The sequence below is a fragment of the Apium graveolens genome, chromosome 3, assembly GCF_009905375.1.
Source record: "Apium graveolens cultivar Ventura chromosome 3, ASM990537v1, whole genome shotgun sequence".
Lineage (NCBI taxonomy): Eukaryota > Viridiplantae > Streptophyta > Magnoliopsida > Apiales > Apiaceae > Apium > Apium graveolens.
The window spans coordinates 177,016,406-177,088,494 of record NC_133649.1 but is presented as its reverse complement, the minus strand read 5'-3'; positions in this window follow the sequence as shown (position 1 = coordinate 177,088,494).

Here is a 72,089-nt window from a genome sequence, read left to right as displayed (position 1 = left end):
AGAAATTTTTCTTGTTTTCCTTGAAGATCCAAGCATTCCTAAGACTTCTCAAAGCTTCTTAAGGCTTCCTAGCTACTCCCACCACTTCAAGGAAGGTATATCATCTCCAAACCCTAGATTCCTATGTATTATAAGATGATTTTGATTAGTAGGGTGATATTGTAGCTTGATGTTTGTGATTTAGAATTTGGGATTGAAATGGTATTGAAATGGAATGGTAAATGTTGTTGTTTTGATTAAAAGAACTTAAGTATGGTTAAAGTTAAGCTTAGGCATAAGTATGAATGTTAAAATTGAATTGGTTGGGGTTGTTATGATGTGATAAGGACGGATGTTGGTTGTATGTTGGATTTGAGGTTGAATTGGGTTGGTTTTGAATGGTTTAAAATTTGGAAATCGCGTAAACATAGCCGTCGTAACGTCCGATTTTCTTTAGACTGTTTTTGTGCACAACATTAGGACCCGAGAACCCCCTGCTAGATTATGACCATTGCCATGTTTAGATAGCTCATGTTACGAGCTTCGTTTTGATATGTAGTTCGTTCGATTCTGATGCACGGTTTAGGAGAAACGACCGTTTCATGTAACGGCGTTTCGTGAACGAAACTTTTCCCCTCGCCTTACTTTGAAACCTTGGTTAAGGACCTTAAATGACTAATTGGGGTAAGAAACATTTATGGTAAGTGTGTTAGGCAGTTAGTAAGACACTCGCGAAGGAATCGCCTTAAAACTCGTAAAGGTTAAATTATTAAAAATGGTGGAGCCGAGGGTACTCGAGTGACTTAAGAGAATCAGTAAGCGCAAAACAAGCGTTAGAGTCTAAGTTAGTTAAAGTATAGATTTACAAGTGACTTTGGTTTAATTCCAACTTACTTGTTGTTTATAGGTTACCAGACTCGTCCCGAGCCTTTTATCACCCCAAGTCGCTCAGGCAAGTTTTCTACCCGTTATAACTGTTGTTGTGATGTCTATATGTATATGCATTATCTTGCGATAGATGCATGTTGGTTAATTAGCAAATGTTGTAATATATTAAAGCATGCTGCTATGGTATATATATATATATGCATGCCTGTTTCGTATTCTTTCCATATATATCTGTTGATTCAGTTGATAATACCTATGCTAGAGGATAGCGGTAATTTGCATATACCCTTAGTATAGGGACCCAAAGGTGAAAACATATTTCTAAACCGGGAGTCGATGTTCCCGAGGATAATATATATATTTTTATATATATATGGTTATAGTTTTCAAACTATTAATCGAATAAGGTTTATTCGATAACTTTAACTTTATTTTATTATTGAATATTATTTGAATATTCATTCGAGGGCTTATGACTCAGTTTATATTATTATTGATTATTAATTGGATATTCATTTGAGGATGTATGACTCCTTTATTTTATGAATATTATTTATAATATTCATTCAAGGTATTATGACTCCGCTTATTACTGCAATATATTCTTTATTTTATTAAAGAATAAGGTGTCAATAATCAAACTTATTTTCGATTATTCAAATAAAGATAGTACTTTCGTATAAGTATATCTTTGGTTATTTAATACTCGTTTCAAGTATAACTTTTAATACTTCTACTTCAATTATTTTTATAAAGATTATTCTTTATGGGAATATTATTTAAATAATAATATTCAGACATTTTCTAAATATACTGGGGACTGATTTACTTCATTAAATCAGCTTTACTCCAAACACTCTTTAAAGTGTTTTCGAGTCTTCAAAATGATTTTTAAAAGTTAGAGCGGATCCCAAAACTCATTTTTATATTTAAGATCTTCCTTTTTAAGGGGATTTAAATACTCGCTCAAAACCTGAGGGATCCGGCTCTGTGGTGTATTTTATATTCGCAACAAGGTTGCAGTTTTGATAAATGAATTGATTACTTACCCAACGTTCGGGAAGTAAGTCCATCTATTGAGTCGGCATAAGCAACATGGGCTCAGTGGGCGTCCATGATAGTGTAAGTGGCTCAGTGGGAGTCCATCAAATGCATAAGTGGCTGAGTGGCAGTCCAGCATAAGGTCCTATTACGACCAGGGTGATGACCAGTGGGGAATTCGTCCATCTACTAGTAGAAAAGGTTACTTATTGGTATCTTTGCCTGATCAGCAAGATATCAGGTTTATTCCAAAATTCTTTCCTTTCCAAATTTATTGGATATTGAAATTCTGTTTATACTTTACATGACAGAGGTTTTCAGGAAACGTATGTATATATATATAGGTGTATATATATATCAGGACTTAATGAAGTATATCATAACTTCATTTCCTTTAATAATATTTTAAAGATTTAATCTATTCAAATCTTGTCTCGTAGTCTCATCTGTGTGATGAACTGTTGAAGGCTCATTATACTTTGAACAATGGTAGTTCAAGTAGCTTTATAAATGATATAAGTGTAGTGAAGTATTTGGTAACTTCATCTTTTAAGCTTATATCTAGTTAATAATTGTCTTATGAATGACAAAGATTTTCAGAAAAACGTTGAGACAAGGTTAGATATATGAGATCACCTTGCAACGATATTTTTATACAGTTATAAACTGGAACTCTGTGTATATTATGCATGGAAGAGGACTTCCAATATTTTGAAAAGTATATATGTATATATACTGAATATTTTGCGACTTCATCGCATTAAGATATCAAACTTGGTTCATTTCTTTTGACCAAGACTTTCATGAGTACTATGATAAGGCTCATATATTGTTAATCATTATATATATTATTTTGGTGGGCTTGCTACTCACCCTTGCTTTCTTCTTTCATCACACAACATCAGATAGACAAGATGAACAGGACCAAGCTCCCAATTCGCAAGCGGATAGGAAACGTTCCGCAGCTTTCTGGAAGCGTTGAGGCCGCTGTAGATGAGGTAGAAATTACCAATAGGCTAAGTTTTCAATTAATAATGTACCAGACTTATGTATATTATGAATTGTAATAATGGCAAAGAAATGTAAATTTATCCAGAAAACCTTTTAAGGTGTATTGACATATAATTGTGGAATAAAACGACTTGTGATTATTTTTGGATATTCATCTCTGAGACTATAACTTGTGGTGTGTGTGTTTATTGTGGGGTCACAGCACAGAGTAGTTGATTGTGTATTAAGATTGGGTGTTATTAAGGGAAACGGAACTCGTGACAACCCGGATCCCCGACTCCGGATTTGGGGGTGTTACAGAAATGGTATCAGAGCTAAGCGTTATAAACCTCAGAGATGATGTGACGTTAAGATAATAAGTTCACTAAGATAATAAGAACTCTTGCCAAGTTCATAGTCGGACTACCTAACGTAGTACTGACAGTTAAAACCCTTATGAGAACCCTTATAAATATCGTGATAGAAGCGTAGTTCGTTATCGTATATGGTAGCGGGACTCCGAACCCTGAGGTTGAGGAGCAACAACGCGATGATGTTTTATTACTTATTGGAGATCAGATTATGGATCCGATAGAGCGTCCTAACGCGGGACCGAATGGTGTTCATATTGAGGATGTAGCGGTTGAGGATGTTGTCCTAGAAGGGATTGTTGCTGAGAAGAATCCCGTGGAGGATCCTGACAAGAATGAATAAAGGACCATTGAGGAATTGATGACTATGGTTAGGGCGACTACCAGAGGTAGGATTGGCCGGTTACTACCAGAGGTTTGTTCAAGTTCCTAAGGATAGTAGCCCCTTTAACGCGGCTTACTCGTAAGACTGAGAAGTTCGAATGGACAGAGAAATGCGAGAACAGCTTTCAAGAACTGAAGCAAAGGTTGGTGACGGCACCTATGTTGGCGTTGCCGGATGGAAAAGGAGATTTTGTGATGTGTAGTGAAGCTTCGCATAAGGAATTAGGGTGCTCTTATACAGCACAACAAGGTACTCGCGTACGCGTCAAGATAATTAAGGGAATATAAAATTCGATGTCCCCATCCATGAGCTTGGGCTCGTGGCAATAGTTTTGCCCTAACAAGATTTGAGGCACTACTTGTATGGAGAGAAGTACGAGATTTACCTAAGCCATAAGTGCTCTAGTACATTTTCACACAGAAAGAGCTCAACATACGCCAGAGGAGGCGGTTAGAGCTAATCAAGAATTATGATTGGGAGATTCCGTATTATTCGGGGAAAGCCCATGTGGTGGCTGATGCCCTTAGTAAAAAGGAGAGACTCAAGATGATCATGTCTTTGAGAGAGTTTATAAGAGATTTTGAGAAAATGGAAATAGAAGTGAAGGTAACCGGAGCCGGTACCGAAAAGATGTTTGAGATTGCAATACAGCCCGAATTATCGGAAAAGAACATATTGTGCCAGGAAAAGTGATGAATGAAGGCAGAGAGCCAACAAATAGATATGAGATTAATACCGAGAAAGATGATAAGGGAATAATGAGGTATTCCTATAAAATTTGGGTTCCAAAAGTTCAAGAGCTTAAGGTGAGAACTTAGATGAGAGCCATAGTTTGAGGAATAAGATTTAGGGCAAACCCTGAATATGATAGTCAGGGAGGTTGCCATCAAGAAAGAAGAAGCCCATAACATAATGAAGTGGAAAACAAGGATTTTAACGTATAAGATAACCCCAAGTATGGGAGAAGGATGAAACATTTCATACTAAGGAAACAGAAAGTCGAGTAAGGAAAGTAGACCCGAGATGGTACTCGTATACGGTAATTCATGGACCTGTCTAAAAAGGACTTAGACTATTATCCCCAACCACCACCCTGAGGAAACAATGCGGTGAGAAATTCTTTCAGGACCTTTAAGTCGCTAAGCCCTTAGAGTTCCAAGGAACAAGCTGACCCAGTCGAGGCAAGAGCCTGACTAAAGGAAATATAGGAATCATTTGAAATTCTAAATGATTGACGAATCACAAAAGACTGTTTTTGTCACTTACCCTCCTAAGAGAGAGACCACCCGCTGGTGAAAGACCAAGAAAGGCACGGAGCCAGAGGATAGAATAAACTGATTTAAGTTCAGTCAATTGTTTTCGGGAAAGTAATTCCCAAAGATAAGGAGATAGTGTAAAAGCTTTGGAGCTAGAACAAAAGTGGACGGGTATGATGAATTATGAATCTAAGTTGTAAAAGTTATCAAAATTCGTTCTGAGGACACGAATCCAGAATGACGGGATGTTTGGAATCAATACTTATGTTGTGTTAGTTCATGAAATAATGATAAGAGAAAGGAAAAATAAAAAGAAACTGAAGTGGAAAGGAATATAAAGGCAATAGAGTATGAGGTATGATAAGGGAGTCGGGTATGAGGAAACCCTAAAGACTCGTAGCAATAGAAATAGAAAAGTATGTAATCGTCAGGATGAGGGTGATTCACCATGAGTTAAAGTTGATGATTGAAGGAATAAGAGATACACATATTTTATCCCCTGTAAGTTGGGGGGATTCAAGGAAACCTTTAAATAGTTAGAAGGATAAATAATAAGACGCGGATAGACTAAGGAGACAAGAAAGTAAGAAAGTAGGAAAATTGGATGAAGGAAGTGACCTTCAATAATGTGAAGTGTAAGACCGGTGGCTTGATACCCAGAAAGGGAGACGCCAGGTATGAGAGATATCCCAACATTGAGATGACTGTTGAGATAAACAACAAAAGTAAATAAGGAATTATTAAGAAGAAGTTCACGTTGAACACGACCAATATCTTCCAGAACATCCTTGTTATCGTTAGCAGATTAGGCAAGAAAAGCGGATAACCGTTGTTATCTTTTGGAGGCCATTTTGATTAACCTCATTTTGTATACAGATGTTATTGTGAAATTAGGCATATACTATCGAGGTGGGAATGATTGAATAAGACACCCTTATCAGGGATATATGACTTGATTTATCCATGGAAGGATGCAGGTACCTTTTAAAGGTGGAATTAAGAATAGAACATCGGTAACTGTTAGGTCCCAATGTGTTTGTAGAAGGGGGGGTTGAATACAAACAGTACCGAATAATCGAATTAAATGCGGAATAAAAAATGTGAAACAAAATTCAAGTTAAATAAAACTTTTATTAAACTTGAAAGGTGTTACAACAACTGTATCGATTACAAGGAATTAATCTCAAATTAATTATCACAAATCTAGAATAAATTCGACATGAACTTTTTCTATTTTTGTAATAAAAAAGATTCAAATGCTAAACGCAATTTGAGATTAAGTTCTAGGGATTTTGATCCGCTAGATTGATACACAAGAACAAGAGAATGATTTCTAGTTGATTGGATTTAACTTTGCAATCTAGAAATTGATCTTGAATTAAACAGATGAAAAATGTAATATTTCAAGGCGGCTGCTTTTCTTGTTCTTTGTTCTTCTGTTTGAATGATGGATGATTGAAAGAAGGTCCTCTGCTTCTTTTTAATCAACAAACCAATAGAATTGAATTGGCATGACAATCCTATAGCTGGCAAGACTTTCGGTAGGACAATTGAATGAACTAGCAAGACAATCTGAATGAACTAGCATGACAATCAGAATGAACTAGCAAGACAATTATCCTCCTAGAGTAACTTTCGGTATGACAATGGAAATGACTTGGCATGACAATCGGTATGACAATCCAGATTGTCATGCTAGTTCATTTCCATTTGTCTTGCTGATTTAAGACTTGAATTTAATCCAATTTAAACTTCTGAAAATTCCTAAAATTAATTCAGAATTAATTAATCAATTAATTCAATTAATAAATAAATTATTCTTTGCAGATATAATTTATTTTCTTAATTAAATTAGATGAATTAATTAATTAATAGAGAATTAATTCTAGTCTTGAGCAGCAACCATTCTTCTGCAAATCTTCTGAAAATCACTGAAAATTATGAATCAATTCCACCACTTCAACGTTGACACTCGATGTACTGTCTGGTTCATGAGTGACTAACTTCCGTGACGTTTCTTCATGTCTTGACTCTGACACTTTGATTTTCTTCAGATTAAATCCTTGTAATTTATTGATACCCTGACGAGATCTCTGTCACTTGATTAAATCCACAATCTTGACTTATATCACTGAGGCATGATCAATTTCTTGAACTTCTTCCAGTGAATTAATTCCTCAAGTCTGTAGATGAACCTTGTCTCTGAATCCTTTGACAGATATTACTTTGCGAGATCTCTCTGACGGTAGATCCACTATTTACTTATTACATTCTTATTTGAGTTGAGTTGAATCCTCGAATATACAAATAGGTCTATGACATATGACTTACAATCTCCCCCTATTTGTTTGTTAGACAATAACACACAAATACCTAGAGGATAACTCAACTAACAAATAAGAAAAAGATATAAACATACATGCAAAGTAAATAGTAGAAAAGTTCTGGATGAGATTTAACATTTTCCAGATTCCAAGTAGATGTTCCTCTAGACTGAACATATCTTCAAGTAGTTCCATCTTCATTTGTACAACCACATTTCCTGTTGAGAAGCCCATATCTCTTGCTTCTCCCCCTATGAGAATCAACTGATTAAAGAAGATCACCTTCGTTTTACCACCTCTCCCGTACAATAGGATCCGCAGATAAAAACCAATGGTACTCCCCTAACTGCTTCTTCCCTTACTAGGAAATCACCTTGTGTTTACCACCTCTCCCGTACAATAGGATCCGTAGTTACAAATAACAATGGTGTGGTGTAGTGTACATTTTTAGGATCTTTTTCTTCCTCCCTGCTATTTCTCCCCCTTAGTTGAGGAATCCTCCAAACTATTACTTAAGCTTTTATCTCCCCCTTAAAGAAGGAATGTATGCCGTCGTCTGAAGGAGTTCTCATATTTCACTTGGTTGGAAAAGAAATAACAAGTGTTTCTCTTTCTTCCTCACTGTGAGTGTGTGATTGTGTTTTAGTGTACCTCACATGTGTTTCACTCTTCTCTCCACTCGTGTTTACACTCATTCTCACAAGTGTATCACTCCTCTCATAGCTCCAAAAATCAGCTATACCTGCAAGGAAAATCACCTTAGCCATCCTTAAGGAGGTCACAGGTGGTGCAATGGGAGTTCACAAATCCCCATCCTTGTTAAACTCGTCAGATAAATCTGAGTCATAATCTACAAGTTGCTAGTTTCCCTTTTAGGGTTCCAGATTTGAATTCTGGGAAGGTAAACAATGATCCAAAGAATTTAGCATAAAGATCACAGTTCCCTTCTAATGCCTGTGAAGACATTTCCTTGTGACTCATCAGGTAATATCTGAATCATTGTCAACAAGTTGCCGATCTGCACCTATGTCAGATCCACTATCCGCAGATGCATCCAGGGGATTTAAGCCTGGGGAGGTAGACACTGACCACTGACATATGGCTTTTGGATCAGTATCCTCTCCTAACACCTGTAAAGGCAATTGGTCCACTAACGAACCTTGAACAATCGAATCTGACCTTAAAATGGTCGAAACTCTTGTTTCCGTCAACTCATCCTTTGTGTGTGTAACCTCTCCTTGTGCATCAAGAATTGATTATGTTTGAAGTGGTGACACTACATCGGATACCTTGGCCGACAGGCAAAATTCAATAGACTCACCCTGTTGAGAGAATGAATCTAGTAACTGTTTTTGTGCCTTTTCAGCCATTACATCTTTTTGAGAAGATGTATGGGGGCTAGCAGTTGTCTCGGTTTAAATACTACTCATCTATGTAGGAGACAGAGCTACTGGGTTGACTACAGAACCTTCCTTATGTGGTGCACTAAGGCACTATCTCCCTCACGCTCATTCATACTACATTTAGTGGTAAGAGAGTGTTGGTTGGTTCTGTTTTTGTGTTTGTCTTTACAGTCTGGGATAGACGTTGTGGGTTTTCAACCTCATGACTGTCAATGAAAGAAAGTCATTGGAGACTGAACCTGTAACACAGAATATATGGTAATAGAGAGAAAATGATTTACAATAGTGATTTCAAAAGATTTTACATGAAATAAGAAATCACTAATGTAGAAAGAAGTTTAATTTTTGTTTTTCAATATGAATGAGTTTTTGATAAAACATTGATCACTTAGGGTAAAGTCTAAGTAATTCTCATTCATGTCAAAAGCTTACAAATATCTGCAACATAATGTTAACAAGATATCATTGACCGATACTTGTCAAGTACTTTAGATACTAATTGTTATGTTGCATAATTATGACGACTCTACTAGTTCATATAAAATTACAATTTCTGTTAGAGTGCCATACCATGTCCTTGACGATTGCTTGAGCAGTATACTAGTTCATACCAACCTGAAGTGAGATTGTGAAGAAGAAATTGCATAGTCCAATAGATCTGCAGCTGCAAAGTCCATGAACTGTGGTGCACTGACTTCCTCTTTTAACTCACCAACCAGGAGTACACTTGTACACATCTTACTAGAGTTCAATTCCAAGTGTAATGTGCAGCAGGTGTCTAATATGTCGTAATATTCTCAAGTCTCGTCACTGGTGCTATATGTTAGATACTGCTTCCTGATAATAACCTAGCACAAAATACAAAATTACAATGATAACATTCCCAGCTTGCAAACAGCCATATCCCTCAGATAAACCTTTGCTGTTATCTCCAAAGGTAACCATGGGGCCAGCTTTCTCAACCACATTTGATAGCAGGGCTCTATCTCCGGTCATATGTCTTGATGATCCACTTGTCAAGAATCCACACTACCGGTTACACCTGTATACTGCCCTGCACTTCAAATGGATTAGACCTTCTTCGGAACCCAAACTTGGTTGGGCCCGGCATACTTGTAGAACTGTCCTTTGTCAGACAAAACAACATTTTTAATTTTAATGGTCTCAACATTCTCAATGACTGAACATTTGACCTTGTAAACAGCCTTAACAAATTTCTGTTTAAGCTTAGGCACAAATGTCTCCTTTCTAGCCTTAGAAGGACTAGCAGTCTTAGACCTATCATGCTTCTTGTTATTCACATGCTGACGAGGAGTAGTCTTATCATTAGACACATGCTTACCATTAAAATAAGCATACATCATATTAAAAGCACAAGACATACAATTAGCAACACCACATGCTTTATGAGAGTGATTAATAGCAGGTAATTTATGCATGGTAGACATGGCATTATTGTTATCCAACTCATGTGTGTCTGAGTTAGTCTCAGTTGCTTTCACAACTTTGACTGGAACTTTCGACTCACTTGACTTGGAAACAATCTTCTCATTAGCATGATCTTCAGCACGTATTTCTTCATGAATAACAGAAGAGGTCGCATCGAATGGTTCAGCAATTGATGCTTTATAGAGGGGTTCATCAACACCCTTAAGCACATGTGGTACTTCCCTCCCTTTAGCACATACATGAGGAGGGGAGTTTATGCCTAATTCTCCAATAGCAGCATTGTAATCATATCCTATTCCAGATGTTTGATTAACAGCTTGCTTACTGTAGAACTCTTTAGCCTTCGAACAAGAATTGAAGTAGGCTCTAACCTTAGTCTCAAGACCGGCGATCTTATCTTTGAGAATAGTTTCAAGTTTTCTATAACAGTCAACTCTATTCTCTAGAAAAGATACCTGTTCTTTTAATCTGTCTTGATTAATGTGCACAAGTCTTAATTCATTGACCTCTTTCTCAAGGTCTGTGATCTGTAAACTTAACAGTTCATTATCACGACGTGCACAATCTAAGTTACCTCTTAGATGATAAACCATTTCAGCATCAGAAAGTTTTACCTCTATTCTTGACGATGAAGCTTTTCCATCAATAGCCATAAGAGCAAGATTTCCTTCATCTTCATCTTCACTGTCAGTATCATCCCAGCTTCTTCCCTTTGCCAGATAAGCCCTTTCAGAGTTCTTTCTTACTTGCTTTGGCTTCCTACATTCTGTGGCAAAGTGTCCCAACTCATTGCAGTTATAGCATCTAATGGTGCTTCGATCAACCATCCCTGTTTTGTACCCACCACTGCTGGTGTTAGAGGATGAAGATCCACCTTTCTGGAATTTGTTGTAGTTGGACTTGTACTTAAGCTTGGGATTCCTCCTGAATCTGACATGGGAGAATCTCTTGACAATTTGGGCCATTGATTCATCTTCCAATTGCTCCAGCTCTTCCAAGGAATAAAAATCATCACTTGATTGATTTGTAGTAGGAGGATCATATTCTGCTACTAACTCATTTTCCTCACCCTTGGAAAACTGTACCATTCTTTCTAACTGTTGAGATTGTTGTTGTTGTTGACCTTCAGCTACAAGTGCAGTAGATGTGCTGACCATTCTATCCTTCCCGTAGACTTCCTTCTGTTGAATCTGCTCCAACTCATAGGTTTTTAACACTCCATAGAGCCTGTCCAAAGAAATCTCACTCAGATCTCTAGCTTCTCTAATGGCAGTGATTCTATGTTCAAGATGAGCTGGCAGTGTTAAAAGGAACTTTTTGTTGACCTCCCTGATTGAATAATACTTTCCATTGATGTTCAGGTTGTTGATCAACGCATTGTACCTCTCAAACACTTCAGTAATTCCTTCTCCTGGATTTGATTTGAAATGTTCATATTCAGAGGTTAGGATTTCCAACTTGTTCTCCCTAACTTCCTCTGTGCCTTCATTAATCACCTCAATAGTTTCCCACATGTGTTTGGAATTTTTACAGTTCATCACATGTCTGTTCATCAAGGGATCAAGGGAATCAATTAATATTAATTGAAGGCTGGCATCCAAGGAGGCTTCTTCCTTCTCAGCAGGAGTAAAATCTTCAGGCTCTTTTCGATAGGTTCTAGCTTCAGTAGTCACCACACCATCTATTATTACCTCCGGTTCAATAACCATCGGAGTTTTTATACCCTTCTTTAACAAGTTTGAATATTTGGGATTTGCAACTTGTAAAAATAATAGCATCTTCTTCTTCCACATGATATAATTCTCTTTATCAAATTGTGGAATTTTAACGGTTCCAACTTTATGTGAAGTCATTATGAATTTTTGAATAAATAAAAATTCAAGGAGTTGAAAAATCACAAAAGTCTAGGATCTTGATTTGTTCGTTAATCAGAAGGCTCTGATACCAATTGTTAGGTCCCAATGTGTTTGTAGAAGGGGGGGTTGAATACAAACAGTACCGAATAATCGAATTAAATGCGGAATAAAAAATGTGAAACAAAATTCAAGTTAAATAAAACTTTTATTAAACTTGAAAGGTGTTACAACAACTGTATCGATTACAAGGAATTAATCTCAAATTAATTATCACAAATCTAGAATAAATTCGACATGAACTTTTTCTATTTTTGTAATAAAAAAGATTCAAATGCTAAACGCAATTTGAGATTAAGTTCTAGGGATTTTGATCCGCTAGATTGATACACAAGAACAAGAGAATGATTTCTAGTTGATTGGATTTAACTTTGCAATCTAGAAATTGATCTTGAATTAAACAGATGAAAAATGTAATATTTCAAGGCGGCTGCTTTTCTTGTTCTTTGTTCTTCTATTTGAATGATGGATGATTGAAAGAAGGTCCTCTGCTTCTTTTTAATCAACAAACCAATAGAATTGAATTGGCATGACAATCCTATAGCTGGCAAGACTTTCGGTAGGACAATTGAATGAACTAGCAAGACAATCTGAATGAACTAGCATGACAATCAGAATGAACTAGCAAGACAATTATCCTCCTAGAGTAACTTTCGGTATGACAATGGAAATGACTTGGCATGACAATCGGTATGACAATCCAGATTGTCATGCTAGTTCATTTCCATTTGTCTTGCTGATTTAAGACTTGAATTTAATCCAATTTAAACTTCTGAAAATTCCTAAAATTAATTCAGAATTAATTAATCAATTAATTCAATTAATAAATAAATTATTCTTTGCAGATATAATTTATTTTCTTAATTAAATTAGATGAATTAATTAATTAATAGAGAATTAATTCTAGTCTTGAGCAGCAACCATTCTTCTGCAAATCTTCTGAAAATCACTGAAAATTATGAATCAATTCCACCACTTCAACGTTGACACTCGATGTACTGTCTGGTTCATGAGTGACTAACTTCCGTGACGTTTCTTCATGTCTTGACTCTGACACTTTGATTTTCTTCAGATTAAATCCTTGTAATTTATTGATACCCTGACGAGATCTCTGTCACTTGATTAAATCCACAATCTTGACTTATATCACTGAGGCATGATCAATTTCTTGAACTTCTTCCAGTGAATTAATTCCTCAAGTCTGTAGATGAACCTTGTCTCTGAATCCTTTGACAGATATTACTTTGCGAGATCTCTCTGACGGTAGATCCACTATTTACTTATTACATTCTTATTTGAGTTGAGTTGAATCCTCGAATATACAAATAGGTCTATGACATATGACTTACAGTAACTTAAAATGAATCCTAGGGGAATGCATAAAGGTTGGCATTTCACCCTTAATAGGGACAGTATGAGTTTTGACAGTATGATTTGGAAAGGGTTAAAGTAACAACAACCTTTAAGGATCAGTGGAGAAATTTTTCAGAAGTATATAGACAATGGTTTTAGTATTAGTAAATGGTATTTTGATATGCCCTGTATCTAGGGAATACAGGAGGAACGATTAAAGGATAACCTTAGAGGTTTTACAAGGAGAAAGCTAATATTCAAAATTCTCAAGAATAGAAATGTTGATAAAGGAAATGTGTCGTAATTATAATGATGCCAAGTGGGGCACGTGTTACACCACGAGAAAGTATGGATCGAACCAGTAATGGTCAAAATTGTTCAGGGCAATTAGGGCCTAGGATAAAAGATGTTCTAAGTATGATTGAAGAGTCAGTCTTGACAGTGATTAGCCTCTAAAGACTGAGGCAATAACTTATGGAAAAATGGTGATATTTTTTTTTTACCCATCTGATTTTAAGGAAAACATCTTCACATAAGCTGTGATTGAAATGAGGTAGAAAATTATTTGGAGGTGGTTAAAATGACATTGACTGTAAGGAAATTTTACTATCAGGAAAGGCCAAAGAGGTGGCCGACACTTTAAAGGTAAGAGGATAATTATAGGCGCTTGTGCCAAAAGAATACAGTGATGATGGTTAAAGCTGTGAAGGTTGTATTATGGTTTGGAAGATTGACATTCCTTCTGATGACTGTGCAATACCCAACCTTAATAGTAGTTCGGTAAAAGTTTAATTCGTGTAATCGCCAGGAGCGGGCTATCTATCTCATAAGGTACTATCTTGAGAATAATCCAGGACCATGTTTCAAAAAGGACTAAACGAACCTTTGAGTTAAGTCTTCTATTTAAGGCGTACGATTAAGAATGGTATTAACCTGTTATCGTTGCTTTGACTGAAACTCTTCTGCAATTTTATCTACTTCATGGCATGAAAGTACGTCAAGTTCAGGAGTGTTCTTCATGAATCATGAACGGTGATCATGTTACCTCCTTAGGAGAATTAGATACGAGATGTATGGACTCCGTATGGTTAGATATTAAGATTTCATGGAAAGTGAATGATGACAGTAGGTCAGTGGTGGACCATAGTAAGGCAGCAATGATTCTGCGAGTAATGAGCTGATTACAACCACGAGAGTTATATTGGAATGGATGTTGAGATTAAGTACCACTAATCGGGTCGTGGTAGTGTATAAGTTATCATTGATAGACTAATTAAGTAGAGTATCTACCTATTGAATATTTACTCCTTCTTATCAATAGAAAATCGTATTACTATATGAGGAAGGTTGCGGTGCGAGCATAGAATCCTAGTAACGGTGATATATAGAATGAGATCCCAGATTCGATTTTCGATGTCGAGGGAGTTTCAAAGGTAATTGTGTATAAGCTCGAGGAAGAGCATGGGTCCATAGAATGATGGACGGGATAGCGAAAATATTTAGGCATGTGAAATACGATGCTATAATACTTGATGTTGATATAAATACATATATGTTTTGTTCTCCTATGACAGACCTCTATAGTTCAGAGGTAGATTCCAAGCCAGATATTTTATGGCAATATTTTTTTTACATATATATACAATTCTCTTCAGTTCGCTCTTTTCTCTTCTTTTCATTTCATGTAAGCTGAGAAGAACAACCCTTCCAGAAGGGGAGGTATTGCCGAATGACTATCTATCTGTGTGATAGAAGCCTAGTAGGATACCATCTATTGTTTAATTGCTTCTCAAGTACTAAAGGCTGGCCACCTTCTGTACTAACTATGCGATATAACAAGTGTGCATGATCATAGTGATCTCTCAATAAATTCCTTTACTTCTATATGATTGATCAAGCTTCCAAAGATAGAAGCAGCTGAAAAAGGAGTAGTAAAGTTATGGTGGTATTCAGAATGGAAACACGTTCGTGATACTAAGGTTGACGTGGTTATTAAAAGGTTATAGAACGCTAACGAGCAAAAGTGTAACCAGTATAATATTATGTACGGAAGAGAGTAACGACTACGAACTGGAAAAGGATGGGTAGTGAGAAGCAAAAGATATAATGCTAGAAGCTATGACAAGAGCCGGTGCAATAGACTTGAAAGAATTTGGAATGATCACTTAACGCAGATTAAGTTATCTCACGACAATAGATCATATGTCAGTATTGAGATATCGCCTTATGAGATCCTTGAGGGAAGACAATGTCGATCTCCCTTATGTTAGGATGAAGTTGTAGAGCGCAAGATGCTCGGACCCGCAGTAGTCCAAAGGACCAGGGATATAATAGATCTAATCAGAGGACGACTGGTAGTAGCCAGGAAGGACATAAGAAGTATGTCGATTTGACACGAAAGAATAAAGAATAGGAAGGAGGGAACCTTGTATTGTTAAAAGTATTCCCTTGAAAAGAATTAATGAGATTCGGAAAGAAAGGAAAGCTAAGTCCACCAATTGTTGGACCCTTGGATATATTAAGAAGTATTGGGAAGTTAGCATATGAGCTAGCCTTACCCCAGAACATGTAGCAAGTCATAACGTGTTTCACGTATCAATGTTAAGGAAGTGTAATTCGGATGCCAGATAAATAGGGACATATGAGCGCATAGACATGCAACCAGACGTAACCTATATGGAGCAACCAGGAAGGGTTATAGAGTGAAAAGGAACAAGTACTTAGGAGAAGGGTTATCAAACTAGGCGGAGTTTGATGGTAGAACCACAATGTGGGAAAATTTACTCGAGAGTTAGAAAGTGCAATGCTAAGAGAGTATCCCTATTCATTTTCTATTTGATTCTGGGACTGGAATCCTTTTAAGGAGGGGAGACTGTAATAACCCCAATTTTTGGGAAATTTTTGAAACCCTTATGAATAGTGTTTTTGCTGAATGAGAAAACTTTTCATGCCACACTATGTAGGGGTTCTGATATGGATATTCTGAGATTTTATTAGTACTTTATATGGTATATAAGTGTATGCAAAGATCGTCAGAATCCAATTACGAACACTTTGATTTTTCCTGGAAATCCACTAGATACGAAAAGAATTGAGTATAAGGTAACAAGATAAGAATGATTTAAATTAAAGGATTATAAGAGAGGATCATAAAAGGAATATAATATATTGAGAAAGGTTAAGGGAACCTAAGTAATAAGATCCCGGGTATGATCCCTCAAACCATAAACAAAAACGAAAGTTAAGCGAACTGTATAACAGATCAGCGGTCATTAGGCAAATAATTAGGAAGTTAATCAAAGGGATTAGAGTGAGTGATGTCACCCAACCAATGAGAGGAGGACAAAGAGGGAAGGATGATATCACAACATGACATAGGCATGACATGGGAAGGAAGGAGATGTGGTGGCTTTTTAACCACACAAAATCAAGGGCAAATAGGTAATTGACTAAATCAAACACAAAAACAAATCAACCAAGCCAAGCAAATTCATTCTTCATCAAAATCAAAAAGAAACCAAGGCTTTGTTCTTGAGAGCTCTCGGCTTTTTACTATTGCAAAAGGCAAGAAAATTCAAAATCAAAGATCCAAGCTTCCTAAATTGGTGAGTTAATTCCCTAATCATCTTCATGCTTAGTTAGGGCTATATCATGAGTTTAAGCCATCAATTCCTTCTCAATCTTCTTCATTTAATCAAAGAAGAAGACAATGAATAGTGTTTTCAAGTTTTTAACTTGAAATTTTTCTTGTTTTCCTTGAAGATCCAAGCATTCCTAAGACTTCTCAAAGCTTCTTAAGGCTTCCTAGCTACTCCCACCACTTCAAGGAAGGTATATCATCTCCAAACCCTAGATTCCTATGTATTATAAGATGATTTTGAATTAGTAGGGTGATATTGTAGCTTGATGTTTGTGATTTAGAGTTTGGGATTGAAATGGTATTGAAATGGAATGGTAAATGTTGTTGTTTTGATTAAAAGAACTTAAGTATGGTTAAAGTTAAGCTTAGGCATAAGTATGAATGTTAAAATTGAATTAGTTGGGGTTTTTATGATGTGATAAGGATGGATGTTGGTTGTATGTTGGATTTGAGGTTGAATTGGGTTGGTTTTGAATGGTTTAAAATTTGGAAATCGCGTAAACATAGCCGTCGTAACATCCGATTTTCTTTAGACTGTTTTTGTGCACAACATTAGGACCCGAGAACCCCCTGCTAGATTATAACATTTCCATTTTTAGATAGCTCATGTTACGAGCTTCGTTTTGATATGTAGTTCGTTTGATTCCGATGCACGGTTTAGGAGAAACGACCGTTTCATGTAACGGCATTTCGCGAACGAAACTTTTCCCCTCGCCTTACTTTGAAACCTTGGTTAAGGACCTTAAATGACTAATTGGGGTAAGAAACATTTATGGTAAGTGTGTTAGGCAGTTGGTAAGACACTCGCGAAGGAATTGCCTTAAAACTCGTAAAGGTTAAATTATTAAAAATGGTGGAGCCGAGGGTACTCGAGTGACTTAAGAGAATCAGTAAGCGCAAAACAAGCGTTAGAGTCTAAGTTAGTTAAAGTATAGATTTACAAGTGACTTTGGTTTAATTCCAACTTACTTGTTGTTTATAGGTTACCAGACTCGTCCCGAGCCTTTTATCACCCCAAGTCGCTCAGGCAAGTTTTCTACCCGTTATAACTGTTGTTGTGATGTCTATATGTATATGCATTATCTTGCGATAGATGCATGTTGGTTAATTAGCAAATGTTGCAATATATTGAAGCATGCTGCTATGGTATATATATATATATATATGCATGCCTGTTTCGTATTCTTTCCATATATATCTGTTGATTCAGTTGATAATACCTATGCTAGAGGATAGTGGTAATTTGCATATACCCTTAGTATAGGGACCCAAAGGTGAAAACATATTTTTAAACCGGGAGTCGATGTTCCCGAGGATAATATATATATTTATATATATATATGGTTATAGTTTTCAAACTATTAATCGAATAAGGTTTATTCGATAACTTTAACTTTATTTTATTATTGAATATTATTTGAATATTCATTCGAGGGCTTATGACTCAGTTTATATTATTATTGATTATTAATTGGATATTCATTTGAGGATGTATGACTCCTTTATTTTATGAATATTATTTATAATATTCATTCAAGGTATTATGACTCCGCTTATTACTGCAATATATTCTTTATTTTATTAAAGAATAAGGTGTCAATAATCAAACTTATTTTCGATTATTCAAATAAAGATAGTACTTTCGTATAAGTATATCTTTGGTTATTTAATACTCGTTTCAAGTATAACTTTTAATACTTCTACTTCAATTATTTTTATAAAGATTATTCTTTATGGGAATATTATTTAAATAATAATATTCAGACATTTTCTAAATATACTGGGGACTGATTTACTTCATTAAATCAGCTTTACTCCAAACACTCTTTAAAGTGTTTTCGAGTCTTCAAAATGATTTTTAAAAGTTAGAGCGGATCCCAAAACTCATTTTTATATTTAATATCTTCCTTTTTAAGGGGATTTAAATACTCGCTCAAAACCTGAGGGATCCGGCTCTGTGGTGTATTTTATATTCGCAACAAGGTTGCAGTTTTGATAAATGAATTGATTACTTACCCAACGTTCGGGAAGTAAGTCCATCTATTGAGTCGGCATAAGCAACATGGGCTCAGTGGGCGTCCATGATAGTGTAAGTGGCTCAGTGGGAGTCCATCAAATGCATAAGTGGCTGAGTGGCAGTCCAGCATAAGGTCCTATTACGACCAGGGTGATGACTAGTGGGGAATTCGTCCATCTACTAGTAGAAAAGGTTACTTATTGGTATCTTTGCCTGATCAGCAAGATATCAGGTTTATGCCAAAATTCTTTCCTTTCCAAATTTATTGGATATTGAAATTCTGTTTATACTTTACATGACAGAGGTTTTCAGGAAACGTATGTATATATATAGGTGTATATATATCAGGACTTAATGAAGTATATCATAACTTCATTTCCTTGAATAATATTTTAAAGATTTAATCTATTCAAATCTTGTCTCGTAGTCTCATCTATGTGATGAACTGTTGAAGGCTCATTATACTTTGAACAATGGTAGTTCAAGTAGCTTTATAAATGATATAAGTGTAGTGAAGTATTTGGTAACTTCATCTTTTAAACTTATATCTAGTTAATAATTGTCTTATGAATGACAAAGATTTTCAGAAAAACGTTGAGACAAGGTTAGATATATGAGATCACCTTGCAACGATATTTTTATACAGTTATAAACTGGAACTCTGTGTATATTATGCATGGAAGAGGACTTCCAATATTTTGAAAAGTATATATGTATATATACTGAATATTTTGCGACTTCATCGCATTAAGATATCAAACTTGGTTCATTTCTTTTGACCAAGACTTTCATGAGTACTATGATAAGGCTCATATATTGTTAATCATTATATATATTATTTTGGTGGGCTTGCTACTCACCCTTGCTTTCTTCTTTCATCACACAACATCAGATAGACAAGATGAACAGGACCAAGCTCCCAATTCGCAAGCGGATAGGAAACGTTCCGCAGCTTTCTGGAAGCGTTGAGGCCGCTGTAGCTGAGGTAGAAATTACCAATAGGCTAAGTTTTCAACTAATAATGTACCAGACTTATGTATATTATGAATTGTAATAATGGCAAAGAAATGTAAATTTATCCAGAAAACCTTTTAAGGTGTATTGACATATAATTGTGGAATAAAACGACTTGTGATTATTTTTGGATATTCATCTCTGAGACTATAACTTGTGGTGTGTGTGTTTATTGTGGGGTCACAGCACAGAGTAGTTGATTGTGTATTAAGATTGGGTGTTATTAAGGGAAATGGAACTCGTGACAACCCGGATCCCCGACCCCAGATTTGGGGGTGTTACAATCATTCTAGACCTCCATCTTTTCATCAACATAAAGCTTCTTAAGGTAAACATACTGAACTACAAATTAAATATTATTTTTTGCATGGATCTTGCGGAGGGTTTCAAATTTTTAAGATTTAAATTTACGTTGTCGTTGCGTTTATGTGCTAAAAACTCTTCAATGGCATCAGAGCTACTTGCGAAATATTTTTAATTCGTTTATGTGTTTAACCATTTTCGTTATATGAGCATGTACGTGATTCACCATGATTTGATGTTGATATAATATGCTTGTATATGTATGGTTTTGAATATATGATATTCATATGAGTTGTATAATCATAAGATGAGTTCTAATTATGAGATTCATATTAGATACGGATTCTGAATTGGCTGCTGCAGATTTGCTGAAATCTGGGTCTGGTGTCCTATTTACGCAAACGAATACCCTACTCCATAGGTAAACGAGCGTCTGAACAAAACTGATAGCTATTGCTATCAACGACTTGTCTATAAAGCGTTTGACGTCATTTACTGCCCGTAAACAGTGATTCTTGTTTTTCTGATTTGATTCTGATTTTTCTTATTTTTGTCATATTTTTTTTATGATTAGATCATGGATAATATGATATGTTAAGATCAGATTATGTGTTTTAACATGCTTTTATGTGTTGTATGAGCATGGTGGATGATTATGGCCTTTCGACCTTAGTGTAATTGTTTTGGTTTTGGTTTTAAATACGACTTGCATGTCGTCAATCTTTGTAATCATAAATCTCGAATGTAACTCGAGTTATTCTTGTAAGTTCATTAGATTAGTTTTACTTTCAATCATGTAATGTAATTGAAGACTCAAGAAGGCTATCCAATGGAGGTGATTCAAAGAAGACGACGAGACATACAAGGAGTCTAAACAAAGAAGAAGACGAGGCATACAAGAAGTCTAAACAAAGAAGAAGACTTATGTAATAAGTAGTTGTATTTATTTCCATCACCACATTAGATTGACCTTGATCTTTATCATGAGCTTGATAAAGATCACATAGGATGGGGCCATAACCAAACACATTTACTTTATTGCGCTTTACATATTGATGTATGACTATATGTATAGAATAGTTAATGATGCATACTTTAATTAGATTAATCATGCATGAATGTATGTATTAGATACGTCACCCATGCCATGCCTAAACAAGATAAAATCTGTAACGACTCAAAATTAAAATTTACAAACGATTATGAGATTCTCGTGTTTATGAAACATGGAATAAAATACGAATCTTCTTTATTTCCGACATTGGGCGATTTTGTCAACAACAGGTTCATAGAACTTGTAAGGCTGTGGGTTTTAAGCGAGACCGATGTGACTCCTTCACTACCTGGAAATCAAACCATTGACGAGTATTGATTTGAAGTATTTTATTCAAGGAAAAATTGGGAATCTCTTTATGATGGGATCATGATCGTTATAATACTAACAAAACCCTAATGTTTATATTAAGTTATTTAGATGCCTTCTAATATGTCCAACACATTAACCCCTAGATCAATAAGGAGTGGGTTCGCCAGAGCGAAGTACTCCCATCTATCGTGGGACGGCGTGTTGAAGTATATGATACTTTTAGACCTTTGGGTTTTAACTTAACTAAGTTACCACAATAGGATTGTGAACTTAGAGGCATAAAGTTTGGTGAGATTTATTGGATAAATAAGAATAAATGTTGTTCCACTAAACTATCCAAGAGTTATATAGTTGATATAATTGACAAAAGTTGTCTACCTTATTGAATCATGTTTTAGGAGTAAAGCCAAAGCTGAACTAAAATGTTGTGAAAATTTGGATCTTGGCTAACTAGAAAGTATATAAAAGATACTCTTTCCGAATTAATAGTTAGGGCTATTAATTTGATAAAATAATGGGAGATATATATTTTGAATATATATGAATAATTACTTGAACATAATTTAATAATCATCTGTAAACTAATTTATCTTATGCATTTTAAACATTGTAGATATCAAATGGCAATCAATTCAAACAACTTCTCTGTGCGATCAGTCCTTGAGAAGGACAAGCTGACAGGAACAAACTTCCTTGACTGGAAGAGGAACTTGAGGATTGTCCCCAAACAAGAGCGCAAGCTCTATGTCATAGATATCCCTCGCCCTGCACCTCTCACTAAAGGAGCATCCCGTGCTCAACATAATGTTTATCAGAAACATATCGATGATGACACGGATGTTCAATGTCTCATGTTAGCGACCATGAGTGTTGAACTTCAGAAATAACATGAGAATATGGATTCTTATGATATGATTGAGCACCTTAAACGTATGTTTGAAGGACAGGCTCATCAGAAGAGGTTTGATACTTTCAAATCGTTGCATGCATGTAAGCAGGGAGAACGTGATCCGGTTGGACCGTATGTTCTAAGGATGATTGGGTATATTGAGTACCTTGCCAAGTTAGGTGCCCTGATTGCTGTGGAGCACCAGATTGACCTAATTTTGCAATCTTTAAACAACAATTATTCTCAATTTGTGATGAATTACAATATGAATGAGATAGATAAGAACCCCACCGAATTGTTGGCTATGTTGAAAATTGTTGAGACCAACGTTCAGAAGACATCCCCTGCTCTCATATTGATGGTGAAAAAAGGGAAGACCAAAGGAAAGGGTAAATAGAAAGGCAAGAGGAAGATGGGATCTAAATCGAATTCCAATCCGAAACCTGATCCGACTAAGGCTTTGAAGCCTAAAGGTGGTGTTCCAAAGGTTGGTGATTGTCACTATTGCAAGAAACCAGGTCCGTGGAAGAGGAACTGTCATGCTTATTTGGAGGATCTGAAGAAGAAGAAGAAGGCTGTTGTTACTGCTTCTGATTCAGGTATTTATGTTATTGAAGTCAATTTGTCTACTTCTGCATCTTGGGTATTAGATACTGGATGTGGTTCTCACATTTGTATAAATGTGCAGGAACTGCAGGGAAGTAGGACATTGGCGAAGGGAAAAGTCGACCTACGAGTTGGCAATGGAGCAAAGGTTGCTACTTTAGTTGTAGGGACTTATCATTTATCATTGCCCACTGGGCTTATTTTAGAACTAGATAACTGTTTTTACGTGCCTGCGATTTGCAGAAACATTATTTCGGTTTCTTGTTTGGACAAGAAAGGTTTTTCGTTTTTCATTCAGAACAATAGTTGTTCCTTTTCATTCAATAATGTTACCTACGGGATTGCACGTTTGTTTAATGGTTTATATGTTCTTGATATAGATACTCCTGTCTATAACATAAATAATGATAATAAACATATTAAGATGAAAGAATCAAATCAAACATACCTTTGGCATTATCATTTTTTCCAAATTACATAAAGATGGTTACTTGGATAAGTTTGATTTTGAATCATACGAAGAATGCAAATCTTGTCTTATTGGCAAAATGGCTAAAGCTCCTCTTATCGGACAAGGTGAAAGGGCCACCGAACGATTAGGACTTATACATAGTGATGTATGTGGTCCAGTGCGTACGATGGCAAGAGGTGGCTTTTACTACTTTATTACTTTTACTGATGATTTCAGTAGACGGATGTGTGTATCTTTTGAAGAACAAATCCGATTCTTTTGAAAAGTTCAAAGAATACAAGGCTGAAGTGGAAAAGCAAATAGGGGAAAGTATAAAGTTCTACGATCAGATCGTGGAGGGGAATACTTAAGCCTTGAGTTTAAAGGTTTCTTGAAGGAGTGTGGTATCGTATCACAACTTACTCCTCCTGGAACGCCTCAATGGAATGGAGTTTCTGAGAGGAGAAATCGTACCTTGTTGGACATGGTGCGATCGATGATGAGTCTAGCAGATCTTCCAATAAGTTTATGGGGTTATGCTCTAGAACGGCTGCATATACACTAAACCGAGTTCCAACTAAATCGGTTCAAAAGACTCCATATGAGATATGGACTGAGAAACGTCACAACATGTCTTTTATGAAAGTATGGGGATGTGAAGCGTTTTTGAAACGCTTGGTGTCTGACAAGCTGGGACCAAAATCGGATAAATGTTATTTTATGGGATATCCTGAAGAAACTAAAGGGTATAGTTTCTATAATCCTACCGAGAACAAAGTGTTGGTTGCTCGAATCGCTGTATTTCTTGAAAGAGAGTTACTTTCAAAGAAAATTAGTGGGAGGACTATAGATCTCGATGAAGATCGAGTTGTACAAAATAATATTGAACCAGAGTTGGAAAATGGGCAGGAAGTACATCAAGATATTCCTGCTCCGGAAACACAGGTTGTTCGTAGATCTACTAGGGCACATCATTAGCCAGAGAGATATTATGGATTTCTCTTGACTCAAGATGATGATGTAATGCTTATAGATAATGATGAGCCTCTTACCTACCAAGATGCTATGAACAGTCCGGACTCCGAGACATGGCTAGAGGCCATGAAATCCGAAATGGAATCCATGTATCAAAATAAAGTATGGACTTTAGTTGATCCACCTGAAGGGGTAAAATCTATAGGGTGAGAGTGGGTTTTCAAGAAGAAAACTGGCATGGATGGTAAAGTAGAGACCTATAAAGCGCGACTGGTGGCAAAAGGTTTCAAACAAGTTCATGGTATAGACTATGATGAGACCTTTTCACCAGTTGCTATGGTCAAGTCCATCAGAATTTTGCTAGCAATAGCTGCTTACTATGACTATGAGATTTGGCAAATGGATGTCAAAACCGATTTCTTAAATGGGAGCCTTGAAGAGGATGTATACATGATACAACCTGAGGGTTTTGTCGATCCCAAGTTTGCTAAGATGGTCTGTAAGTTGCTTCGATCTATTTATGGATTGAAGCAAGCCTCAAGGAGATGAAATCGTCGTTTTGATGAAACAGTCAAAGAAATTGTCTTTATTCAAAATGAAGATGAGCCATGTGTTACAAGATGGTTAGTGGGAGCCACGTGGTATTCCTAGTACTATATGTAGATGACATATTACTAATAGGGAATGACATACCTTCTCTACAGGCTGTTAAGACTTGGTTGAGAAATAGTTTCTCGATGAAGGACTTAGGTGATGCTACCTATATATTAGGGATCAAGATCTATAGAGATAGATCAAGGAAATTAATCGGCCTAAGTCAGAGTACATACATTGACAAAGTATTGCATCATTTCGGGATGCAAAAGGCAAAAAGAGGATATGTCCCAATGTCTCATGGGATATTGATCTCAAAAGACAACTGCCCTAAATCATTAGATGATAAGGGCCGTATGAGCAAAGTTCCATATGATATGGAAATTGGATCTATAATGTATGCGATGATATGTACTCGACCTGATGTTTCGTATGCTTGAGCATGATGAGCAGATACCAGTCTAATCCTGGAGAGGGTCACTGGACAACAGTCAAGAATATTCTTAAGTACTTGAAAAGGACTAAAGATTCATTCTTGGTGTATGGAGGAGATATACATATATTTAAAGTGCATACTGATGATAATGTTGCAGACCCACTGACTAAGGCTTTGTCGCAGCAAAAGCACGAAGGTCATACTAGTTCCATGAGTATTAGATATCTGGGTGATTGGCTCTAGTGCAAGTGGGAGATTGTTAGTGTTTGTGCCCTAGAGATAATAATATTATGTTTATATTATGAAACATTTGGATTATTAATTCTGATTATATGGATTATTCTTTAGTAATTTATTATATCTTTATTTTCTGTGATAAGATGTTAGATTAATATATGTCCTTGGAATATGATATGTAATCTTATATCTCTAAGTACGTGACTTAGAAATGAGATTATGAATGAGAATAGTATCGATATTCCTAAAGATCCCTAGTCGAATATTATTATTAAGGGACAATAATAATGCATTAAGACTAGTGTGAATGTTGACTGATGATCATATCTCATTGATCATAGGTATAATGATACTGAAGTCAAAAACACAGGCACATGTATTATATACATGGTGCTGGAAGACCCAATGTGAGATTCTACATTTCTGTTGTGTCATAAGTAATTCTCACAGTGATAATGCTGTATTGGTCCTTAGAGTTGAAATCATTATATTTCTATATGAGAATTAATATACTTTGGTTGCATTAAAAGTTACCTTTGACCGGGTGATTATAAAAGTGTATATTGAGTATATTATGAATCATATGAGAAATATGAATGATCTAGAAAGGATTTAACCCTCCTATTTTAGGAGTGATATTATTGGCCTCTTGTTTGAGTTAGACTATGAAATGCATGGCCATGCTCAAATGTTGATTTGATGTTATAGTCTACTCATCAATCAAGGAAACCTGGATTAAACTATGAAGTGACACATAACATGCCTCGAGTTTAATCTATAATATATGGTTAAAAGGATTATAGTACATTGTACATTATACACAAAAGGTTTAATCGATCACCGATTTAATTATTATTACTTGGGTAATAATGATATATTACTAGATGCCACTCATTGTATATGATTTTAAATTAGATTTAAAATGGTTGCCAATGTAATAATAACCTAAAGGGTCGCACAAAGAATGATTGGAGGATTATTTAATTTAAATTCGGATTTAAATTAAATGTAAGTAATTCGAATTATTTGTTATTAATTAAGTGTGACTTAATTAATTAAATAAATAAGAAATTCGAATTTAATATTAAATCTGAAATTAAGTTATTAGATGATTAAGTGAGACTTAATAATACAATAATTAGAATTTCGAATTTAATAATTATAATAACTCTAAAATTAAGTTTAGGGTTGGTGGCCCAATAGCTCTTGCCTATATAATATCTTTTTCTAATAGAATTAGGGTTACACATTTTATTTGATAAAACATAAACCTAGCAGCTTGAAGAGAGATAGAGAGAGCAAGAAAGGCGGCCTCAAGAACGTGCTAGTACACACCCATCCTCCGGGCGATCATTCGTGTGGATACCTTCAAGGCGTAGATCATTCCAGCGACGGGCTACGTGGTGATCATTCAAGACCTCCACCTTTCCATTAACGTAAAGCTTCTTAAGGTAAACATATTGAACTACGAATTAAATATTATTTTTCGCATGGATCCTGCGGAGGGTTTCGATTTTTTAAGATTTAAATTTACATTTTTATTGCGTTTATGTGCTAAAAACCCTTCATATGTGACGATTAGAATAATATGAGTATGATTAATTGATAGATACTTGTGATGCCTAGTAGAGTCAGCGAGGCATAGAAAAGGAAACCAGTGATCTATAAATAGAATCAAATCATAGAAAGAGAAGAAAAGTGATTGATAAATAGAAGCAAGGCATAGAAAGAGAAGAAAAGTGGTTGATGAGTAAAATTGTTAGATGAGTACAAGTAAAGTGGAAATCGTCGATGATAAGGCAAGTACTTCTGAACTTCTCTTCAAGATATATTACAAATATTTTTGAACTATTTTCATAATATGTCGCTATTATTCAAAATAATTCCTATTTTATATTGAAAGTGCTTTAAACTATTTAACCTTGAACCCTGATTCCTATTGATCTTGAGCCATGAGCCTTATTCTTCACAAACCACTGATTGTTGAAATCCCAGATACGAGCCATACACATACGATACTACTTCACAAATACATATCTACCATATACTGATTCTGATATTGAATTTCTTAACATACCAACCCCTATCCCTTGTTTAACAGAAGACCAATTCTTGGAATCCTTGAACCGTTAGTCTTCTACTTTCTGATTCTTTCCTTGATTGAAAGCCAATATTTTTGAATTCCTTGTTACACCGACATAGTATTGTGAATAACCCTATGCTTCAAGATAAATGTTGTTTATGATTCAGCTTATTGATTACATTGGTTATCATTTTGAATTGTTTTAGAATTGGATGGTTTTATAAATGTGGACCAGATTCGTGGTCGGACCAGATTCGTGGTCATAATAGGCCAATGCGTGCCTTGGATCCAGTATATAGAGCAAAGCTGGGAGCCTTTGTCGGGGTTAGTGCCTGACTGATCAGTAGCCTAACCTTGGTTTTTAAAATGAAAATTGAATATCCAATTCTAATCATTGCTTTTTCAGAAACTTGATTCTTCTGAATCATTCCAATTGGTGATTGTTTAACCTCAATTGCTGCTATTATTACTTGCTGATCTAGTAAGCTCATTCTTGTAAAAATTTTATGTTTTCAACAGTGGGAAACGAAATTATTGGTAACGAGGATTCCCTGTCCAGTGTGCGAGCTAGGATTTCCGGTTAAGTTGGATCGAGCTAGCGGGAGCTTTATATTATAGATGAGTTGTGTAAGATTGTAAATACGATATCCTTATGTTTGATATATTTGCGATGTCATGGATAATATGATTTGTGTTTAGTTTTCAGATCTTACTTAACAAGACAAATCAGTACTTAACTGGAAATCAGCACTTATACTAAAGACAGAACTTAAGATATCAGAACTTAAGTTATCAGAACTTAAGTTATCAGAAGATATTTATCAGGAGATAATATCAGGACTTAAGGTGACTTTCAGATAAGGCAGGCGGCTGAATGAAAGGAAAGAAGATCGAGACTAAGACAGTAAGAAATAAGCATGAAGAAAGAATTCTATGAAGAATAGAATACTTGGAAGAAAAGATAACTAGTTGATATATTTTAGGAAGCAGAATTATATTCCATATCAATTAGAACATTATCTTGTAACTGTTAGTATATAAACACAGGCATAGGGTTTACACTAAAGGTGTTATCTTAATCGAAGTTATTATTCTTTATAACCCTAGCAGCTCTCGTGATAATTTGTTCATCACTGAGAGACGATAGTTCCATATTGTAACAGAGTTTATTGTGTTGAATAAAATCTGTGTTCTATTACTTGTGTTCTTTAATTCGATTTGATTATAGTAAACATTGTATTCAATCCCCTTCTACAGTGTGTGTGACCTAACAAGTGGTATCAGAGCCTTCTGTTAACACATAAACAGTTTAAGATCCAAAATCAAACATGTCTGAAGAAGAAACTCCAACCAAACCCACCAAAACTGAAGAACCTCCAAAAACCATAACCCATAGTCGATATGAGACTATAAGAGTTCCCATGTTGAAACCTTCTGAGTATCCCATATGGAAAGTGAAGATGGCTATATTTATGGAAGCTAAAGATCCAGAATATCTAGACAGGATTAATGAAGGACCACATATGCCAACCAAACTCTCTGTGGAAGTTGCAGGTCAGCCAGCAAAGTCTGTACTAAAGGAGAAAAGTGATTACACTGCTGAAGATATCTCATCGATTACAAAGGATGCAAATGTAAGACACTTGCTGCATAGTGCCTTTGATAATGTCATGCCAAACAGGGTAATTCAATGCAAGACTGCCAAACAGATATGGGATACTTTGGAAACAAGGTGTCAGGGAACTGATTCAATCAAGGAGAACATGAAGACTATACTCACTCAAGAGTATGAGCACTTTGACTCAAAGCCTGATGAGTCATTAACTGATTTATGACAGATTTGTCAAACTCTTGAATGATTTGTCACTAGTTGACCAAGAGTATGATATTGAAGATTCAAATCTTAAATTCCTGTTAGCTCTTCCTGAAAAGTGGGATTTGAAGGCCACAATAATAAGAGACAACTATAATCTTGAAGAAACAACTCTTGATGAAATTTATGGGATGCTCAAGACTCATGAACTTGAGATGGAACAAAGAAGCAAGAGGAATGGAAGAAAGTCAAGGACAGTTGCTTTTATGGCTGAGGAGGAAATTCCCAAAGAAGCTGCCTCAAGGAAAGGCCACATATCTCCTGATTGCAGAAAAGGGAAAAGTGACAAAGGCAAGGCTCTTGTCACAAAGAAGAAAACCTTGTCAGATGCTTCAGATTCTGAGGATGAGGAAAACTATGCCTTGATGGTAAATGCTGATAGCAGTTCTGATACTGCTGACATAAAGGTACTCAAACTACTTATGCCTATCATACTGATGATATTACTGAGTTGAGAAGATATCTTAAAACCATGTTCATTAGTTATAAAGATCAAACTTTAACATGTGAAAGATTAACTTCTGAAAATCTTGTTTATAAAAAGAGGAATGATTATTTAGAAAAAGAGTTAGTCATGTTCCATCAAACTCAGAAAGATAGAGATGATGCCTTTTATGTTAGGGATGAAGTGCTAAAAATGAATGAATCTCTAAAAACTGAGTTAGAAAAAGGAAAGAAAGATTATCAGGACTTGGACTAACTCTGGTAAAGCAACTCAGGATATACTTAGTAGTGGAAACTGGAAAGAGGGCTTAGGTTATGGAGATGATAAGAACAGTAAGGGAACTGTAGAAACTGAGCCTATAGTTGTTAAACAAAAACCAAAGGTAAATCATGTTAAGTTTGTAACTGCAAAGTTTGATATTGATAAATCAGAAGTTAAGGAGAAATTAACTTCTGAAAAACCTAAATAGGATAAGCCAACTGAAGTTAACATAGGCTTAATGACTAAGAAGCAGCTTAAACATAAGCTGAAACAGGTTAAAAATGTAAACAAGGTAAAGCCACCTAGGAAAAATAGGAATGGAAAGGAAGGTGTGAACAAAAGTAACAATTATAATCCTGTTCATAATGCTCCTAGAAGAACATGTTCATAACTGTGGAAATTCTAACCATCTGGCTTCTTTTTGCAGGAAGAATAAGAACATAAACTCCTTACCCTCAAGTCAGGAGTTAAGAGTCAGTCTGTTAGATATAAGCCACAAAATCCTTGTTTTCATTGTGGTAGTTTATGGCATTCCATTTATACTTGTAAGGAATATCATTGTTTGTACTATGATTATTATCAAATAAAACCTTCTTTAAAGAAAGTTAGCATTATTCCTTCTAGTGTAAGTTCTGATGCGAAGTCTGATATTCCAAATTTTGATAAGAAAACTGTTAACATAAACTCTGATGCTAAATCCGCTGCAAATGTTAACAAACTTAATAAGGCCAAAGGATCCAAGCAAGTCTGGGTCCTTAAAACTAATCATTAGTGGTCTTTGTGATTGCAGGGCAACAGGAAAAATATCCTAGTTCTGGACAGTGGATGTTCAGGATATATGACTGGAAATAAAGCCCTGCTATCAGACTTTGTGGAGAAAGCTGGCCCAATTGTTTCTTATGGAGATGGCAATATGGGAAAAACTCTGGGATATGGCAATATCAATATTGGGAACATCATCATTAAAAAAGTAGCTCTGGTCTCAGGACTTAAACACAATCTGATGAGTGTTAGTCAAATCTGTGACAGAGGTTATCGTGTGGATTTCTTTGAAGAACACTGTGAAGTTGTAAGCAAATCTACAGGCAAAGTTGTTCTGAAAGGATACAGGCATGGTAACATTTATGAAGCCAAGCTTTCAACAAGTACTGATGGTTCTGCAATCTGTCTATTAAGTAGAGCATCAATTGAAGAAAGCTGGGATTGGCATAAGAAACTCTCTCATTTAAATTTCAACAATATAAATGAAATAGTCAAGAAAGATCTTGTGAGAGGACTGCCAAAATCAGTATTTGCTCCTGATGGCCTTTGTGATTCTTGTCAGAAGGCAAAACAAAGAAAATCTTCATTCAAGAGCAAGACTAAATCATCAATTCTTGAGCCTTATCACCTACTACATGTTGATCTATTTGGTCCAGTTAATGTCATGTCTATTGCAAAGAAGAAATATGTTATGGTCATAGTGGATGAGTTCACCAGATACACATGGGTGTATTTCTTGCACACAAAAAGTGAAACTGCATCTATCTTGATTGATCATGTCAAACAACTGGATAAATTGGTCAAAGACTCTATGAAAATCATAAGGAGTGATAATGGCACTGAGTTCAAGAATTTGATTATGGACGAGTTCTACAAAAACCATGGAATAAAGCAGGAATTCTCTGCTCCTGGAACTCCGCAGCAAAATGGAGTTGTTGAAAGAAAGAATATAACTCTTATTGAAGCTGCACGAACTATGTTTGATGAAGCAAAGTTACCAACCTACTTTTGGGTTGAAGCTGTGCAGACTGCTTGTTTTACTCAGAATGCAACACTTATCAACAAGCATGGAAAAACACCATATGAGATGGTGAAGAAAAAGAAGCCAAATCTGAAGTACTTTCATGTATTTGGATGCATGTGTCTTGTTCTTAAGACTCATCCTGAACAGCTATACAAATTTGATCTAAAAGCTGATGAAGTAATTTTTGTTGGATATCTACTTTCCACAAAAGCCTTCAGAGTCTAAAATTTAAGAACAAGGGTTGTCATGGAATCTATCAATGTCTCTTTTGATGATAAGAAAATTACTGGACTTGAAGATTTCGATGATCATGATCAGATGAGATTCGAAAATGAAGTTTTAAATTCTGTTTCTGTAAATCCTGACAGTCTAAATCCTGATACTGCAAACTCTGATGGATTAAACTCTGATGTTATTGAAACTATGGTGACTACGTTAAAGGAAAATGCACCTGTGCAGGGGGAGCATATTGAAGATCCAACCACATCTCAAGAAGCATCAGAACCTACAACAGGCTCTTCAAGTTCTAATGGGCCAAGTTCTGATAATTCTGGAAACTCATGGTCTGATATTTCTGGAAAGTCAAATTCTGAAGGATCTAGCTCAGAGAGCATAATTTCAGGGGGAGCATCAGAAAATGTTGATGGAGACAACATGGATCATGGGGGAGCATCAAGTTCTAGAGATAACCTTCCATCTGCAAGGAAGTGGACAAAAGCACATACACTTGACTTAATTATTGGAAATCATGATACAGGTGTTAGAACTAGAACAACTACATCAAATGAATGTCTCTATCATTCTTTTCTTTCTCAGACTGAACCAAAGAAAATGGAAGAAGCTCTTCAAGATGCTGATTGGGTGCAAGCAATGCAAGAAGAGTTAAATGAATTTGAAAGAAATAAAGTCTGGACCCTAGTACCAAGACCAAAGAACAAGTCTGTTGTTGGTACAAAGTGGGTGTTCAGAAATAAAACTGACAGTGATGGCATAATTACAAGGAATACAGCAAGGCTGGTTGCAAAAGGATACTCTCAACATGAGGGAATTGATTATGATGAAACATTTGCACCAGTTGCTAGATTAAAAGCCATAAGGATATTTTTGGCTTATGCTGCTCACAAGAATTTTAAAGTCTTTCAAATGGATGTGAAAAGTGCTTTTCTCAATGGAGAATTGGAAGAAGAGGTATATGTTGAACAACCTCCAGGCTTTGTAGATCCCAAATTTCCCAATCATGTCTACAAGCTTGATAAAGCACTTTATGGCCTTAAGCAAGCTCCAAGAGCATGGTATGAGACTTTAGCTCAGTTTCTTCTGGAAAGTGGATTTAAAAGAGGGACTATTGACAAAATAATGTTCTACCTCAACCATGGAAAGGACTTACTTTTGGTGCAAATATATGTTGATGATATCATTTTTGGTTCTACAAATGACAGACTTTGTAAGAAGTTTGCCAAGCTGATGCAATCAAGATATCAAATGAGTATGATGGGAGAACTTAACTATTTTCTGGGCCTTCAAGTCAAGCAGAATGAAGAAGGAACTTTTATTTTTCAATCTAAGCACACTAGAAATTTGTTGAAAAAGTTTGAAATGCAAGATTGTTCAAGTGCATCCACTCCTATGGCCACTGCAACAAAGTTGGATAAGGATAGTGGTAAATCAGTAGATATTACTGATTACAGAGGTATGATTGGCTCTCTATTCTATCTAACTGCAAGTAGACCTGATATCATGTATGTTACCTATCTTTGTGCAAGATTTCAAGCAGATCCAAGAGAACCTCACTTAACAGCTGTGAAAAGAATTGTCAAGTACCTTAAGGGTATAGCTGATCTGGGATTGTGGTATCCTAGAGAATTAGACTTTAAGCTAATAGGTTACTCAGATGCAGATTTTGCAGGGTGCAAAATTGACAAGAAAAGCACAAGTGGAAGCTGCCAATTTCTTGGAGGCAGATTGGTTTCTTGGTTTAGCAAGAAACAGAAGTCAATTTCCACATCAACTGCAGAAGCAGAATACATTGCTACAGTAAGATGTTGTGCACAGATTCTTTGTATGAAGAATCAGTTACTGGATTATGGGTTAGAATTTTCTAAAATCCCTATTTAATGTGATAATAAATATGCTATTGCTATGACAGGTAATCCAGTTCAACACTCAGTGACAAAGCACATCAGCATTAGGTGCCACTTTATAAGGGAACATGTGGATGAAGGTAAAGTGGAATTGCATTTTGTTCCAACAGATCAACAACTAGCAGATATCTTCATAAAACCACTATGTGAAGTTACTTTTACAAGACTGGTAAATGAACTTGGAATGGTTTCATGTTCTTTCTCTAAATCTGCTTAGTTTATGTTCTGATACATCAGATTTTATGATCAATATTTGCAGATATTACTATCTTTGTGTATACTGTGCTTAAATTGAAATTTGCTTAAGTGCTGATTGTTGTCTGATGTGAATTTCTAAACTCTGATAGTGATATGAATATTTCTGTGACTATTCAATCCAATGAGGATAACCGTGCTAGATGCTGACCTAGTAGTCTTTAATATACTAAAGATCCCATGTTTGAAGTAATTGTTTATGTGGAAATCTTTTAACACAAGCAAATTCTGATATTGAGCTTAGTTAAGTTTACTTTGTGTATCTTATTACTAAGTCAAAAACTAGAATAGTGCTTCTTATCTGTTAAGTTCTGATGTTAGTAAATCTGATGGATGTACTAAGTGTTGATAAACCTCACTTATCAAAAAAAAAGGAAAAAAAGAAAAGAAAAGAAATAAACATCAGGTACTCCTTTGAGATCTAGAGTAAAAATGTGGAAGGGAAGACCCAAGTGCATTGCTGGTATTAAGTAATATGTATTACAAAAGAATTTTTTTTTCTTGGTGACTTTTCACACTCTATGATTACTGGAGAAATACTCTGATAGCAACATAAATTCTGATAAGCAGTCGTGACTCACTTACACTGAGAAGCCACTGTAAAATGGAATTTCAAAAGATGCATAAAATGAGCACAAAACAGTTTAGGTGGACTCATGCATGACCTCATTCAATAGCAGGCGTCAGAACAATGACAGATTTTGAGCAAAGTTCTTAGTTATGCCTTATTTCTAAGATGTACTGAAGTGAATCAAACTTTACTCTTTGTCTGATATTTAGCTTAATGCACACACTTACACTCCATATGAATGATGAAAATTACTGTGGTGATAAATGTTGTTTTAGATGAACAGTTTATGTGTCAGATTGCATAAATTCTGAGGACAAGTTCTGATGGAAGTTCTGATGATTAAGTTCTGATGAAACCATATCAGTATTTGTGTGAAGAATTACAGGAATAAACATTCACTTTTCGAGTTAAGAAGCCATATTCTGATGAATTTTAAATCCTGATAATAATCAAGTTATGATGTTGATGTGGCAGTATTTATTCACTTGGTTTATTTTTGGTCATTACTTGAATGATAATATTTTCACAGAATATTGGTTAATGTGAGATAAAACAGTCATAATCATTATGAGTTAGTGGTTAGCGTGTATGTCTTGAAAACCTGCATGCGCACAGTAATTGTTATTATATCCCGTGCCCATTAACTCTGGCTATAGATCTTTTACTGACGGTTATTATTACACATCAGTCTAGGGAGTCTAGGGGTCATTATTTTTACTTGTAATTTTTAACTATTCCTCGCGTCCCTTGGTATTCTATTGGCTATTTAAACCGACTATTCATTCCAGCTAAAACATCTTTTTTTTCTCACAAACTCACTCTCTTTTTATTCACATCAACAAAAATGGTCTGTTTCAACTTGTTCCTGAACTATGAAACCTTTAACATTGAGTTGAGTTGTGATGCATGGCAACAGGAGTGGCATGTCACCGCCATTCCTGAAGAGCTTTGGAACTCAGTTCCACAAGAGGTTCACACAGAACCCTTGTTCTTATCAATGGAGTACCATCTCCATCTTGATAGGTTGGAAGAGGAAAGGAGAGAAGCTCTCCGTCAGTAAGAACGGATCATCCGTCTTGCAGTACTCTTCGTCAGCAGTAGAAGGAGTTAGTCGTTAGGTTTTCTTAGACTCGGACTAAGGCTGTTGATGTTAAGAATCGTAGAATAGGACTATCTTATAATTTTGCATGTAATTGATAAATTTCATGAAATGTACTCATCTGATATATCAATGAAATTTTCTTTAATTGCAAGATTTGTTCTTTGTTTGTCATATTATGTGACTGTGCTTGTTTAGTTGCAATTTATTAATCTTTACTTCATCGATTTTTAATTTTATTTTATGATGAATGTTTTGATTAAATTTTGTTGATTTAAGGAAACAACTGAGGAACAGGTTCCAATATCAAAACCTGTTGTTGTAGAAGCTGAGAAGGTCTCTTCTCAGAAAGATATTGTAACTGGGAGTTCTAGGCCCCTCAAAAGGCTTAGAAAGTTAAATTCTGATGATAAAGCTCCTACAGTGTCTCCACTTTTGAAGAAATTAAAGAAACAGAGAGCTCACAGGGACATAGTTGAGGCAGATTCAGAGGATGTAGTGGAAGCAGCTAAGGAAGGGGATCAGGAATCTCTGATCTCAACAGAACGAATTATTATTGAATCATTTCCTTCTACACAACCAGAAACTGCTCAAGATAGAATACCTACACCTCCTATGTCACCTATAGTTGATCCAATATATACTGAAGAACCAGGTACAAGTGCTGAAATTGATATTCATAACTTGATTATGCCTGCGGTTTTGTACTTGAAAGCTCCACCAATTCAACTCACTCCACCAACAACACCAATTTTGGATGTTGATCAGAACCTGGATGTAGATCAGAATTTAGAGGATGATGTTGAAGCCTCTATAGCCTCACATACTGCTATTTTATCAGAGGATGCTGATCCTATAGGATCTACAAGTTCTGATGCTGCCAATGAGAATATTACTGGTGAAGCTGCTGCTAATTTAGATGCTGATGCAGCTGGTCCATCTGGACATGCACCTCAACAAACAGTTAATAAAACCGATCTAATCAAGAAGTTTGTTAAGGAAGCACCAGTACCTTGGAGTGAAACTCCTAGAGGAAAGGAGTGGACTAAGGAATGGAACACAGTTAGTTTTGTTTTTTCTGAAAAGATTCTTACTGAGCATCTGGCAAAAGCTGATGAAATGCTGTTAAATGATGATTTTAAGGCACAGTTGAGAGTTACTGCATTGAGTACTAGGCACCTCCAAGGTCAACACTCAACAACTCATGCCAAGGTGAATAAAATTCAAGAAACCTTGATCCAGCAAGATATGAATACCAAACTTGAAAAGAACAGATTTTTCAAGCTAGCCTTTGATAGAATTGCCAACATTGAGAAAACTCAGGAGATGCAACAAGCTCAGATTTCTAAAATTCTAAAGAATCAAGCTTCTTAGAAAAATCAACTCAATGAGATCCAATCCTCAGTGGAATTGCTTGTCTCTCTTCTTTTACCTGCTGATGCCAAAAAGGGGGAGAAAGTGATTAAGTCCAAATGCAGATCTATTCAGACACTGCAGGGAAAGGATGATGGAAATGATGACCAGGGAAACTATGATAAGGGTAGAGGTCAAGGTCAAGGTAAAGGATTTTCATCAAGTAAAGCTAGAATTACAAGTCAAGGAACAAGTTCTGATACTGGGAGAAGAATAATATCTAATACTGGTAAAAGGATAAGTTATGGTGAACATTTGGAACTTGATGAAGAAATTTCAAAGGAGTTATTTCTTAAAGAAAATCCAGGAAAGGATAACACCTTTAGTGTAAACCCTATGCCTGTGTTTATATACTACACATTTACAAGATAATGTTCTAATTGATATGGAATATAATTCTGCTTCTTAAATATCAACTAGTTATCTTTTCTTCCAAGTATTCTTTCTTCATAGAATTCTTTCTTCATGCTTATTTCTTACTGTCATAGTCTCGATCTTCTTTCCTTTTAATCAGGCGCCTGCCTTATCTGAAAGTCATCTTAAGTCCTGATATTATCTCCTGATAAATATCTTCTAATAACTTAAGTTCTGATAACTTAAGTTCTGATATCTTAAGTTTTGTCTTCACTATAAGTGCTGATTTCCAGTTAAGTACTGATTTGTCCTGTTAAGTAAGATCTGAAAACTAAACACAAATCATATTAGCCATGACATCACAAATATATCTTCAGCAGTGTAATCACTTTTCTCCTTTGGTACAGACTTTGCTGGCTGACCTGCAACTTCCAAAGAGAGTTTGGTTGGCATATGTGATCCTTCATTAATCCTGTCTAGATATTCTGGATCTGTAGCTTCCAGAAATATAGCCATCTTCACTTTCCATATGGGATACTCAGAAGGTTTCAACATGGGAACTCTTATAGTCTCATATCGACTATGGGTTATGGTTTTTGGAGGTTCTTCAGTTTTGGTGGGCTTGGTTGGAGTTTCTGTTTCAGACATGATTGTTTTTGGATCTTAATCTGTATATTTGTTAACAAATCTGCTCTGATACCACTTGTTAGGTCACACACTGTAGAAGGGGGTTGAATACAGTGTTTACTACAATCAAATCGAATTAAAGAACACAAGTAACAGAACATATGTTTTATATCAGACTTTTTTACAATATGGAACTGTCCTCTCTCAGTGATGAACAAATTATCACGAGAGCACCAGGGAAAGTCTGATAAGGGTAGAGGTCAAGGTCAAGGTAAAGGATTTTCATCAAGTAAAGCTATAATTACAAGTCAAGGAACAAGTTCTGATATTGGGATAAGAATAAGTTCTGATACTGGTAAAAGGATAAGTTCTGGTGAACATTTGGAACTTGATGAAGAAATTTCAAAGGAGTTATTTCTTAAAGAAAATCCAGGAATGGACTTTGAGAGTCTAAAGGAAGAAGAAGCTAGACTCAAAGCAGAAGGTGTCAAGACAAAATATAAAGCTTCTGTTGTTAAAAAGAAATTTCCAAAGCCTAAGGGTATTGTGATAAAGGAAAGAACAAATTCTGAGGCAACCAAAGCCAAATCACAAGTGGAAATTGATCCAAGGTCCAAGAGCAAAGAAAAAGTTGATGAACCTGTAAAGGTTTATATGCCAATTATGGATGAAGAAATAACTGATGATGAAGAATATGCTAGTTTTACTCTGATTTCAAAGAAGATTTTTCAGCCTCTGACATGGCTCATGTTGTTCAGAGTCAAGATGTAGTAAGTTCTGATATGACAGTGAAGCAAGCAACCTCTGACATAGCTCAAGTTAGCTTCATATCAGAAGATAAGGAAAAGGAAACCTCTGACATTGCTCATGTTAAACCTTCAAAGATACTCCTACCTGGATTCACCAAAGCTAAACAGACTCAACCTTTGAAGACTGCAACAAGTGGTTTTGAAGCAAGAGTTGTTACAGGAAAGGAAGCAAGAGATAAATCTGGATTGGATAGTTCTGATGAAAGAAGAGTACATAACACTACCAACGATACCTTTTTGAATCTGTGAAAAATACTCCTTTTTGAAAGATTGAATCGACTTGAATCTGTGCAAATGGTTTACCATACCTTTTTGAAAGAACATATCTTGTTGTATTTTATGACAGATGGAAGGGTATACCATATCAGGAAGAATGCTATACCACTGAAGTATTTTGAGGAACTGGAACATGTTTTATTCCTACTTCAAGTGAAAGACAGATTAACAGATAGTGCTGCAGGTTATTTAAAGTCACAAATTCAAAGACAGAAGATGCTTTATTCTGTAAATTCTGACAGCACATAATGTCCCAAGTACAGAGATCTCAAAGGTGATATTGACGAAATGAAGCCTAACTCTGCTAAGATCATAACTACTTTTTTGGATTATAAGGCTGTGGAATTCAATCTAGAGTCTAACAAGGCATATCTGATCAGACTAGATCAGGAGATAAGAAAAGCTAAGATAAATGATCTCAGAGCAGCTATTTTTCAAACTGGTGAAGATACAGCTGAATTGAAAGATGCAAAAAGGAGAATGGTTAATAAACTTGAATATGCTGAGAGAAGTCTTTTAAGGAATTATCTCAGAACAACTCCTGATATCAAAGAGATCATAAATTGAAGCCAAGTCAAAGATCTACAACTGCTTAAATTCTAAAAGTGTATACAGACTGAAGCTATTATCGGAAGTTTAAGATGGTAAAGCTAAAAGGACTGTAAGTTGTAGTTATCTAGTCAAATTCTCATGCATTTGTACTTAATGTTTTTGACATCATAAAATATCTGTTGAACTTGTATATTATGCTCATTTACAAGTTGGGGGAGATTGTTAGATATATTTGTGGGTTCATGGCTAATATGATTTGTGTTTAGTTTTCAGATCTTACTTAACAGGACAAATCAGTACTTAATTGGAAATCAGCACTTATATTGAAGACAGAACTTAAGATATCAGAACTTAAGTTATCAGAACTTAAGTTATCAGAAGATATTTATCAGGAGATAATATCAGGACTTAAGGTGACTTTCAGATAAGGCAGGTGGCTAATTGAAAGGAAAGAAGATCGAGACTAAGACAGTTAGAAATAAGCATGAAGAAAGAATTCTATGAAGAATAGAATACTTGGAAGAAAAGATAACTAGTTGATATATTTTAGGAAGCAGAATTATATTCCATATCAATTAGAACATTATCTTGTAACTGTGTAGTATATAAACACAGGCATAGGGTTTACACTAAAGGTGTTATCTTAATCGAAGTTATTATTCTTTATAACCCTAGCAGCTCTCGTGATAATTTGTTCATCACTGAGAGAGGATAGTTTCATATTATAATAGAGTTTATTGTGTTGAATAAAATCTGTGTTTTGTTACTTATGTTCTTTAATTCAATTTGAATGTAGTAAACATTGTATTCAACCCCCTTCTACAGTGTGTGTGACCTAACACCTTAGCCATTGTAAGTTGAATTAGTTGGGATTTGGTACGATGTAATAAAAGTTAAGATTATGGCTTGTTTTCATACTTTAACCTGTTATGATCTGTGGTTGTGTATAGAAGGGTCAATGCATATAATACTTTATATACAAGTTTAAATATTGTGGTGTGTGTTGTGAGCCCCAAACTTCTGGCCCAGGTTTGGAGGGCGTCACACTATTCCAATCACGAGTCAACAAATAGGGTATGCACTTCTTAATCAAACTCATTTTGATTATGCTACTGCTATTTTGGGTTTTATAGGTGATAAGATGAAAGAATATAGAAACATAGTATATTTTTCTAAATTCTGTCAGCTTATATATAGTTTCTGTTGTTCTGATGCACCTTAAAACTTTAGTGAGTTAATTGAACCCTTTAAACTTCACAAAAGGGCTTTCACAGACTTATTATCTGCTGACAATAAGAAGGATATACTAAGACCCCTCCAAATTCCCCAATGTGTCAAACATTTCTTAGTAAATTCTGATCCTCACACATACACAACCATATATCCTGATGTTGCACCTACACACCCTACTACTTCTCAACCTCCACCAACCCAGCCTTCCAATACTCAACCACAACCTACTATCAGAACCTACTATCAACCAGCACAATCCTCTCAACCACAACCATCAGCACCTACTATCAAAACCTCACCTCTCAAATCCAAAACCAAACCAACCTCTGGTACTTCTCAAAAGGTGCCAGTTGTAAAATCTGACACATCCTCTAGGCCCAAAACCAAAAGAACTATCTCTGTGCCTAAATCTCCACCAAGGAGAAGAAGAAGGATGATTCTGAGAGATGAATCTGATGAGGAAGAACAAGTCCAGGTTCCTGCATCAGAACCTGTGACATTAGAAGCTGAAGAGGTAACTCCTCAGAAACAGAATGAAGCTGAGGGTTCTAGGATTTTGAAAAGGAAAAGACCTTGAAATTCTGATACAGATCATATCACTCCACCATCTAGAAGATCAAGGAAGACTAGAGCATGTGTGCATATTGCACAAATTCAATTTATGGATACTGAAGATGCTGAGGAAGGGGATCAGGAATCTCGGATCTCATCAGAACCTACAGTCATTAAAGCTTTGACAACTCCACCTCAATATGAAGACACTGTTCAAGACACAGTGATCACACCTCCTATCTCTCCATTTAAAGAAATTGCCTCAGTTGGAGATTCAGGGTTAAGTCCTGAAATTGATATTCACAGGTTCAATATTCCAACTGTTTTGTATCTGGAAGCACCACCAGCAAAAGAGGCAACTCCACCTGTTTTTCCAATACTAAATGCTGAAATTCCTACTACACCAATTCTGGATTTAGAACCTGAAGATAAGAATTTGGAAACAGAAGCTCCGGAATCTCCTTCAGTTACACACACTCTGGTGTTATCAGAAGATGATGAGACTTTATCAAATTCTGGAGACAGTGCGCCAGCAAGTGCTCCAGTTAATGGAAAGGAGGCACTGTTTAAATTTGCTGAAGAAGACACTCCTGTTCCATGGGAGGAAACCTTTAGAGGAGTTAAATGGACAAAGAAGTGGAATGAACCTGACTTCATTCCCAGCTCAACTGTTTTATCAGAGCATATTTCAAAAGCTGATGAGTTGCTGACAAATTCTAACTTAAGCACCAACTAAAAGTCACAGCTCTCAGTACTAGAACTCTACAAGGATAACACTCCATGACTCATGCAAGGGTTGATAAAGTTCAAGAGACAGCTGATAAGCTGGAAATGATGCAAAAGCTAGACAAGAAGAGGTTTATCAGACCTATTCATGAAAAAGTAGAGGCTATTGAGCTTGTTCAAGTCCAGCAGCATGCCCAACTGGATGAGGTATTACAAAATTAGGCTGCTCAACATACTCAGTTAAATAAGATCCAATCTTCAGTAGAATTTCTTCTTTCACTACTCCTGACAGATGATGCCAAAAAAGGGGAGAAGGTAGTTAAGTCCAAATGTTCACTAATCAAGACAGTGGAGAAAAAGGATAATCATGGTGATGACCAGTGAAACTTTGATAAGAGTAGAGGTCATAGTCAAGGAGAGGAATTGAGCAGCATTCCTTTTCAACAGACAGGTTCTCATCAGAGATTATCTGGTTACACTCAAATCAGGGATAAGGAAGGAAAGAAGCCTACAAATCAGAATGTTTCTTTGTTGATCACAAATTATGACAACTACTTCTGATATAATGATTCAAGCTGGAAACCAAGATTCACAGAAGTTTCTGCAAACTCTAAAATTCAAGGGAAAGAAAGCAACATTCTTTACAAGGATCCCAAAATTCAAATTATTGATGAAGAACTGGCCAAGAGACTATTCCTTAAGGATAATCCAGGTTTGGATTTAGAGGAATTAAGAGAAGAAGAAGCTAAATTTGCTGCTGAGAAGAGCAAACCAAAGTCAAAAGCTTCTGATGCTAAAAAGCCAACAAGGCCAAAAGAAAAGGGGATTGTGATAAAAGAAAGATCTGCCACAGAGATTCCTAGATCAAGGACTAGATCTTAAACTATTACTGATCCCAAAGAAAAGGGAAAAGGAAAAGTTGGGGAGACACTCAAGAAGCATAAAATGAAGATTCCTCAAATTCTGATGGATCCTGTGTGCAAGATGGTTCAAGTCTTTGATGATGCTGCTGCAGAAGATGAAACTGTTGAAACTCTGAAAAGAAGAAAGATGACAGAAAAATTTAAGACAACCTCTGACATAGCTCAAGTTGTTCAGAGTGAAGAAGTTCAGAACTTGACAAATCCTGAAGAAATTTCAGAACAGTAAGCTACAGAAGAATCTGCAAATCCTGAACAAGTAATCAAGATATCAACCTCTGACAACCTCTGACAGAAGAATCATTGTGGATTCAGATTGATTCAGTAAGATTGGTAAAAGTTGCAAGGACTGTAAGTTGTAGTTAGTTGTCTAAATAAACTCTCATTGCATTTATACTTAAATGTTTTTGACATCATCAGGTTTATAACTTGTACATTTTTCATAATATACAAGTTGGGGGAGATTGTTAGATATGTTTGATGATGTCATGGCTAATCTGAAGTGTTTAGTTTCAGAACTTAATATCAAGACTTATCAGGACTTAGCTGGGAATCAGGATTTACTGAAGACATGAAGATATTAGAACTTAAGGTATCAGAACTTGTAATATCAGAACTTAAAGAAGGATATGCTTCAGAAGTAAAGTGCGGCTGATTTCTAGGAGAGGATCTGGACTAAACAAAGGAAGATATGCTTTAGGAGTTGGACAACCAGAAGACTTATAAAAAGATAATATCTGATTGATATATTTTAGGAAGAGATATATTTCATATCAATTATAAGATATCTTGTAACTGTGTACTATATATACACAACTTAGGGTTTACACTATATGTGTTATCATTCACGAGAATATTATTTTGTAACCCTAGCAGCTCTTAGTGATATCATACATCACTGAGAGAGTAGATTAACCTACTGTAACAGAGTTTGATATATTGAATAAACTTGTTTTCTGTTACATACTTGTATTCATAATCGAATTGATTGTAGATACTATATTCAACCCCCTTCTATAGTATCATTGAGGCCTAACATATTATGCAAGTTTTCTACACTATTCTAATTCCAGAATAGTTCAATATTTTTCGTACTCAACTATTTATGATTATGCAAATATTGCTTTTCAATTCTCAAGTTCAGAATAGATAAATATTTTACATATCACCGATTTAAATGTTTATTATGCAAGTACTCTTCTGTTTTTCTGTGTTCATAATAGTTATGTATTTTTACTTATCAAATTAATGGATTTATAAATATTTTGGGATTTTGAGAAAGATGATTTTGTTGCGAGCATTCATGCCCAAGTGATTGGGGGAATAAAATTTATAAGGGTGTTGATTATTATGACCCCTTTCCATAAAATGTTTTATGATTGGATGGTTGCATAAGAGGCCGTGGCGGTGGTCCTGCGGAGAGCTAGGTATTATATAGGATATAATACCTTTTTAGGCCAATATGTGCCTTGGGTACCCCTTTGTTTAGTTGGATATGCTTCAGCATACCGGTGTTGATCCGCGGCTGATTACCGGCGGCAATACACCGTCGTTTGAGGATTCCAATCTAAATTGTTTTGATAATCATACAATAAATGATTTATGAAGTGTTTCTATTTTGGATAAAAGTTAAAATGCAGTTTTGATTCAGTTTCCGATTGATGTGGATATTTAGGTTGTTGTTAAATATCAAAGTTGGTATTAGTATAAATTATTGATGTTGACTTCAGTATGGGATGTCGTGAGCATCAAAGTTCGTATTGATATCTAATTTGATATGACAACAAAATAAGTATTAATATCAAGAGTTTGATTTTGAATAAAGTTTATGATTCAATCCATAATTATTGTTTCATGTTATTATTGTTTACGATATTTCCGTAAACAGTGGTTTACGAGTTTTATTCTCGTTGAGATTCAAAATATTGCTGAAGCATTTTCGCTCGAAAACATCAAAAGGGTTTTAATACAATTAAGGAATCAATTCCGGGATTCCTTAACAAAAAATTTCTGATTCAGAAATTATGATTTTAAAGTTCTGCTCTAGTGCAGATGTCAGTTTTTATATCAAAAGACCTTATTTATATTATACTGAACTTGCTGATCATTTCTTTCGCTCATACTTGCCTTTTTTTGAATTTAACCTTGCAGTGAGGATTAGTTTGCGTTATTTAGCTGTGTAATTCGAGAAAGCAAAGAAGAAGCTGTTGGAAGGTGGCTGGTCCAGGGTGTGCGTACTAGTGTAAGTTCTGTTATGTAAAGTTGTTAATATTATATTATATTATAGTTGTGTATTGTATAGTTGGGACTAATATACTTCTTTTCGAAGTTATACTAGCGGGTTTAGTTTTGAGTTTGTAAATTATTGAAAAGCATTTTCAAAAAAAAAGAGTGAAGAATTTATTTATGGAATTTGGATATCTTGTTTCTAGAACTGTAACCTGAAAAGATCTTGGTGTAGTTTGGGGTCACAGATGCTAAATTTGAGTTGCTGGCATTTATTTATTGGTTAAACAGGTTATTTTGGATTGAGGTTTCATAGTGACGACCAAATCCTCTGACCCGGGATTTGGGGGAGTTACACTTATACCTGAAGACTAATCTTTCTGGAAGATGCTTACAGGAATCAATAGCTCTTACTTTTTCTAGCTCATCCAGATAGAGATTTATGTCTGAAAAATCTTTGATGTCACAGGTGAAGAGTTCATCTCCCTTGTTGACTGTTGGTTTGGGTTTGGCTAATGCTTTGGATTGAAGTCTGAAAGGATTGACCTTTTTGATAGCTCATTTCTTTGTTTTCCTTGGTTTGGTTTGGATTGGAATGTTTAGATCAGGAAGGAGTAGGCTTTCCCAATCTACAGGTTCATCTTTAGGAATTACGGGTTCACCATGGAAATTCATGTCATGATAAACCTTGAATTCAACCTGATCCATTGTGGGCATGGATGGTTGACTTGAAGTAGTAGATTGGGTAGGCATGAACTCTTCCTTATCTATATTAAAATTAAGCTTCCTCTTTGGTTTGTATTTGTATCTTGGTTTCTTTTTCTACATTGGTTCTTCTTCTTGCTTTTCTTCATTAACTGACTCAGTTATCACAACAGGCATTTCAGAGACTGTGGTTGCAGGCTTCTTAGATTGGTTCTTGGCATCTAAAGCAACTTGCTTTTGTTGTTGTGTGAGCCTCACCTTTTCTTCTTTCTTAGCTTCTACAAACTTTGGATGTCCAGCCACCACAAAGATTTATTTTCCATTTTTTTAAATTTTAGCAATTCTTTTCTTCAAGACTGAGTCTCTGGGATTTTTGAAGAAATCAATAGATCTACCAAAAATCTTCTTCTCATCAAGCTTGGGGGTTTCATAAACTAGGTCCAATGGTTTTTGGTCTGAATTCTTTGGATAGTTTCTCTTTGGATGAAAAATCACTTTAGCCTTTGGATATTTTATTGCTGAGGGTTGACCCCTTTCCATGTTCCCTAAGCTCATGTCATTGGCTTAAATTGGCCTAAATTGAGAGAAGTGAGAGAATTGCTTCACAACTTTGTCTTGCTTCTCAATTGGACCAAACTTCTTTTCAATTTTGTCATTAAGCTTCTTCCATTTTTCTGTCAGCTCTAGTTCAGCTGCTGCTATTTTGATTAAGTCAATGATGTCTAGCATTGGTGGCTTTGTGAAGGTAATTGCTGGAACTATTACCTTGCTGACATTAATGTTGAGCACTTTCTCCCCCTCACTAACCGACTCCCCCTGACTAACTGGAATGATAAAATCTTTTCCCCCTTTTTTTAGCATCAAATTGAGCAGAGTTTGAGGTTTGTGCATACACCAATTTTTGAAGAAGCAATGTCTGTTGAGCTCGATGGAGTTGGATTTTGGTGATAGAAGTTTCTAGGACTTTCAGCCTTGTGTTCAAAGAATCAATTTTGTTACTGAGATCAGAATCTTTCCTGAGTTGCCTGTTTACATCTCTCATTGTGGTGTCTGGAAGAACATATTCCAATCTTTCATTGATGTCCTTCTTGACTTGTCCAATTTCTATCTTGATCTCAGACACATCTTGATTTTGCTTGAGAAATTGAATTTTTTGCAAGTGAAGAGACTCAAGGTGTGCTTGAAGAAGACTCTTGGTGTTGGCATCTATAGTAGCTTGAAGAGCTGTCTGAGTCTGGTGGATTACGTGAAATAGAGTTGATTTGAAGTGATGCTCACTGCATTCTTTGCTAAACATCCATGATGGAGTTTTTGTGCTTGAGCTAGGACCTACTTCTACCCTATGTCCATGAAATCTCCTTCATCATCCTCACCATCATCCCCAAAATTATCTTCAGAACCATCAGTTGGATATTCAAAATCATCACCAGTTGTGGAGGGCATGGCAGTGTTGCATCCTTGGCCCTCTGCAATGAAGCTGTTATGTGCATCAAGTTGAGAATTCTCTCAACAGCCTCATTGTCCTGTTTAGCCAAAGTTTGATAAGCTAGAATAGGGTGAGTAAATGCCCCAGCTTCATAAAAAACAAAATCTAAGAGAGCTTGATATTTTTGCTAAAATAGCTGCTTCTTTTCCGCCTCATTGACATCCTTTAACTCACTAACAATGGGCTCTTCCCATTCTTCAGTACCTGCATTTCTCTCATTTTCTCTCTTTTCTTGTATCAAGGGCTCCCTGGCTTCCCACCCTCACATCCTCACCTTCACCTTCTAAGGTGGGACTCCTCTCACTTACTTTTTCTAAGCTGGAAGAAATAGCTTGCATATGTTCACTCATTTCCTCTCCTTTTGTTGAGAGCAACTCAGCCTCTCACTTTGTTCATCCCTTCCCTCAATCCTATGAGTGATTGTACAACTACTAAATCATCTGCACTTGTAAAAATAGTTGAGATTTCAAGTGGCGCAGTGACATTCAATAGATGAGAAACATCCGTCGAGGTAGTAGTTGAGAGTTTCAACGGATGAATACTGTTAAGCACATCCGTCGAGATACAATCACTAGTCAACGGATGAAGAATATCCGCCGAGATAGTAGAAATGACAGAGTTTGGAGTTGAAACTACTGTAGAATATGTTGTGATTGATTTGAGTTTTTGCACAGATTTCTCAGTAGAGTCAGAAAGAAATGACAAGTAAGCCAAAAAAATCATCTAAAAGATGATGCTCACTTGCTTGAGAGTTTGGCTTCTCCATAAGAGGTAAAGATGGAGAATCAGGAATTGATGTGTGAATCATGTCCACATCCAAAGAATTTGTGGGTGAGTTTTGTGTGTGTGGTGCTTCTATTGTAAGAGATTTTGGCTATGACTCCACATTTACAGGAGCCACATCAAACTGACTTTGAGAAGGTGCTATATTGAGTCTTTGACTGCAGTTTGCATAGTGTGTGTACCCTGTGTATCCCCAACTGTCTTAGATTTCTTCTTTCTTGTATAAGTTTGGGTGAGTCTGTGTCCCTAACCCTTTTGGCATGTGCTTTTGGCTGAGAGCTTTATTCAATAGTTTCATCCTTTTGGGAAGATGCAACTAGGAATGACCTAGATTCCTAATTAATCACTACAGTTTGTTGGGAAACTGCAGTGTGGCTAGGCTGGGTTACACACACATCTCCCTCCTTATCCTTAGGGTTTCTTTGATTTTCACCCTGTCCCTCACCAGGCTCACTTCTCTTCACACTCCCTTCTTGGTTTTTAGTAGATTTTAAAACTATTTTCATTTGAGAGAAACTAGAATGGGTTTTCTTTGATTTGGATTTGGAAATTTTTGGTTTTGTGGCTTGGGTAGGCATCTGTTTGGTCACTGTCACAGATGCCATAGGCACAGTTGTTTGCAAAAAAACTTGTGGTAGAGAAGTAGCAGAGACAGAAGTGTTTACCTCACTTACCTGAGGGTGCTCCATAATTGTCATGTAGATGAGGGAACCTCCTTATGGTGATTAGCCCTGTTAAGATCAGAAATAACTCTCTCTTTTGGACCCAAAATCCAACTTGTTTGTTGGGTTCACAATTGAGAGATCCTCAGAAACAAAGTTAGCAATCATATAAAAAATCTAGCATAATAGATGTCCTCAGACATCTTCTTAATGTCTCCTAATTTACTCCCTAATTCATACATCACAGAGGTGCTGAAATTAAATTACTTATCACTAAGAAGCATATGAAGCATGTTAACAAGTGAATAAGTTACAACATCAAAATTGCTAACTTTCCATGAAAACACTTTAATAAAAGAATCACATAGGAAGCTCCATTCTTTCCTAAAGCCTAGTCTCCTAACTTCACCTAACTTGGTGGAAGTAAGAGCATAACCCATTGAAATAAGCATGTTACTTACATCAGTGTATGTGGTGGAGCAAGAGTGTTATTTTTCAGGTAATTTAAAGCATTTTTCAAGAGCATCATAGTTAATACAGTGTTCATTACCTTTGAGAGTGAAGGTAATGGTCTTATATTTGGAGTTGAATACAACAGTAGTCCAAATGTCCTCAAAAACCTCACAGTAGATAACATGGGACTCAAGCATAGCATAACTCAATTTGATGCTTAATGTCTCCTAATTTACTCCCTAATTCATACATCACAGAGGTGCTGAAATTAAATTACTTATCACTAAGAAGCATATGAAGCATGTTAACAAGTGAATAAGTTACAACATCAAAATTGCTAACTTTCCATGAAAACACTTTAATAAAAGAATCACATAGGAAGCTCCATTCTTTCCTAAAGCCTAGTCTCCTAACTTCACCTAACTTGGTGGAAGTAAGAGCATAACCCATTGAAATAAGCATGTTACTTACATCAGTGTGGTGGAGCAAGAGTGTTATTTTTCAGGTAATTTAAAGCATTTTTCAAGAGCATCATAGTTAATACAGTGTTCATTACCTTTGAGAGTGAAGGTAATGGTCTTATATTTGGAGTTGAATACAACAGTAGTCCAAATGTCCTCAAAAACCTCACAGTAGATAACATGGGACTCAAGCATAGCATAACTCAATTTGATGCTTCGAATGAAGTCCATCATTTTGTGATAGTCTTCAGATCCAGGAATCTCCTTGTTCACTAGAGCTACGAATTTGTTCTTTTCATATACATACCTAGTTTTAGACATGATTTTGACTACGGATGTCATTACTATGAATAAAATTAGTTGCAGAAAAAGGGGTTTTCACTTTGGAGAAGAAGAGAGATTAGAGATAGCTTGAGAGAGATAAAAGTAAAAATGAAAATAAAATAGGCTTTTATCAACCAAAAATTTACTTTTAATTACAACTTCTCAATAATAAACGGTTAAAATATAAAATAAAAAATAAAGTAACCAATCAAATTAGCCCAAAATAGTCGTTTAAAAATAAAGAAAACTGTTAAAATTCTAATGATTATCCATCGAAGTATACTTACAGGCTGTAAGTAAATTCGACGAATAGTATCTAGAATTAACGGCTAAGATTGAAGGCAATTCGACGGATAAGGATTTAAAGTACCCAGAATAATATTTGATATTTCAACGGATGATACAATGAAATTCAATGGATATTCATTTTCAACGGATAATGAACATCCGTCGAGATGTAAATTCTAACTTAGCCAAAATTTCATCTTTGACAAGAAACATCAAATTTTATTCTGGCTGCATTGCAATATGCTTAGACATAAAAATAAATTAAGAGTAATTAAGCATACCTAACTCACTTACCAACCTAGTAAAGGTGGATTCATCAAGTGGCTTGGTGAAGATGTCTGCAAGTTGCTTCTCATTTGGAACAAAATGAAGTTCCACAATACCATTCATGACATGTTCTCTACTGAAGTGGTACTTGATGTCAATGTGCTTGGTCCTTGAATGCTATACTGGATTTTCAATGATTGCAATGCACTTGTGATATAACAGAAAATAGGAATCTTATTCACTTGTAGACCATAGTCCAACAGTTGATTTTTCATCCATAAAATTTGTGTACAACAGTTACCCGCAACAATATATTCAGCCTTAGATGTAGAAGTAGAGACTGAATTTTGCTTTTTACTGAACCAGATACTAGCATATTTTCTCGAAATTGACAGGTTCCTGTAGTACTTTTTCTATCAAATTTACAACCTGCATAATCTGCATATCAATAACCAGTTAGATCAAAACCAGAATCTCTAGGATACCAAATACCAAGTTTTGGTATTCCTTTGAGATATCTGAAAATTCTCTTCACAGCTACTAAATGAGAATCTCTAGGAGTGTTTAATTCAAGTTTAGTTGCAGTGGCCATGGAGTTTTTGTAGATGTGCAATCCATTAGATCAAACTTCTTTAAAAGATCATAAATATATTTGGTTTAATTAATGAATATTCCATCACTAACTTGCTTAACTTGTAAACCAAGAAAGTAAGTTAGTTCTCCCATCATGCTCATTTCATATTTACTTTGCATCAATTTGGCAAACTTTTTGCAAAGTTTTTCATATGTAGAGCCATATATAATATCATCTACATAAATTTGAACAAGTATACTAGAGCCACTAACATTTTTATAGAATAAAGTTTTATCAACGACACCTCTTATGAAATGATTTTCTAAGAGAAACTTTGACAAAGTGTCATACGAGGCTCTAGGTGCTTGCCTCAGTCCATAAAGTGCAAGAGATAGTAGACATATTCTGGAAAATTTGGATCTTCAAAACCTGGAGCCTGACTGATATAAACTTCCTCCTCCAAATCTCCATTCAGAAAGGCACTTTTAACATCCATTTGATAGACTTTGAAATTGGCATGGGCTGCATAGCCTAGAAAAATTTGGGTAGGTTCAAGTCTTGCAACATGAGCAAATGTCTCATCAAAATCTATTCCTTCTTGTTGATAGTAGACCTTAGCAACCAATCTAGCTTTATTCCTGACTACTATGCCATTTTCATCCATCTTGTTTCTGAATACCCACTTGGTGTCAATAGGGTTCTTTCCTTTAGGCTAGGGTACCAGCTTCCAAACTTTATTTCTTTCAAATTGGTTTAGCTCCTCCTGCATAGCTAAAACCCAATCAGGATCCAATAGAGCTTCTTCAACATTTTTAGGCTCTTCTTGTGATAGAAAGCTACTGTAAAGTCATTCTTCTTGAGTTTCTTTCCTTGTTTGTACTCTTGAAGATGCATCACCAATAATTAGCTCAAATGGGTGATCTCTAGTCCATTTTCTCTGTTGTGGTAGCTTAGCTCTAGATCAAGAGGCCTCAGAGTTGTCTTGATGTGTGATTGAGTTTTGATTAGAAGAAACTCCCCCTGAGTTTGTGGATCTTTGGCTTGAAGTTAGAGTTATGTCTAATTATAATCTGTATTGGCTTTTAACTCTTATTAATGACTCAATGGATGTTGATCTTTGCCTTTCGACGCATGATGCAGATTATCTCTCAATGGATGATGCACTTGGTCTTTCAACGGATGTTAAATTATGTGCTTCATTTGTTGTAGATTTTTCTGCATTATCCTTAGATATTGTTTCTTGATCACCTTCATCATGAAAAAATCATCTCAACATTGTCAAATTTGATCACCTCCATCTTGTAGCCCTTCAATCTTTTTATCATCAAGCACAACATGTACAAATTCCATAACAATATTGGTTCTGAGATTGTAGACTCTGTATGCTTTTCCAACTGCATATCCAACAAAAATGCCTTCATCTGCTTTGGCATCAAACTTTCCATGCTGATCAGTTTGATTTCTTAAGATGTAGCATTTACATCCAAAGACCTAAAGAAAGTTTAATGTTGGCTTCCTGTTCTTGAACAATTGGTAGGGTATCATTCATTTTGCTTGATTAACCAAAGAAATATAGTGAGTGTAGCATGCAGTATTTACAGCTTCTGCCTAAAAGTATGTTGGTAACTTTGTTTCTTCTAGCATTGTTCTTGTAGCTTCAATAAGAGATTTTTTCTTCCTTTCCACCACTCCATTTTGTTTTGGGGTTCTTGCTACTGAAAACTCATGCATGATCCTATTCTCTTCACAAAATAATCTCATCACATAATTCTTGAACTCAGTTCCATTGTCACTCCTGATTCTTCTAACTTTGAAATCAGGATGATTGTTGACTTATCTTTTGTGATTGATGATGATTTCATTAGCTTCATCTTTAGATTTGAGAAAACATGTCCAAGAAAACTTTGAGAAATCATCCACAATTACTAGGTAACATCTTTTCTTTGAGATGGACAACACATTGACTGGTTCAAACAAATCCATGTGCAGTAGTTGGAAAGGTTCTTCAATTGTTGAATCAAGCTTCTTTTTGAATGATGCCTTGATCTGTTTTCCTTTTTGACATGCATTACACAATCCATCCCTTGAGAATTCCACTTAAGGAATGCCTCTTACCAAATCTTTCTTGACTAATTCATTCATAGTCTTGAAGTTAAGATGGGACAACTTCTTGTGCCATAGCCAACTTTCATCTTGACTTACCTTGTTAAAGAGACAAGTCACATATTCTGCATTTGATGAGTTGAAGTCAGCTAGATACACATTTCCTTTTCTCACACCAGTGGGAACCACTTTGTTGTTTTTCTTGTTGGTCACAACACAGGCTTCAGAATTAAATGTTACTGAGTTGCCCTTATCACAAAGCTGGCTGATACTCAACAAGTTATGCTTGAGTCCATCCACTAGGGAAACTTCCTCACTGATGACATTATCTTTAGAAATCAATCCATATCCCACAGTATAACCCTTGCTGTCATCTCCAAAAGTGATACATGGGCTAGCTCTCTCCTTGAATTCAGTGAGAAGTGTAGAATTTCCAGTCATGTGCCCTGAGCACCCACTATCCAAATACCAAAGATGCTTTATGTTCCCCTGCACACAACAAAGTCAAATCAATTTAATTTTGGTACCCAAGTTTCCTTGGGTCCTGTTTTGTTAGCATTTATCTTAGGTTTCTTAGGCTTGTCCTCATTTGACTTAGATATCTGAGATTCATCCTTAGTCAATTGAGTAGATCCTTTAAAACCATTAATCATTACAGAATTATCATGCACATGTTGATTAACATGGAAATGCATATTCTGTGCAAACATGTTATTCCAGTAAGGCATGCTAAATGGCATTTGTGGCATACTGAATGCAGCATAGTAAGGATTTTGTGCAAATGGCATATTAGCAAATTGTGCATTCAAATTATGTGTAGGCATAACATTCACAGGTATTGTAGGCATGTTAGGAAATGAAGAAGGTACAAACATGGGTGCAAGCATAACAAGTTTGCAATTCATAGACAAATGATTAACACTACCATATTTCACACAGATTTTTCTAGGTGCATATTTATCAGGTGTGTAGTTGTTATGTTTGTTAATTCCCACTTTCCAATTCCTATTGTTTTTCCTTTTTTATTATACTTTAACTTCTATTTTCTCCAATCTATCATTCAATTGCTTGATTGATAAATGCCCTACATTGACTCTCTTGTTCTTTTTCACTTGAATTGTTTCTCCTGGAACAAAGTTCTTGGAAACTGACCCATATTTCTCATTTAACTTAGCTAGATGGGATTTGCTAACTGGTTGTTTTTTATTCAACGGATGTGGTTCCTTGTCTTTCGACGAATAATTCATTTGATCATTCGACGGATAATATTCATCATCCGTCGAATCCACATCTATTGAAAGTCCTTCTTCCAAGTTGGGATTTAGTTTCTCCTTGCTCTTTTTCCAGGCTTCATCACATAAAGATTCTATAACACCCTCCAAATCCGGGGTATAGATTTGGGGCTTTATTAATAATAACTATAAACTAAACCTGCACAAACGGAATATAAATATGATAATTACCCCGAACTACTGCTACTCAGGATCTTTAAAGGTTAAGAGTTGAAAACAAGAACAACACACTAACTTTATTACAACCCAAATAAAATAATCTGTCTCAAGAACTCTCTTTGTTACAAAACTTTATTCTATCTACATTCTCACCACACAACTTTTATTCAAACCACACAAAACTTTTAGTCAACCCAACATTACTACTTATCCTGTTACACCTGATCTGGTAACTCAAACCTCTCTTCGGGAATAGGAAGGAACACTCTTGCTATAAGAGGGTCCCGCTGCTTGACTCGCTTCTTGACTACGCGGGTCCTGATGGGTTTCATTCTCTACTTTAACTGTAAAACAATAGGAATAACAATAAAAAAGGATGAGCCAAAATTGCTCAACAAGCTTGCAACAATATATATATAGTATAAAGAGAGAAGAATAAGTGAACCAATAAACTGCTGGTTTGAACAACCATCTGTATCTGTATAGGATAATAATTTGCCAACACTGGCGAATACCAAATGAACAAGACTGAAAACAAGAACCAACATATGCACTATAACCTGCTGATTAGTCAGGATACAGTGCAGATCTATACCCAACTGCATAGACCCAACCAATATAAGGAGTACTCAGGCAACTATGGCCTATTAATTAAAGGTCTGGGTAAAACCCAGCCCATATAGTAACCATCCAGTCCAAAGTGTAGCATCCGGAACAATCGGAATGCTTTCGATGTATCCCAATACCAGGATATATCAAAGTATATGTAACAAGGGTAAAAGTATAGGAATACGAATAAAGGATTCAATAAATTGGGAGAAATCAAGAATCGAAGTAAAATAGAAATGAGATTCAATAATTGTGTAACAGTGATGAACAAATTTATTAAAGATAACTGATATGGGATAATGAGATATAATTCACTATTCTGAATTCAGAATAGGGGAAAACTTGCCTTGCGCGTACTTAACCTGGTTCAACTCACCGCCTTCTGTCCCTAGCCTGACCGGCCTTGCTGATACTGAACCAATCATAGAAAGATAGTCGTTTAGATAACTTACTATATACGTGTATCTTGAATTGATACTACGTAACTTTATCAGTCTACCCATGCGTTTCTATCTGACTCGCATATATACACATATAATTATGTAACACGTAAGGTTCACATAACCACGTAAAGCACATAGTATATAATTAATTTTTTTTGGACTTATAAATATTTTTGGAATCGATACTAGACTCATATCTATATTAATTAGCTCTATCTGATTTTATTGCAATTTTTCGGGATTTATTTGACTCGATTATACCCCTATTAGGGTCTATAAACCATTAACTAACACAAGACCACTCTCTTATGGAAGAAATTATAACTTACAATTATTTTTATTGGATTCGTTTCATTTTTCTGAGTCTAGGGGTCTTCGTTTCGCTCAAATCGGACTAACGGTTTAATTATTATGAATTAAACAAGATTTAATTAATTAATAATTAATTATAATTAAATAATCCTTAATTACATTTTTAAATAATTAATTAATAATTATTGTATTTTAAAATAATTAATCTCTAATTATTAGGATTAATTACAATTTATTACAATTATTTACAAATTATTATTACTCATGCGATTAGATCGATTATTTAGAAATAAACAATCGATACAACTAACTGATACGCTATTTATCGAATAAATACTAATTACTCGAATTATAATCTAACTCAACGATTAACTACTCGTATAAATACGAGCTACTCGCAATTCTCGAATATTATCGAACTATCATTATTATTATAACTTGTACGATTTATTAATCTGTATTTAATTATACGCTACGAACAATTTTTACGACATTCTTCGAATAATTATCGCTCGAATAATAATTCTCATTATCGAATCACTACTCGTATGAATACGAGTTACTCGTAATATTAACTAATTATCGGATTATTAATCATATTATTTAATCCTTATTTATTAATTAATTACCAAATTATTAATTAATTACCTAATTATTAATTAATTGGATAACTAATAAATAATTAGATAAATAATTAAATAATTAAATTCAAATTTATAATTTAATAAAATAAATTAGAAATTAATTATAAGATTTTTCAGAATTTAAAACTAATTTTTAATTAATTTTTAGAATTACTAAAACTAATTTTCTGATTTTATAAAATATAATAAATAAATAATATATCAGAAACATAACAACAGGAACAGGGTTAGGGTTTTTAGGATCAAACCCGGGTCGAAACGGGGTTGAAAATCGGGTCGACCTCGGGTCTTCGGGTCACCCAAGAACATCACCGCGGCTCCGCCGCCGGTGATCGTTCCGGCGAGAAAACACGGCTAAACGTCGTGATTCCAGTCCGATTCTGCCCCGTTTCTGGTGCACAGCAACACAGACGTCTTCTCCCTCGTTCCCAGGTCCCCCTTCGTCATCCTTCCTCGTCGAACACAGTCGGCGAAACCAAGAACAGCGGCGGCGATTCCGCGTTTCCGGCGATCTCGAAACCAAACCCAAAAATTACGAAACCAACATAAAACGACTCTAAACACGACGATCTATCATTCTACAGCATCAATTCATAGCAACAATCAATCAAAACAAACACCCCCAAATTCGAATTAAATTCTAAAAATTAAAATTAAAAATCGATACCTCTGATGATGATTTTGACGTGATAATCTGATAGAACAGGTTTCAGGCTTCAAATCGGTTACTCACCCTTCGATTTCTGACACTCCTATCACGATCAAATTGGCTTTGATCCGCAAGAACACTCAAGAACCCTAATTCCCTTTTTCTGATTATTTTATGATTAATTAACTAATTAATTATCAACAAATCATCTATTTATATTTATAAAAATAATACCCCTAAATAAAATTAAGGGGCTAATTACACTCCTAATAAAAATATTTGGCCCCAATTTTTATAATTTCTGGGTATTAATAATTAACTTTTAAATATCCAATAAATACAAAATAAATGCTAAAAATTCCTAAAAATTGTGAATATTACAATAATGCAAAGAAAAATAATGTATGATAATTTCATAAACATATAAAAATAAAAATGTGATTTTGTGGGGTCCGGAAAAGTCATTTTTCGCGAAAAAGGTAAATTTGTAAAACATTTAGGGGTTCAGAATAGCGATATGGTATAGGGCATTTTTTGAAAAATAGGGTCAATGATTTTGTTTGAAATACGGGCTTTTAAAACATGGTTTTGAGTTGTACGGGTTTTGATATAAAATATATAACTTACGATAGAGCACTCAATAAATATCCAAAACACGTTTGGATCAAAACAGATAACACGTAACACATAGCAGTTAGGGTTTAATGACTCAACACATTCAATCACATAATAATACACATAATTTATCTTTATTATGGTATAATACAAGCGTAATTTCTCGGTCGTTACATTTTCCCCCCTTAACAGGATTCTGTCCTCAGAATCACACTATGTAAACAACTGAGGACACTTTTCTAACATTTCACTCTCGAGCTCCCAGGTTGATTCTTCAACCACTAGGTTTCTCCGCAAAACTCTCACTAATGACACAGACTTATTTTTTAATACCCTCTCTTATCGATCTAGAATTCTTATCGGTTGTTCTACATACGACAAATCTGCCTGAAGTTCTATTGGTTCATACTCTATTACATGCCTTGTATCAGGGTTGTACTTCTTAAGCATAGATACATGAAATACGTTGTGAATATGCTGCATATGAGGTGGTAAAGCTAACTCGTACGCAACCTTCCCAATTTTCTTCAAGATTTCAAATGGTCCGACGTAGTGAGGTTTCAATTTGCCTTTGTTGCCAAATCTGGTTAGTCCCTTCCATGGTGATACCTTTAGAAATACATGCTCTCCTTCCTGGTAGTCCATATCCTTTCTAGATAGATCTGCATATTTACGCTGTCAATTATGTGCTGCTTCCAGTCGCTTACGGATAAGTTCTACTTTTTCCTTGGTCTGCTGAATCAGTTCTGGACCTAGAATTTTACGTTCTCCCACTTCATCCCAACAGGTAGGTGATCTGCATTTTCTTCCATATAGAGCTTCATAAGGTGGCATCCCAATACTTGCTTGATAACTGTTATTGTAAGAAAATTCCACTAGCGGTAAGTGCTCATCCCAATTGCCTTCAAAGTCTATTGCACATACACGTAGCATATCTTCGATTATTTGAATTGTCCTTTCGCTTTGCCCGTTCGTTTGTGGATGATAAGCAGTACTCATGTTCAACTTTGTTCCTAGATATTCTTGGAATTGTCTCCAAAATCTTGAATTGAAACGGGGATCTCGATCCGATACAATCGTTACGGGTATTTCATGACGCATTACGATTTCCTTGAGATATAAGTGCACTAACTTATCCAATGAAAATCTTTTGTTGATCCGAAGAAAATGTGTTGATTTCGTCAATCGATCAATGATAACCCAAATTGCATCGTGATTTGCTTTCGTCCTTGGAAGTCCCACTACAAAATCCATAGCTAAGTGTTCCCCTTTCCATTCTGGAATATCTAGTGGCTGTAGTAGTCCGCTTGGGCGTTGAGGTTCAGCTTTCACTCTTTGGCACGTATAACACTTGCTGACCCATTTCGCTATCTCTTTCTTCATATTCGGCCACCAAAAGTTTTCCTTCAAGTCTCTGTACATCTTTGTGCTTCCGGGATGAATCGAATATCTTGAACTATGAGCATCTTGTAAAATTTCCGCTTTCAATTCCGGTACGTTAGGTATCCAGATCCTTGAAGCAACACGAAAAATTCCTTTAGCATCTTTCTGACTGGTAATCTCTTCTCCTGTCAAATTGTCGATATCCTGGTCCATTACCTCTTCCTGACACCTTCTTATTTTCTCCAATAGTTCTGGCTGAAAAGTCATAGCGTAAATCATTTCGGTAGAACTTTCTGGCACACGAACTTCAATCTCCAATTTATCGAATTCCTTGATTAAGTCCTCTGAAGACGTTAACAGGTTCAATCGTTCCTTTCAACTTAACGCATCTGCTACTACGTTGGCCTTGCCTAGATGATAATTGATTGAAACGTCGTAATCCTTGATTAATTCTAGCCAACATCGCTGTCGCATGTTAAGTTCCTTCTGGGTAAAAATGTACTTCAAGCTTTTGTGATATGTATAAATCTCACATCTTTCACCGTACAGATAATGTCTCCAAAGCTTCAGTGCGAACACAATAGCTGCTAGTTCGAGATCGTGCGTCATATATTTTTGTTCATGCGGCTTTAACTGTTTGGAAGAATATGCGATCACGTTGCCATGCTGCATCAAAACACATCCAAGTCCTCAATACGAAGCGTCGCTGTATATGACAAAGTCTCCTTGATCATCAGGTAAAACAAACACAGGTGCGGTTATGAGTCGATTCTTCAATTCTTGGAAACTGGCTTCATATTTCTCGTTCCATTCGAACTTTTCATTCTTTCGCGTCAACTTCGTCAATGGTGTGGCTATCTTTGCAAAATCTTTAACGAATCTTCTGTAATAACCGGCTAATCCCAAGAAACTTATGACTTCAGTTAGCGTCTTTGGTCTTTCCCAATTTAAAATAGCTTCAATCTTTGCGGGATCCACTTGAATTCCTTCAATACTAATGATGTGTCCTAAAAACTGCACTTCCTTAAACCAAAATTCACATTTTGAAAATTTCACATAAAGCTGCTCCTTTCGTAGTATCTCTAGTGTCGTTCTCAAGTGCACTGCATGTTCTTCTTCCGTATTTGAATAAATCAAGATGTCATCAATAAATACAATCATAAACTTATCCAGATACTTCTTGAATACTCAATTCATCAAATCCATAAACGCTGCAGGTGCATTTATCAGTCCAAAAGCCATCACAAGAAATTCATAATGTCCGTACCTCGTTCTGAACGCTATCTTTGGAATATCTTCTGCCTTGATCTTTAACTGATGATAACCTGATCGTAAGTCGATTTTCGAAAACCATGATGCTCCTTTTAGTTGATCAAATAAGTCATCGATGCAAGGCAAATGGTATTTATTCTTGATAGTTAACTTGTTCAGCTCACAATAATCAATACATAGTCGCATGCTACCGTCTTTCTTTTTCACGAACAATACTGGTGCGCCCCATGGGGATACACTTGGCCTTATAGTTCCTTTGTCGAGAAGTTCTTGCAACTGCATTGCTAATTCCTTCATTTCAACGGGTGCCATTCGATATGGAGCTTTCGAAATTGGTTCAGTCCCTGGCGCCAAATCAATAGTGAACTCGATTTCTCGATCCGGTGGAAGTCCTGGAAGTTCATCTGGAAAGACATCGAAAAACTCACAAACTACAGGAATATCTTCAATCTTCGGACTTTCTTTGTTAGTATCCAATACATAAGCTAAGTAAGCTTGACATCCTTGGCGTAACAATCGTCTCAGTCTGTATCATTATTAGGAATTTCTGCTTTTGCTTCTCACCTTTAAATGTTACCGTTTTATTTTCTTTAGTTTGCAATTTCATTTTCTTATTTGCGCAATCAATCTGAGCATTATTACTAGCTAGCCAATCCATTCCTAAAATAACATCAAACTCTCCTAACCTGAAAGGTATCAAATCAACTGAAAGATGACATTTCCCTATTTCAATATCACAATCTGGGCATACTCGATCTACCGTAACCTGATCATCATTTGCTAATTTTATGACTAGTACTTCATCTAACCACTGAATCTCACAGTCTATCTTAGAGATAAAATCTTCAGAAATAAAAGATCTAGTAGCTCCTGAATCAATCAATACTTGAGCATTTACGGAATTCACAGGGAGCGTACCTGCAACCACATTCAGACTCTGTACTGCTTCCTTCATTAACATGTTGAAAGTCCTTGCCCTGGGCTGAATTTGGGTGGTAGTGGAGGTGGAGGTAATGCTAAAACCCTTGGAATACTAGCGGCCAATGCAACTCCTCTGCAGTCCTTGGCAATATGTCCTTTTCTTCCACACTGGAAACAAGTGACCTCTGCTTTTCCCATCAGACATTCTCCAGAGTAGTGTCCCCTTTGCTTGCACTTGAAACACGTGACATTTGGCTTGTTGCAAATCCCCGTATGCTTTTTACCACATATTCTGCAATCAGGTATAGGCGGTCGGATAAGTCTTTGCTGAGTTGGGGCAGGAAGTCGATTACCCATCCTCTGGTTGTTTTGTTCTAGTCTCCTGGCATTTACTTTTCCCCGGGCTTGAAATCCCGACCTTCTGTTGAAACGGTTCTGGAAATTTCCTGGTCCCTTCTCTTTTTAAGCTGCTTCACTCTCTCCTTCAATGATCATGGCCTTCTGAACAATAGCCGTATAGGTCGTCAGCTCAAACACAGCTACCCTGCTATGAATCCATGGCTTCAGTCCCTGCTGGAATCTCTTGGCCCGCTTTTCATCCGTATCCACTTGCTCAGGAACAAATCTGGCCAATTCAGTGAACTTGGTCTCATAATCCGCGACCGATAAGTTGTCTTGCTTCAGCTCCAGGAACTTGATCTCCATCTGGTTCTTCATAAAATGAGGGAAATATTTTTCCAGGAAAAGATCAGTGAATCTATCCCAGGTCACCACATCTTCCCCTTCCAAAGCTTTCTTCGATTCCCACCAGTAATTGGCTTAACCTTTCAGAAAGTAGCTGGCAAAATCCGTCTTCTGTTCTTCCTCAACTTTCACCAACGTAAAAGCCTTTTCCATTTTCTTCAGCAAAGCTCTCGCCTTTGTAGGATCTGTGGAACCGACAAATTCCGGAGGCTTTACCGCCTGAAATTGCTTGAAAGTGACTGTAGGTGCTGCTGGTGGTACTTGATGTCCTGGATGAGCGGCTTGCTGTAACATCTGTTGTTGGAACTGCTGTTGTTGCTACTGCATTTGTTGTTGTATCATCAGCATCTGCTGTTGCATGAGATGAAACATCTGATCCATTTGGTTATTTTTGTTTTGGCCCTCGGTATTTTCGTTAGACGAGTCGGGTCGTGCTTTTCTTTTAGGTGTCATCTTTCTGATAATAAAACAATAGGTTCTCTTAATAACGATATACTGAACAGGTGTTATGGAATGGAAACAGTCTTTATAGTATTAAAACATCTTTAAAACAGTTGATATGGGGAAAGAAAACAATTTATTAAATATCTAAATGAATAAAATAATGCGATGTGTAAATAAATCTTTTTTTTAAGTACTTTTAAAAATTTTGAAAATATAAAGGGTACAACATGATTATAAATAAAACAACATCTTTAAAATATATAATGGTAAAACAATGAAATAAATGTAAATGCTTAAATGATTGGAAAATAAAGAAAACATAAAAGGTTCATCTTATATATATATGGGTAGGACACCATCGAGGTGTCAATGCTTGATACAAAAGCCTATGATATGTCATTCGTACTGCTACTACTATCAGTCAAATTTAGTAGCTACACTCATACAAACTAGTCATACAATACTATGCTGCCTCTATCTACAAAAATATACAAGATACAACACTCCTCAGTCTGCTAGTCTCAGAATCCTGGTGGTACATGGCTCAGCTCCTCCTGCAATGCCTCTAACACTGCCTCAGTAAGTCCCATCGCCCTATGGTATCTACCTCTGCACTCATATCCAGCTACCTCAGATCAGTAAGCTGCTGAGAACTAACTCTGTGAATCTGGCATAGCCTCTCCCTCAATATGTAGTCTGGGTGAAGTGCTCGAACGGGACCCTCCACCTGGGTCTCAAATAATCCAAGGATCTCTCTACACTGGTTCTGCCATCGAACCCTCTCCTCTCTCTCTACCTGAAAACGCTGATATGTAACTGTATGATGCTCACGAAGATTTGTGCGGGAACCTCGAGAAGGTAATGGCCTATCTACTACTACCTCGTCCATGAACTCCGGCTGTGGAAACTGATATACCCCGGGAACAGGGGCATAGATAGCTAGCGAGGCAGGAAATAAGATAGGCTGCTCCATAGGTGCATACACTGGTGGCTCTGCCTCAGGCTCCATCAGTGGAATCTCTGGAATCTCGACTGGTGGCATAGGAATCTGGGGCTCTAGATCCTCCCACTGCGGAAGATCAATCATGTCAGGAATATCAAATATCGGGAACTCTAGTGGTGGAAAATCTGGTATCTCTGGCTCAAAATATAGAAAATAATCATCAAAATCTGGTACCTCTGGTGGAGGAGGTATCTCCGGTGCTGGTCCAGGTGGCAATGGTAGAGGTGGTGGCAATGGAGGAAAGATCTGCTCTAACACTGGAGCCACTACCGGTGCAACCACTGGATCTGTCTCGGTCTGCTCCGTAGACGATGATAAAGAAGCCATCTAATATACATAACAATAATAACACAAGAACAATCAAATCACAATCCTAAAACTCATAACTTCTAATCACATAAACAAACAATCCTAACACTCTTACTTCTCTCCGATATGATCTTTCTATCTTATCTTAGTCCTAATGTTCTTGTTTTCAAGGGTCAAAACCTAAGCTCTGATGCCAACTATAACACCCTCCAAATCCGGGGTATAGATTTGGGGCATTATTAATAACAACTACAAATTAAACCTGCACAAGCGGAATATAAATATGATAATTACCCCGAACTACTGCTACTCAGGATCTTTTAAGGTTAAGAGTTGAAAACAAGAACAACACACTAACTTTATTACAACCCAAATAAAACAATCTTTCTCAAGAACTCTCTTTGTTATAAAACTTTATTCTATCTACATTCTCACCACACAACTTTTATTCAAACCACATAAAACTTTTAGTCAACCCAACATTACTACTTATCCTGTTACACCTAATCTGGTAACTCAAAGCTCTCTTCGGGAATAGGAAGGAACACTCTTGGTATAAGAGGGTCCCGCTGCTTGACTCACTTCTTGACTACGCGGGTCCTGATGGGTTTCATTCTCTACCTTAACTGTAAAACTAATAGGAATAACAATAAAAAGGGATGAGCCAAAATTGCTCAATAAGCCTGCAACAATATATATGTATAGTATAAAGAGAGAAGAATAAGTGAACCAATAAGCTGCTGGTTTGAACAACCATCTGTATCTATATAGGATAATAATTTACCAACACTGGCGAATACCAAATGAACAAGACTGGAAACAAGAACCAACATATGCACTATAACCTGCAGATCAGTCAGGATACAGTGCGGATCTATACCCAACTGCATAGACCCAACCAACATAAGGAGTACTCAGGCAACTATGGCCTATTAATTAAAGGTCTAGGGTAAAACCCAGCCCATATAGTAACCATCCAGTCCAAAGCGTAGCATCCGGAACAATCAGAATGCTTTTGATGTATCCCAATACCAGGATAAATCAAAGTATATGTAATAAGGGTAAAAGTATAGGAATACGAATAAAGGATTCAATAAATTGGGAGAAATCAAGAATCGAATTAAAATAGAAACAAGATTCAATAATTGTGTAACAATGTATATGAACAAAATTTATCAAAGATAACTGATATGGGATAATGAGATATAATTCACTATTCTGAATTTAGAATAGGGGAAAACTTGCCTTGCGCGTACTTAACCTGGTTCAACTCACCGCCTTCTGTCCCTAAACTGATCGGCCTTGCTGACACTGAACCAATCACAGAAAGATAGTCGTTTAGATAACTTACTATATACGTGTATCTTGAATTGATATTACGTAACCTTATCAGTCTACCCATGCGTTTCTATCTGACTCGCATATATACACATATAATTAAATAGCACGTAAGGTTCACATAACCACGTAAAGCACATAGCACATAATTAATTTTTTTGGACTTATAAATATTTTTGGAATCGATACTAGACTCATATCTATATTAATTAGCACTATATGATTTTATTGCAATTTTTCGGGATTTATTTGACTCGATTATACCCCTATTAAGGTCTATAAACCATTAACTAACACAAGACCACTCTCTTCTAGAAGAAATTATAACTTACAATTATTTTTATTGGATTCGTTTCATTATTCTGAGTGTAGGGGTCTTCGTTTCGCTCAAATTGGACTAACGGTTTAATTATTATGAATTAAACAAGATTTAATTAATTAATAATTAATTATAAATAATTAATTATAATTAAATAATCCTTAATTAAATTTTTAAATAATTAATTAATAATTATTGTATTTTAAAATAATTAATCTCTAATTATTAGGATTAATTACAATTTATTACAATTATTTATAAATTATTATTACTCATTCGATTAGATCGTTTATTTATAAATATACAATCGATACAACTAACTGATACGCTATTTATCGAATAAATACTAATTACTCGAATTATAATCTAACTCAACGATTAACTACTCATATAAATATGAGCTACTCGCAATTCTCGAATACTATCGAACTATCATTATTATTATAACTTGTACGATTTATTAATCGGTATTTAATTATACGCTACGAACAGTTATTACGACATGCTTCGAATAATTATCGCTCGAATAATAATTCTCATTATCGAATCACTACTCGTATGAATACGAGTTACTCGTAATATTAACTAATTATCGGATTATTAATCATATTATTTAATCCTTATTTATTAATTAATTACCTAATTATTAATTAATTACCTAATTATTAATTAATTAGAGAACTAATAAATAATTAGATAAATAATTAAATAATTAATTAAATAATTAAATTCAAATTTATAATTTAATAAAATAATTTAGAAATTAATTATAAGATTTTTCAGAATTTAAAACTAATTTTTAATTAATTTTTAGAATTACTAAAACTAATTTTCTGATTTTATAAAATATAATAAATAAATAATATATCAGAAACATAAAAACAGGAACAGGGTTAGGGTTTTTAGGATCAAACCCGGGTCGAAACCGGGTTGGAAACCGGGTCGACCTAGGGTCTTCGGGTCACCCAAGAACATCACTGCGGCTCCGCCGCCGGTGACCGTTCCGGTGAGAAAACACGGCTAAACGTCGTGATTCCAGTCTGATTCTTCCCCGTTTCTGGTGCACAACAATACAGACGTCTTCTCCCTCGTTCCCAGGTCCCCCTTCGTCCTCCTTCCTCGTCGAACACAACCGGCGAAACCAAGAACAGCGGCGGCGATGCCGTGTTTCCGGCGATCTCGAAACCAAACCCAAAAATTACGAAACCAACATAAAACGACTCTAAACACGATGATCTATCATTCTACAATATCAATTCATAGCAACAATCAATCAAAACAAACACCCCCAAATTTGAATTAAATTCGAAAAATTAAAATTAAAAATCGATACCTCTGATGATGATTTTGACGTGATAATCTGATAGAACAGGTTTCAGGCTTCAAATCGGTTACTCACACTTCGATTTCTGACACTCCTATCACGATCAAATTGTCTTTGATCCGCAAGAACACTCAAGAACCCTAATTCCCTTTTTCTGAATTTTCTAATTATTTTATGATTAACTAATTAATTATCAATAAATCAGCTACTTATATTTATGAAAATAATACCCTAAATAAAATTAAGGGGCTAATTACACTCCTAATAAAAATATTTGGCCCCAATTTTTATAATTTTTGGGTATTAATAATAAATTTTTAAATATTCAATAAATACAAAATAAATGCTAAAAATTCCTAAAAATTGTGAATATTACAAAAATGCAAAGAAAAATAATGTATGATAATTTCATGATCATATAAAAATAAAAATGTGATTTTTGTGGGGTTTTTGGTACCCGAAGGGGTCCGGAAAAGTCATTTTTCGCGAAAAAGGTAAATTTGTAAAACGTCTAGGGGTTCAGAATAGCGATATGGTATAGGGCATTTTTGGCAAAATAGGGCCAATGATTTTGTTTGAAATACGGGCTTTTAAAACATGGTTTTGAGCTTTACGGGTTTTGACATAAGATATATAACTTACGATAGAACACTCAATAAATATCCAAAACACGTTTGGATCAAAACAGACAACACGTAACACATAGCAGTTAGGGTTTAATGACTCAACACATTTAATCACATAATAATACACATAATTTATCTTTATTATGATATAATACAAGTGTAATTTCTCGATCGTTACAGATTCTATTCCTTGAACTTTAGTAATTTGATTATGGACATCTCTATATGATTTCCATGCCTTAATTACTTCCTTTTCTCGTTCAAGTTGCTTTCTTAAAATATCCTCTTTCTTTAAGGATTCAGTCAGTTCATCTTTGGCAATCTTGCACTCCATCTTCACTTTTTCAAACTCAACAAATTGAGTTTCTAACACATTGTTTCTTTCACTTAAAAACAAATTGTTCTCTTTGATTTTAGTGTTTTCTTTATTGAGTGATTTGAGTGTGACATGCAGATGATATAGCTCAGTAGATATGTCATTTATAGCATCATTACACTCATCTTTAGATAAATATGCTAGATTAGTGGTGATTACCTGATTACTGGATGAACTGACTTCTATTTCATCTGATTTGGCCATAAATTCTAGATTGACGTAGCTTGTATCCTCATCCTCTTCCAATCCATCAGCAACCCAGTCATTTTCCTAAGTTAGAAAAGCCCTTTCCTTTTTTGAGCAACTCAAAGTACTTCTTTTTGTAATTTACAGGCTTAAACTTCTTTCTATAAGAATCAGGCTTTCTGCATTCACTTGAAAAATGACCACTCAAGCCACACTTGAAACATTTAGATTTTGACTTGTCAACTATGTTTCTGTTTGGCTTGGATGCTCCAAAATTCTTCTTGAATTTGAGCTTGCCAAATCTTCTGGATAGAAAAGCTAGATGCTCATCTATGTCATCCATTCTTGACTAAGATGGTCTTCATGTTCAGCTACTAGCCCTTTTCCTTCGCCTTCACAAACTCTAGGGTTTGGTTCAGACTCCACAGTTTCTACCTTTATCTCTTTCTTTCTCTCTCTCTTGCTCAACAACCAATGTAATGGATCCTCCATTCTTCCTTCCTTTCTCCAGCTTCTCATCTTGCTATATTTCAATCTCATAGGTCTTTAGAATCCCATACAGTCTGTCCAAGGTAAATTCCTTGTAATCTTGAGAGTTTCTTAGTGAGCTGTTATAGGCTTCCATTCCTTTGGCAGTGATCTGAGGAATTTGAGGTTTGAGTCTTTTATCTGATAGACGCTTCCATGCAAATTTAGAGCATGTAGTAGTTTTTTAAACCTACTAAATACGTCAATGAGTGACTCACTTTCTTCACTATGAAAATGCTCATATTGCTGAATCAAGAGTTGTATCTTGTTTTCCCTTACATGCTCAGTTCCATCACATATAACTTGAATAGTATCCCAGACCTCTTTAGCAGTTTTGCAATTTATGATGTTGTCAAACATGTCACTATCAACACCATTAAACAGAATATTCATAGACTTCCTGTCCTTATGAACTTGCTCGATATCTGGATTCAAACCATTCTGTTCTAGGCTTTGGGATAGATGGCTCATTCCCTGTAGCAGCTCTCAAACATGAGTGTTAGGTCCCAATGTGTTTGTAGAAGGGGGGGTTGAATACAAACAGTACCAAATAATCGAATAAATGCGGAATAAAAAATATGAAACAAAATTCAAGTTAAATAAAAATATTATTAAACTTGAAAGGTGTTACAACAACTGTATCGATTACAAGGTATTAATCTCAAATCAATTATCACAAATCTAGAATAAATTCGACATGAACTTTTTCTATTTTTGCAATAATTAGAATCAAATGCTAAACGCGATTTGAGATTAAGTTCTAGGGATTTTGATCCGCTAGATTGATACACAAGAACAAAATAAATAATTCTAGTGGTTTGGATTTAACATTAACAAACTAGAAATTGATCTTGAATTAAGCAGATGAAGGATGATATTTTTCAGAGGCGGTTGCTTTCTTTTGTTCTTGTCTTGATAATGGATGATTAATGAGATGCTGCTTCTCTGCTTCTTTTTAAATCAACAAACGAATAGAATTGACTTGGCATGACAATCCTATAGCTGGCAAGACTTTCGGTGTGACAATTGAATGAACTAGCAAGACAATCTGAATGAACTAGCATGACAATCAGAATGAACTAGCAAGACAATTATCCTCCTAGAGTAACTTTCGGTGAGACTATTGAAAATGGCCTAGCATGACAATCGGTATGACAATCCTGATTGTCATGCTAGTTCATTTTCAATTGTCTTGCTGATTTAATGCAGATTTTAATCCAATTTAAATTCTGAAAATTCCTAAAATTAATTCAGAATTAATTAATCAATTAATTCAATTAATAAATAAATTATTCTTCGCAGATATAATTTATTTTCTTAATTAAATTAGATGACTTAATTAATTAATAGAGAATTAATTCTAGTCTTGAGCAGCAACCATTCTTCTGCAAATCTTCTGAAAATCACTGAAAATTATGAATCAATTCCACCACTTCAACGTTGACACTCGATGTACTGTCTGGTTCATGAGTGACTAACTTCCGTGACGTTTCTTCATGTCTTGACTCTGACACTTTGATTTTCTTCAGATTAAATCCTTGTAATTAATTGATACTCTGACGAGATCTCTGTCACTTGATTAAATCCACGATCTTGATTTATATCACTGAGGCATGATCAACTTCTTGAACTTCTTCCAGTGAATTACCTCCTCAAGTCTGTAGATGAACCTTGTTTCTGAATCCTTTGACAGATATTATTTTGCGAGATCTCTCTGACGGTCAAACCACTATTTACTTATTACATTCTTATTTGAGTTGAGTTGAATCCTCGAATATACAAATAGGCTATGACATATGACTTACAATGAGGATCTTTCTCAATGCAGTCCACATATTCTTCATCTTGAGAGAGGAGATGCAGGTGCATTTTCACCTTCCAATGGTGATAATTATCTTTGTCCAGAAATGGAATCTTTACTCCAGCAGCTTTTCTGCTCATCTTGTTAGTTGTTGTGATCTTTAAACTCTTTATTCTTCAAGAGCGTGCTCTAATACCAACTGTTATTCCCAAACAATCTAACAAAGAATTATAGAAGGGGGGTTGAATGTAATTCTGGCTAATTTTTGGATATTAAGAACTGTTCTACTTTGAATATATAACTGTGTTTGGTTTAGCTAAAGTGCTGAATGAAAGTATTAAAGAAATCCGACAAAAGGTAATTAAATACAAGTATTTAAAAACTTTCTGGTGGTTTGAACTTATCCACCAGAGATATATATAAATTTGAGAACTCTATGATACAAGATTTGCACACAGCTGCTTACAAGTTGAACTTCCAAAAAAATAGAGAAATTTTTCACAGATATAGCTTTATCTATTTCTCTAGTAATTTCTTACTAACTTGGATAATGTTCTACTTGCTACCCTTGGTTTATATATCACCAAGTTACATTAAAAAAAGA